Below are 72089 nucleotides of genomic sequence, written 5' to 3'. Positions count from 1 at the left end.
TAATGTGGGAGAGCCCATGGAGGAAGTAGGTTAGATATAGGCCTACTGTAAAACACACTGCATCTATAATGTGGGAGAGCCCATGGAGGAAGTAGGTTAGATATAGGCCTACTGTAAAACATACTGCATCTATAATGTGGGAGAGCCCATGGAGGAAGTAGGTTAGATATAGGCCTACTGTAAAACACACTGCATCTATAATGTGGGAGAGCCCATGGAGGAAGTAGGTTAGATATAGGCCTACTGTAAAACATACTGTGACATCTATAATGTGCATCTATAATGTGGGAGAGCCCATGGAGGAAGTAGGTTAGATATAGGCCTACTGTAAAACACACTGCATCTATAATGTGGGAGAGCCCATGGAGGAAGTAGGTTAGATATAGGCCTACTGTAAAACACACTGCATCTATAATGTGGGAGAGCCCATGGAGGAAGTAGGTTAGATATAGGCCTACTGTAAAACACACTGCATCTATAATGTGGGGGGAGCAGTTTCTGAATCTATACTGTAGTAGGGAACTGGGTTTCGTCACAAACCCTATTCCCTACGTAGTGCACTACTTTGGAAGCATTTATATTAGAAATGAATTTGTAAACATACACCACTGTCTGACATGCGTTCACACACGGAAATGACAGAATGCATATGTTTACTCTCTCCATAAAGTGTGATAACGATGCCTACAACATCAAATAATGCACTGCTCCGGTCTGGTCCTCAATAAGTTCTGAACCCAGCACATGCTTTACCTGTCGGCCCACTCCACACCTCCAGGTAACACTACAGCTCTGTTCATGTGAAAAGACCTCAACATTTCCAATGGCTGTTCCATGTGTGACTGGATACGTTCACCATTAAACCCTGATACCTTCTGCCTGCAAGGCCTCTTAGAACGTCCCCATGATTGTACGAGAGTCTTTCTAGATGCCGGTGTGTGTGTGTGTGTGTGTGTATAAATGTGTCATGCATAGCATATGTTTATGTGTCTGCAAACACACGTATAGGTGTATAATCTCTCTCTGTGTGTGTGTGTGTGTGTGTGTGTGCGTGTGTGTGTGTGTGTGTGTGTGTATAAATGTGTCATGCATAGCATATGTTTATGTGTCTGCAAACACACGTATAGGTGTATAATCTGTGTGTGTGTGTGTGTGTGTGTGTGTGTGTGTGTGTGTGTGTGTGTGTGTAAGATGGAGAATGAATGAGAGACTGAATAAAGGGAAAAGGGGGATTTCAACTGAAACGTGTCTTCCGCATTTAACCCAACCCCCTTTATACAGTGGTGTGCTTTGCCTACCTTTGGTCTCTGTCTCCTAAAGATCTGACCCCAAGGTTACAGATCACAGGTTGTGGGGGGGAAATGTGTTGCAAAATGCTACGGTCAATTGATACGGGAGCCTACACAGGGTTGATGTCTCCTTCCATCATAACATACTACTAATGACCAAAAACATTCAAGGTTTTCCACCACCACAAACCAACTGTTAAAATGACACGTGGAAGGAAGCTGTGTGTGTGTGTGTGTGTGTGTGTGTGTGTGTGTGTGTGTGTGTGTGTGTGTGTGTGCGCATCTGTACGTGTCTGTAACGCAACAACAACAAAAATCTCATGTCATTTTTCCATTTAAATCATAATTCATTCACATCCCCCCCCCACTTTGAGATTATTCTGGTATAATGAAAAGTGCTTTTACAAATGTAATATAATAATAATGTAACACTGGAAATGAAGTAAACTAGCAGCTGCCTTTGGTTATGCACCGGTGCAATATCATTTCTAAGAGAAAATGTCAAGAATGCATGCATTGTTCACCCGTGCATTGGTGTTTGTCACGAATAAATATATATATATATCAATTATTCAAATGTAGCTGTCTGATACGTAATACGAGACCTTTGAAGTATATTCTCAGCCGTGGTCTATTCTTTTGAAATTAGACTAAAAACAAGTCAACACGACCAATTATTAAAATATGTCAAGCAATAACACAATTACATCGCCAATATAAATGTTCGGGATTAACAAAATACTACACGGCAGTAGATGGGTAAATGGCAAACCTTAAATAGGCCCTTATTTTAGAGCTAAGGAGTTTAGCAAGGTCCAAAACAATGTGCTGGTATTATTATTACAGAGAGAGGAGCAAATGGCTGAGAGGGATGGAGTGACAGGGGGGGGTAGAGGTACCCCAGCAGATCAGGATGCTCCCTCCCTCCCTCCCTCCCTCCCTCCCAGGATCAGCTGATCAGCGTGGATGATGGAGCAGGCTAGGGTTCAGAGGTCAGCCCTTTGTATTGTCAGACGTCCCCTCCCTTCACCTCAACACACTTCCCTCTGCTACATTTACATACATGTATCATTTATCAACATTGTGTGAGCCTGCCTACCGCATCACCAGCAACGCCCCCACCCCCACGGAGTGTGTGTGTTTGTCCAGGACAGTTCCAGTGTTAGGGCCTCCCACTACTAATCCCTGCCAGCTGGACCCGTTGGCTAATCCCTCAGATCAGCTGGGCCACGCATCTCATCCAGGATGGGACAGGGGCAGAAATGCACCGACGGTGGCTGTGTGTGTGTGTGTGTGTGTGTGTGTGGAGTGAGGGTGGGTGGGGGTGGTGTCAAACAGAGAGCATAAATTGGAGCCCTGTGCCTGGGCTGCGTGCAGTGTGTCTGTGTGTGAGCGACTCGCATGTACCTCCATTTCCCTCTTCCCTTGGATCCTTATATATATATATATATATATATATATATATATATATATATACACACAAACCTTTCTCTGGGTTTTATATATATATATATATATATATATATATACATAGACATTTTGGGAATTTTATTCTTGGTTTGTCCTGCGAGCAGAAAGCAAGTGGATTTTTTGGGCGAGGGGAAAGGGGAGGATTTTGGTGTTGGGGGGTGGGGGGTAGCAAATTAAATATCCTCATCTTCCTCTTTCCTACCCTTTCCTTTCTAACCCTGACTGCATGCGGGACACCTGCCTGCATCCCATCCACTCAGACCCCCTCCAGCAGCACCCTGCACCCCTACCCCAGCCCCCGTGCACCCCCTCTACTCCCGCCCCAGATGGAGCATCACAGGACAGAGACGCTCCACAACCGGAGGAACCAGGGATATGAAGGAAATACTCTGCTCTTTCACCGCTTTTTCTTCAATAGGATATTATCTGATATTATCTGAAACGGACAGTCTTCTCCTGCCTGATATTCTAAACCAAATGGAATCGAATGCATTCATCAAGATTTAAAGAAAAAGGAATTGTATACTATCACTAAGTGCCAGATATGGATCTTTGAGTCTGGTGCATTCACTCTATTATCAGTTTCCTTTCGGTTCGATATCACATGATATTTATTCATTTTAATACTATGTATGTAGTCATTTAATTGAGGACGGTGCTTTTAAAGTATCTTGTGGTTTCGCTTTTGTGTTTTTTCTTTCTGTGCTTACGCATAGAGACAGAGAGAGAGAGAGAGAGAGAGAGAGAGAGAGAGAGAGAGAGAGAGAGAGAGAGAGAGAGAGAGAGAGAGAGAGAGAGAGAGAGAGAGACAGAGAGAGAGAGACAGAGACAGAAAGAGCAAGAGAGAGAGAGAGACAGAGAGAGAAAGAGCAAGAGACAGAGAGAGAGAGAGAGAGAGAGAGAGAGAGAGAGAGAGACAGAGAGAGAGAGAGAGAGAGAGAGAGAGAGAGAGAGAGAGAGAGAGAAAGAGCAAGGAGAGAGAGAGAAAGAGACAGAGAGAGAGAGAGAGAGAGAGAAAGAGCGAGGGAGAGAGAGAGAAAGAGCGAGGGAGAGAGAAAGAAAGAGAGAGGGAGAGAGAGAGAAAGAGAGAGGGAGAGAGAGAGAAAGAGAGAGAGTGAATAGGTCGGAGAGAGTGATGCAGCTGTAACTAAATGCTTGTCTACATGCTTACTAACACCTTTACGTGGACCATGGACTACAATCCTATCGCTAAGGATAACACTTATAGGTTATAGATTAGCATCCCCATCTTGCTATTTCATATACAGTGTGTGTCGTCATCCTTTGTTATGCTACTACAGTACGAGCAAGGTCTGACTGCAGGAATGAACTGGCAAGCAGGTACCAGGGCTGCTCTTTAGCTGTATGGTACAACAAAGGTACATCTCTCTCTCTCTCTTTCGCTCTTTGGTGCATTAAATGATTTGCTATAGCAGTAACAGGCTAAAAATCTGATTGTGAAAACAACATGAATGCTTATTTGATTGGATGTATCGTTGTTTTCCTTTCTGTACGGGTGTTATTGGATTCGCTTGGAACACATACATACATACATACATACATACATACATACATACATACATACATACATACATACATACATACATACATACATACATACATACATACATACATACATACATACATACATACATACATACATACATACATACATACATACATACACCAACACACGTGCCGCAGGCAGTGGTATGGGCTTACGTATAGACTCTGTATCTCTGCATGTATGTGTGTATAGAAGTGAGTCCTTGTTTTTACCGTGTTCCAAGGGGATGCGTGTATGTTTGCACGGGCTTCGACATGACCGCATAACAGCACCAGAGCCACGAGGACAGCTGAAGAGGAGAGGAGAGAGGGATGAGTCAAACCACATGAGTACGGATGGACTAAACCAGAGAGGACTGACTAGAAGTACTAGAATTGGTGCACATAGTGGCTGCAGAGGGGTGCAATGCAGACAACCCTCTACATAGGACAAAGAAGATAATAGGTGCTAAAAGGAGAGAGCGAACGTGAAGAGAAAAGGTTGAACGACTGAGAGAAAGTGATAGCGAGCTACAGGGACGGGCAGGATGAAAAGGAGAAGATGAGGTTGGAACTTGGGTTTGAGCTCTTTGTGTTCACAGTGGACCTTGATTTAATTTCAATACAATTAAGGCACGCGGTGAATGCCAAGAGAGGAGCCATGGACGTCACACTCTCACTCTCACCTGAGAGACCAGCGAGCTGAACCAGGGATGAACAGATAAACATCTAGTAGCAGAGAGAGAGAGAAAGATACGTAGGGTAGCGCCATCGCCAAATTAACAGAGGGTTCAAGCCAGGGTTAGGGCGAGTGTAGCCGGGGACCATGTGGCAGGAAGTGGAAATCAAAAGGCCTTGTTTATGCATAAGCATGCCTCCGAGGTACATGTGTCCCATCAGAGAGAGAGATGCACTCAAATGATGCCTGTTTCAGTGCCCCTGTCCCAACTAGAACGAGTGCTCATAGGATTTAGAATGAAAGTGTAGCCTAGCCAACTGTACCCTAGTTGTTAGGGAACTAATAGTTGAAAGGATTTAGTAAACCAATGTAGTACCCAAATTGATTTAAAAAGAGAACTGGTTGGTGAATCTACTTATGTTTGGCTCATAGAACACCCATCTTCAACTAATCCCATACAGGCACCAGCCCACAGCACTGCCCTTGCATTTTGGATGATCAAATATTGAAATTATAACCTCTATTTTTGTTCATTGTAAGTATCCTTAATAAAGCAGCCATGTTGAGAGAGAGACACTGCTGTTTGTTACATGTTGTACATTTTCCAAATTGTTCCAAGAAAACAAAGGCCTGGACTAGAGCGCATGAAAGACACCAAATGCTTTGATGTGATCCAGCCTGGGGCGCAAACACCAGCAATTCAGAAGGAAATAGTCCCATGTATTATTTCCCAATTAAATACACAAAGTACATGTTAAAATATAACTGTTGTGCAAAGCAAGCGGCACCGATGTTGAGGGCTGACCTAGATACGAACATGTTGCAGTAGGAGTCATCTGCACGAAGGAACGTCAAACACAATCAGATATCAAACACAATCAGATATCACACACAAGCGGTAGAAAACATTTTAATTTACACATATTTTGTGACCCTATCATCAGTAGCCTACGAATTACAATATATTTCATATTTAGGCCTACCTGTCCTCAAAAGACGTAGAAGGCAGACATTTGCTAAACGCTGAAAACAACCAGGACAGATACTTCCAACATTCAACTACATTGAGATGAAATCTCTAAATACACGATTGCCTACAATTTCATTATAAAATGTGTGCCTCGTTTAAAATGGTAAGCAAATTAATAATACATAGGGAAACCATTTCACTATTTTAAAAAACGGGAGGTTTACGTAAATATTAGCCTGTCTAGTCGCCTAATGGACCTACTTGTTCCTAGAATCCATAGAGACGTCCTGTTGCGAGAGATAAAGATGGCAAACAGGCCCATGTGTTCAGCCTAGACCTCATTATGCATGTTACAAACACTGTTGAAAGGACAATGGAATAAACAGAGGACAATACGGTGTCACTGGTATTGACCCTTGATGTGGTCAGCAGTTGACCAGTGATTATGGCAGAAGAAAAAAAAACTGCATAAAAAGGATGAAGACCCTTTTATCATAACGACGGTCGGCTCTTTTAGGAGGGAGGAGACGGGGATATTAACGTCGGCTCTTTTAGGAGGGAGGAGACGGGGATATTAACATCGGCTTTATGACAATAAATGCAGCAGATTGGATGTATTGTTGAAAATGGATCATGCAAAAGTAGAAATAAATTATTAGGCCTATTGACACAGCACACTGGGCCAACTGATTGTCAGCCCTATATGGCAGAATTAAAGCCTTTCCGTCCCCAATGCAAAACTAAAGGGATGGTATTTGAAGATAAGGTCTCATGGGGCAGGGAACCATAAATTTGCTGATTCAAATTAAAAGAACAGGCAAAAATACAAGTACCCTACACATAGGCCACAAATATAACATGTTTTTTTGGTGCACTCTTAGTGTATATATAGGTTACAGCCATTAAAAATAATGCCCAGCTTGTAGAGAAAGATGAGTTAGGCCTATTGGATTCATGTAAACCTAATTCAATTGAAAGTATGACATCCAGGTCAATAGGTAACCTAAGTGTCTTTAAAATTAAATAGCCCTAAAAATTGGCTTAACATAACCTTGATAGGCTATTTACTTTCGAAGAAGTAGCCTAGCCCAGAAGAAATGCATCATCAGAGCACATCATGACGAAAATGACGATAGGACTACAGCTTTGTCGAATTTGTGGTAAAACAGAATATAAGAATAAGAATATAACGTACCCTTCAATCAAACATGCCACAGACTATCTTTTTTTGGTTTTTGTGAAAAACTTTTTCAGAAAGAACAATTCCTTAGGCTACTGAATCTAAACATCAACATGGTATCACGCTTAGGCCTATTCTGACAAGAAGCGAAATAACTAAGTAACAATTTTGAGCTGTAAACTGGGGTCGGGTTTAGACATGGCGAAGCGTAATAAAGAAGTAGATTGATTCCTTCATAATAATCAGGTGCAGCGCGTGTGGAACGATCTAACAAAACAGCCATAAAATATGCTTCACCTGACCATGTATTACAAATAACAAATAATAATGTACCCGAGTAATTTAAAACAATTTCATAACCACAATAAAAAATGTAATAATAATAATGATGTACAATGTATGCCTGTATGTTATAAAAATAGCCTATCATATTCAATATTGTCCAAACGGGAAATAGGTTTTTATATGGTGTCCAGTAGCCTACAATTCATTTCAGAATAATCGACCCTTCAACTGAAGAACTATACTTGGGATTTCATCTTCAGATGATTAGGCTACTGATTTAGTATTTTAGCCTATAAATTAACTGCAATCTCCAGAATGCTCAACTGGCATGGAAATGTATTGTCTATTTTACTTAGTCTGTATGGAATGTCAAGACTGGATTATTCATAGACTATATATAGTCAGAGATATATATATATATATATAGACAGAGAGAAGGAATAAAGACCGAGGGAAATAGAGGGACAAAAAGGCCCTCTAGTAGACTCAGTAGGAGCAGTTTATCCTCATTCGCCAGCGGAAGACAACAGACAAGGTTGTTCTTATGATTGTTTTTCTTTATTATGTGGGTTAAGACATGAGCCCCCTCAGTTTCCTTTCTTCTCCTTCATCTTTTCTTTGGGCCAGGCTCCCTCGCTCTTCATTTGCATCCCACCAAGGGCCATTGAATCCCCAGAGAGGAGCGGATACGGGTCATCCGAAGCCCCCTTGGGCTACATGTTTCACTCAGACTCCGCGACACGTGCCATCATGCCCCCACCCCCTCGTAAGTAACCCCCTCCGTCTGCGAGACTGGAGAACTTTGACAACTACTTTCTCATTGCCGCCTGCAGACTAGTGATTCATGGAAATATCATGAGCCTAAGGTGAAAATGTGTCGAGTTTTTCATCAAACAGTATCACGTGAAAGCATGTAGCCTAGTCCAGAATACAGACGCACTGCGTAGTTACATGGTTTGGCTCAAGTTAGCCCACGAGTATGACTGGCAGGCAGCACACATTTTAACCGATATCATCATCATCATCATCGTCCTCACTTGCTCATCATATTCCACACGGTCAAACTCAGAAGGAACTCTGTGGAAATGTGGAGGTCTAGATGCCACCGTCATAGTAAGACATCTAGAGGGAATCCCAGGGAACTGCTTCCTTACGTCGAATGAAAGGCAATAAACAGACGAGCTCAAATAAAACACAGGCAATACAGTCACACGTGGTGCGTATTTGGCACACATGAGAACTCATCCCGTGAAGAACAATACAGTCACACGTGGTGCGTATTTGGCACACATGAGAACTCATCCCGTGAAGAACAAATCAAGATGTGAAAGGGTTCTATTCAATAGCCGTCCTCAGATTTCTACATAAGCCTGCTGCACGCTCAAAACAGTATCTGAAAAGACTCCTAATCAAGGTCTTCATTTCATTTGTGATACTCATGGCTTTAAAAGAAAAATGTGGCCCAATGTCTCCTTCAAAAAGTGGGAATTCTTGGCAGGTGGACTAGAGCCAACTCAACTCCAGACCTCAAAGCCAGTTCAACTGCATTTTTTTCAGTGTTCCTCTCTAATCAGGGACTGATCTAGACATGGGACACCAGGTGTGTGCAATTAATTACCAGGTAGATCAGAAAACCTGCAAGCTCCAGACCTCATTGGCTAAGCGTTGAGTAACCCTGGACTGGAGCAGGCCTGGCTGTTTCGTCTCCAGTACTCCCATTATTCTGACCCAGGGCTTGACAACAGACTAAAATAAATGTTTGTCGCCTCCCAGTGGCCATTATGTATATAGCTCACCCGCCATTTTCTATGAGATAGAAGCTTGTGGGGCATTTAAGCCCTGAACGACGCTTGTCTGACGGCCCGTTTCACAGGGTGCATGCCACTCCTAAGACCAGAGCCAATCGAAGAGGGGCTGCTTAGCAAGCTAACTTGTACAGCAAGTCTTGTGAGCTAACTAACTAGATAGTCATCTATGCTGGTTGTTAGCTTGCATAAGTGATGTGTATAATTATTATTTTTTGTAGCAAATATTTAATTTCAGAAGTGGATGAGCTCCATTCCTGACAGGCTGATCAGATTCAATAGTAGCCTCAAAGGCTGAAGTTAGGATGCTGCCTTGTATGTTTCATAAGCAAAGCTCTTAACAGTCAACGTGCCTTATAGGCAGATGCATACTTAATCCAGTGGGATAATATGCATCAGCGCCAATAAGGCACTGACTGCTAGGTGCTCTGCTCGTGAAACATCATACAAAGCAGCATCCTGACTTATCAGCTTCGGGGGGCTGCTATAGAATCTGATCCAGTGCTGAGACTGAAAGGGAATCTGATCAGCCTGTCGGGATTGGAGCTCACCCACTCTGTAAATCTAAATAAAACATGAAGTGTCACAGAATTACACACATCAGTTGTACAAACTACCAACCAGCATAGATGACTAGCTAGCAGAGTTCGCTTGTTAAGAACGGCCTGGAAGGCCTTCAGTCAGGCGTTGTTCAGGGCTTTAAAATACCCAACGAGCGCATCGACTCTGCTTCCGAACAAGGGAATGCTATTGCCTTAAATTATTTTCAGACGAGCACAGACGTTTCAACATAATGAATGCACACAAAGGCTGTGGTTGGAGCGGCAATCCAATTATGATATTTTGCCAATCGGAAATGGTCTGCCTGTGCAAAACACAACCAAATAGACTTACATCAAAAAGTGTTGAAGTCTTCAAGCAGTCTGACGCGTGAGTTGATGGATGAATAGGTGGTCTGCGCAGTATCTATCCTCTGACAAAGATCATTCTTCATTTTCAGATTCACCATCAGTATCCTGTTGATGTCACCTAAACTACATAAAATGGGACTCACGTTGCGAAGCAATGCAGTGACAACATGCTAAATATTCTGTACACTGAGTGTACAAAACATTAAGAACACCGTCCTAATTTTGAGTTAACCCCCCCACCAGAATAGCTTTAGTTCGTCAGGTCATGAAATCTACAAGGATAATGAGTTCTTAAGATGATCTCCTGCTACTCTACCACATTTTCCCATGAGGTGAAGCAAACATGAAAATAACACTTTAAAAGTTCACACATACCCAAATAATGTTGTTGACCCATTCAATACTTGTATGTGAATACAAGCGTTTAAAAAATATTTTAAAGAGTAACATCTCAAAAAGACAAAAACATTTTTTTGTGCCATTTCCTTAATGTTGTCATCCTACTGAGGATGAGCTGGCCAAACAACACTATACTCCAATTAATAGTTTTAATCACCGGGGTATATGCCCACACCATTCCAACACAGAAAATCTGCTTGAAAACAATTTCACAGAAATCTGGAATCACTGGCCAGTTTCTTTAAAAACGTTGGGCAAAAACAAAGGCTTTAAACTGTGTAATCGATGCACAATCATACCAGGTCATTTAATACCTAAAAACAAAGGCTTTAAACCGTGTAATCGATGCACCATCATACCAGGTCATTTAATACCTAAAAACAAAGGCTTTAAACCGTGTAATCGGTGCACCATCATACCAGGTCATTTAATACCTAAAAACAAAGGCTTTAAACTGTGTAATCGATGCACAATCATACCAGGTCATTTAATACCTAAAAACAAAGGCTTTAAACTGTGTAAACCATCATACCAGGTCATTTAATACCTAAAAACAAAGGCTTTAAACCGTGTAATCGATGCACCATCATACCAGGTCATTTAATACCTAAAAACAAAGGCTTTAAACCGTGTAATCGGTGCACCATCATACCAGGTCATTTAATACCTAAAAACAAAAATTTAGGAATAAAACACTTTGCGGAAGAAGTTCCATTTCTTATCGATCTCTACAGCTTCTGTCCAAAAACAAATCCTGTGAAATAAGGTCAACACATACTAGAGGAGTTACTGGCTAGCTACAAGTGGCTAGCTTAGATAACAAACTGTCAGTTGCAATGCGCAAGGCCAGAATGACACGATGAACCACCCCCCAAAAAAAAGGTACACCCCATTTCTGTTAGAATATTGAGAAAGGATTGGACCGTTTGTTTGCCCAAAGTCGACCGTTAAAGCGAATTTCCTGCATTTTGCCATCGCTTATGATGCATTCATATGCCATCTGGGGGGACCCAGACCTTGATTTTAAAGAAATGATTGGTCAACCTGGCAATTTTGCTCATGGACCAGTGAGATGGATGTATTTGAAGTACTGTAATTATGCCATAAACTACATGAGGTCTGTAATTTCTGGGCCATAACGTCAGTGACAAAACATAGCATTTTGATTATCGTAAGCATGCATGTTGAGTGACACTGCACCAATGGTGAATTCAAGATATTGAAAGCGTGTTTCTCACGTCTGTGCTAATGCTATACAGGTTATTTCAGACATATTTAAAAACAGCAAGATGCAGTTATAAATATACATGTTCAGCATCACCAATGACAAAATCCTAATCTCACTTGCCTGAAATACCCAATTGTAGGCTGAAATTTACTACAATGCCACCAGCCTCAGTTTCAACAGGAACATACTTGACAGTGACCCAAGATCTAGTAGTTGTTGATGCGGAATTCAGCACGATGAAAAGATTACAAGCAATAACACAGCTTCACATTGCAAACACCTACTGACACCACTCGAGAGGATGCTGGTCTAATAACAGGTTAACAAAGCAGCCCTTACCAACACCCCCGCAGCGGAGTTACAAGAAGAGAAAATAGTAAGATTGACTTTATTATTATAATACCACAGAGAAAAGCCAGTAGTGTTTTCACCAACATTGACATTCTGCAAGGGTGGTGGTGTTATGGTAGAGCAGGCAGTGGAAAGAGACAGTAGTGGTTAGTAGTAAGAGAGGGATGTTTGGGGTAGAATTAAGTGTGTGTGTGTGTGTGTGTGTGTGTGGGGGGGGAATATGGCTTCCTTACCAAATAAAACATTTACCCTTAATAAAAATAAAATAAAGGGGATGCACACAGCATGAAAAGTGCTTACAGTCAAACAAGGGGAATGCACACGAGTTCTTGCTGAGTATACGACGTTTATTACTTTGAACTGATTAATAGAAAGAATGGGGGCAAGGCCACTCGCGTCGACGCGGTCTTTAAGAAAACGGGAGGAAGAGGAAACAAAAATGGCAGGAGGAAAGCAGCCAATAAAAACATTAATAAACCAGTCCAAGAAAAAGGGCAAATAAGTTCTGAAGTCTGCAAACAGCCCAATTTTGTACAATTGTACATAAAATTATACAATGACCAAGGCTAAACGTAACAAATCTTGTTGCTTTCATCCCCCCTCCGCCCCCAACCTTAACCCCCCCGCCCCCCAAACACTCTGCCCAACACAAAAAATAAACAAGGTCATCGAGATCATTTGTTTTAGTTCTTTTTTATAAACAGATGGAAGCATATGAAAAAGAAACTTCTTGAAGGAACCGATGACAGGACCAACTACAACAAATATCCACTGAGGAGACCCCCCCCCACCACGTCCTGATTGGATGATTTCATCTCCCACTGGAGGGGGAGGTTTACATAATGACCCGCCTGGACTTCTGTCCACTAATAGTAGCCGTAGTAGATGACACAAAAAATGTCCACTATTATTTTGCATGAGAAGAATTACAGACTTGTTTTCAGACTGTAAAAACAGACGGGGGGAGGGGTGAGCACATGAGTAAGAAAAAAAGCATATGTAGTGGAATGGGGGGTTCACCTAAGGATGCTATGCATCAAAGTTGCAGTCCTATGAATAATAATTTCTTTTTATTTTACTACAAGTTCAAAGTCAGTCTTTTAAAGTAAAAAGAAATCAAGAAAAGTCTTCATTTTGTTTTTTTTGTGTGTCCTTGGTTATTTTTTTTTTTATACCCCATTTAGAATTTCTTGAAATATCTGAATGTGATGGGGGTAGAAAGGGAAAAGAGGGGCCATTGCAGTCTTTTGCCCAAAGCAGTGACTGTTACTTGACACGTCCTTGGCGTTCCTGTGGGACACAGAAAACAAGAGTTCAGTTTGGGTACTTGCATCAAAACACACAAGACTTCAGAGTATCAGGGTTTTTCCAGTAAAACAAAAATGTTGCAGATCATACTTAATTACCATGCTCCCATCAATGGATGTAAGAGTAGAGGTTGTGGTTCTTCACATAATATTTAAAAAACTTTAAAAAAAAAAGAAGTTTCCACCACACTGAGAACCCATATCTACTGGTACCAAGCCAAGCATATCTCCCTACCACCAGGTCCCAACAGTCTAGCAGAATAGTTCTACATGAATAAACAGGATATGTATAGCCTACAACACGGGAAGGCAAGTAGATTCAGCTGTGGGACTATTTCTGTCAGAGCGTATTAAAATCAGGGGGACAGAACACAATTCTAGTACTTTGTACACAACTAGGCCCCCCAAAAGTATTTTTTCAATGTAATCAAGATCATACATTTTTTTTTAAAATTATTTTTAAATATTTTTTGGGTGGGAATACTTGAACAGATTTTACCCCAATAATGTTTGAGATTTCCTGGTGATACAAAAATAAAATCTTTAAGCAAAACTAAAACATTTTTTAAATCAGCTTTGGGGGACCTAGCATACAACATTCAGTTCTAACCACTTTTTCAGACATTTGCAATACTCATCCTTTGAGAGACATGGGCCATTTGCAGTGGTGTAAAGTCCTTATGTAGTACTTTAAAGTATTGTTACTGCAAGTAGTTTTTTGGGGTATTGATATATATATATTTTTTTACCAACTTTTACTTTACAGGTTGGCTCCCGAGTGTCACAATACATTAATTATTCATTTTGGTTGCCTATCCTGACGTGAAGTTTGTTCTATAGAAAGTATTTGACTCTAGTGACAAAATTAAAGAAAGTGAAGAGATTTCAGCAAGGACATTTTCTTGCCTGCAGAAATCCTCACCCTTTCAAATGTCCTTAATTTTGTCACGAGTCAAATACTTTCTATAAGAACAAAATTCACGACAGGAGAGGCAACCAAAATGAATAATTAATGTATGTGTATTATACTAAACATAGAGGGAGTAAAATGCAGGCAAGCAAACATTTCAGAACTACCACTAGTCCAATAAGACATGGGAGATGACGAATTTTGGCAAAGAGATTTTTCAAGACAAATACACTTGAAAACAAAATAGCCAATCTGAAAACTGCAGATATTACTAGTGCCTCTCCCGCCATAACTTTTTTTAATGAAACGCAGCCTAACGTGATAATTTTGACAGCTGCCTTGAAGGACACAAATAAAATTTAAAAAAAATGCTTTCTGCTACTCAGATCAGTGAAATATAGGCTAAAAACGGACAACGGTGTGAAGAGCAGAAATCTCAACTAGCAAGCAAGTCCCAGAATTGAGTGTGTGCGCGCGTTCACGCAAAGGGGGGGCACAACACCCGTTTCAAACGTGTTCCTGTCGGTCAGTCACCGGGGATCAGCTTGTAATAAGTCACACTTCGTGATGAAGACAGCGCAAGAACTTTTGTCGGAGCCTACGATCGCACTTAAAATTAATTATTATTATTTATTTTTTTAAATCGCCAGACCTAGATCCTGTCACACAGAACAAGCAAAGACGTCCGACAATCGTTTACAACCTAAGAATTTGCCCGCGACTTGGACATTTTGTCTTGAGGATGCAAAATTGTGGCATAATGTGGTTAAAATCGTATGGTCCGTGCGGGCCTTAAGGTGTCAATCTGACAAGGAGAGCAGACAGTAGGTTTTTAGATGCTACACTGGACACATCACTAGAAAGCCACACGTAGAATTCTTGTAAATAGAACCAGAGGATAATTTATTGAAATGAATTGCAAAAGTGACACCTAATGTAGCAGGCCTGTTAGACTGGGTTTACACTCCACCAAGTGTTCTCCGTAAATAAACCCCACTGACACTAACGCGAAAGTCACAAAATGATGTCATGAACCAAAATCTCTGTGCAGTGTATGGTGAAGTCTCAAACTGGCCGTGGAGCCTCTACGGAGTACACCTAATGGAGAGTACTTACACACTAAAGGTTAGGCTATTACAAGAGCGATAAGTGGGGGCGAGGTCATTACCTGAAGTCTGTAATGACTCCTGCTGGGGTTGGGGTTACTGGGGTACGGCTCGCTACCCTGGACCTCCACCTGGTAACAGGACATCATCAGGAAAGGGGAAAACATTCAATCAATCTTGGGCATACACGCATCAACAACTTAATCGATTTACAGTAAGTAGACTCCGGTATCGAAGTGGATACAGATTAAACATTACAATTGAAAAATCACAAAATCAAAAGTGATCACTAAAACATTAACATTTTACTTCATTGGTAAGTTATATCACAAAGATCATTGGTCATTTAAACGGTCAGTATCCTGCCTTGCTCTCTTCTGCACATGCCTCCGTTCTCCTCGGACCTCAAAAAAGGCATGGTAATATTATACACATTCCAGTCAGTAACCAATTGTAAATCACCAACCTGCATCAATGTGTTAACCACAAAATTAAAGACAAAACACAGATCTCTTGATTGTCTAGATAAGAGGAAGCAGTAGTTAACTCAGTGATAAGTTTATATTTGACAGCAAGTAAATATGTAGTCTTTTCAGAATATGTATGAGGAGTTTGCTGTTAAAACACCACTAGGTGCAGAGCAGACGGAACAGAGTAAATAGGCATTTTAACATACTAGATTTAGCCGGTGGTAACTCGTGGAATAGACACCGGCTGGAATGCGGTTTTAACCAATCAGCATTCAGGATTAGAAGCACGTTGTATAATGTGAAATACCCCCAGGTGCAGAGCAGTTTCCTTGCCGCAGTAAATAATGCAGACCTTGTTTCGCACACACAGCCTCAGTCATGCAATGTGGATATACTGATGGAAAAGGCTGCTACGCCTCTAAAGTAACCGTCCAGTGTTTCCAGATTGCTATGAAATATTACAATACGAGTGAAATAATTAGCCATTTTCTGTTGGAATGGTGTGGGCGTACTCCAACAGAATGGTGGATACCACAGATTGGCCAACTCATCCTCCTAAAGAGGATTAAATGATCCTCAATGCATTTTTTTTATGTTTGAGAAGTTAGAGGTGGGGGTTTTGTAGGGTTTTATTCCATTTATGCTTAGGCCACAAATAATAGCATAGGATGAGTCAACCACATTATTTGGATAGGAGTTAACAGAATAGGAACTTTGTGAGATTTTCACTGGACGGTTACTTTAGAAAATACATTTGTCATCACATACCACCATGTAAGGAAGCATGGTTTGAGCTTCCACAAAATAAGATTGGATTTCTGCCTCGTGTTTCCGTCAATTTGCAACATCATTGAGACATGCTGTCACAACAGAGTATTAAGGGAAAGACTCAAATATAACCCAATAACTAGGCCTGTTACAATGTAAGAAACTGCGTCGTCTTCTCAGAGGTGATAAACAAGCACTCTGTGGTCTGTATAAAAACAGGCGGTAATACAGAGATATAGACCTAAAGTGAGTCTAACTAACAATAATCACTATGATGAACACAGCTCCAGCCAGAACCAGAGCCAAAAACTTATAAAGCACCTCAAATTCATATTTGGACCTTAAAACCAGTTCTACTGCTCCCTCCCATTCTGATTTAGACCTGGGTCCCCAGGTGGGTGCAATGACTTCTGAGCTAGAAAGGCAGGAGTAGCCCAGACCTTGTGGGGTAAAGGGTTGAATACCCCTGCTTACAGGCTTTTCATCCTAATTAGATTGCTATATTGAAGGACACGTTAGCAAAAGCTTTTTCAAAACATGTTGCACGGCTGTGTAGACGTTGGTACATTGAGCAAGTATTTGTGAATCAGTGGATTCGGCTATTTCAGACACCAGTTGCTTACAGGTATATAAAATATATATATAAAAAAATACAAAATAACGAGCACACAGCCATGCAATCTCCATAGACAAACATTGGCAGCAGAGTGGCCATAAGAGCTCAGTGACTTTCAACGTAGCAATCGTCATAGGATGCCTCCTTTCCAACAAGTCAGTTTGTAAAATTTCTGCCCTGCTAGAGCTGGCCCGGTCAACTGGAAGTGCTGTTATTGTGAAGTGGAAACATCTAGGAGCAAGAACGGCTCAGCCATGAAGTGGTAGGCCACACAAGATCACAGAACGGGACCGGTGAGTGCTGAAGTGTGTAAAAATCTGTCCTCGGTTGCAACACTCACTAACGAGTTCCAGACTGCCACTAGAAGCAACATCAGCACAATATCTATTCGTCGGGAGATTCATGAAATGGGTTTCCATGGCCAAGCAGTCGCACACAAGCTTAAGATCACCAAGTGCAATGCCAAGCGTCGGCTGGAGTGGTGTAAAGAGCGCCGCCATTGGACTCTGGAGCAGGGAAAACGCATTCTCTGGAGTGATGAAATATGAGTCACCATCTGGCAGTCTGACGGACAAATCTGGGTTTGGCGGATGCCAGGAGAATGCTACCTGCCCGAATGCAGTGCCAACTGTGAAGTTTGGTGGTGAGGAGGAATAATGGTCTGGGCTAGGCCCATTAGATCAGGTGAAGGGAAATCTTAACGCTACAGCATACATTCTAGAAGATTCTGTGCGACCAACTAAGTGGCAACAGTTTGGGGAAGGTCCTTTCCTGTTTCAGCATGACAAAGCTCCCGTGCACAAAGCGAGTTACATACAGAAATGGCTTGTTGAGATTGGTGTGGAAGAACTTGACTGGCCTGCACAGAGCCCTGACCTCAACCCCATCGAACACCTGTGGGATGAATTGGAATGCCGACTGCGAGCCAGGCCTAACGCCCATTATCAGCCCCAACCTCTAATGCTTGTGGCTGAATGGAAGCAAGATCTAGAGGAAAGCCTTCCCATTACAGTGGAGGCTGTTACAGCAGGAAAGGGGGGGGGCGCGACCAACTCCATATTAATGCCCATGATTTGAGTGATATTCCACGAGCAGGCGTCCACATACTGTTTGACTGAAGGACCGATGTAAACATACATTTAATAAATGTGAACAGAAGCCTCAGTCAAGAATGAGGGTTATGTTTTGGATAAGATGACGTAGAGGTTGAAGCATAATTATGAATATTCTAAACATTTTGGGAGTCAATAATTATTATTATTATTTTTTTAAAAGGTCAATGATAAAATGCATCTTGGTGATCACAAGGGACTTCTGGCATTTTGTTTACATGACTGCAAAACCTTTCCACTTCCCCTTTTAAAATTGTATAAGGCAGTCCCTCCTGGATTTTTGCGAGCACTGAATTTTTGGCAAGATCAACGATCACATATTATGCGAGAGCTCCCAATGTCAACCAATCACCTCCCTTTTGCCACATAAAATGGCTTAATAAAGCAACACGTCAAAGTTTTGCCATCAGTCATTGCAAATTGCCACGCAGTGTCAGTCACAGCAGAATCAGCCATCACAAAACAACGCGGTGGAATCCTGGAGGGACTGCTATGGTGGCATCATCTATAATTAGAGCATTGATTTGGTAGACCAAGCACCTGAAAAAAATCCCAAATAAGAGTAACAAATACATAAATTCCTAATATACAATGGGGACACATTTCCACAAAGACAAAAAATGTCACATTGATCATCAATTGGATACCGAATGGTTAAAACCTATTACATTTCATATGGACACACCTAATCAACACTGAGGTCAGCATTCGTAAATCACAAATCAATGTGAGATAAATCGCACATGAATAAAAAGTAAATAAAAAATATATTATTTTTAATATTATAACTTGGAAGTTACTTGGTTTCTGGCATATCCACATTCTCTGTAGGAACGGCACGTTGTAAGATGACCACACACACATAACGACTGATAACCCTTTTCAATTATTGCACTCGTCAACTGGATTTTTTTACTCTCGAGATGCTGTCAGAACCTTAGCGCACACACACCCATGGCTTCCCATGCCACTTCCCAAGCACACAACCCAAGAAGTTGGGCCTATTTGTTTCCCCAGATGGGTGGAGGGCAGGCCTTTACCTTTTTCACACAGTCCTCCTCCTCTTGGCGCTTCTCGTAGTGGGAGAAGTCGTCAAAGATGGAGGTGGTGTGTTTGTAGCCGGCGATGATCTTCAGCACCTGCCGTGCCTTGTCCAGAGGCACTTCCTGTGTGTCCCGCGAGTTGGTCACTGGCTTATTCTCGTTGTTCTCCAGGCGGATGTGCCGTAGCTGGCTGTTGGGAACGTCCTTAACGAAGATCCAGCGCACGTCAAAGCGCCCCTTCCACTTGTCCTGCGACCACACGCCGGCGCAGGTATTGTAGTCCACGGGCGAGCGCATCTCCGCCACGCCGCAAAAGTGGCCACTGCCGTTGACACTGAAGAGCAGGTAGAGGGAGCCCTTGGCGCCCAGAGAGCGGTAGGCGGCGTCCAGACGCTTGTTGCCGTGCTCCGTGCTGCACCAGATGTTGTACTTGATGGAGCGGTGGATGTCGTCCTCAGAGTAGCTCTTGATGATGAACACACGGCCCTGCTTGAGATTCCAGTCAAAGTCTTTGGGGTTGTAGTTGTTGACCAGGCGCAGCTTCTCCAGCACCGGGTGGGGCTCCGAGAGCACCAGCACCCCACCCACGCCCGAGTTGGGGGGCGACTGCCCCGCCCCACCCACGGCATCCCCAAAGCCGTTGGCACGGTTCCGTGGAGGGACCCAGCGGGTGGGCTGAGATGGCTGGGTGGTGGGCGGGGGGCCCTGGGAAAGCTGCAGCTGCCCCCCCATGCCCTGCTGCCCGTTGGGGGGGAATAGGTGCTGCCCCAGCTGGGCCGAAGAGGCCACCAACTGTCCATTGCTGAGGGGCAGTTGCGGGGTCCCTCCGGCCATGGTCCCGGGCTGAGGTGAGGCCTGGTTGGGCGGCTGCCCGTTGCTGGGGAGAGGCGCCTGCTGGGGGGTGGACGCTTTAGGCATGGTCCCCTTGTTGTCCCAAGTGCCAATGTCCATGTTGTGTTTGATGGGCGGAGGGGGCAGGTTGGTCCCCGCTATGCCACCCTTGGTTTTCAGCTTGGGCTGCGGCTTGGCCGGCTTGCTGGCAATGTCCGCCCAGGAGGCGGGCTTAGCGGGGGCGATGGACACGGGGGGCAGTGGCATGCTGGGAGCTCCACCAGAAACCTGGCTGTGGCCTAGGGATCCCCTGGGGAGGCCAGAGCCCACCACCTTTGGGGCCCCCATGTCCCCGGCACCGCCACCAATCTTAAGTCCAGCCATGCCCTGGTCCAAGCTGTTCATGCCAGGTGCCTTGTTGAGGGGCTCGTTCTGGGCGAAGGGGGACTGTCCGTCGATCATGGCACCCCCTAGCGAGCTGGGTGCGTAGGCATAGCTACTGCTGTAGCCAGAGTTCTGCGTAGACTGTCCCTGAGAGCTGTTGTTGCCCCAGGCAGAGAAGTCCATACTGCTGGGAAAGAAGTTGAAACTGTGCTGGCCCAAGAAGGGGTTGCTGCCCAGCGGGCCCGGCTGGCCGAACATGGGGTCAGGTAGGAAGTGGTGCTCCCCGTTGCTCAGCTGTCCATATGAGGTCAGGTAAGGCATGGGAGGATCTCCCCCGGTGGACCATGCTGCCTCGTTCAGGGAGTAAGAGAATCCTATGGATGGGCTGTAGTAACTGGGCATGTAGGAGTCCGACATGGCAGTATAGGCATTGCTCTGCGGAGAGAAGAAAACCCTGGTTAGCCTGCTGACAGTTTCAATCATTACATTACAAAAAGCAGGTCATCGATCTGATGGCTATCCTCGTTTGGATCTCTGTCAGCCTCGGCTGCCACTTAGACTAGGACGACTGTGGCCACTTTCACACCAGTGAACTGCTTTATGGAGGAGAAAACAGTGGCATTCCTTTGACTGGAGGAATACAGGCTCCATTGTGGCCCATTTTTCTGGGAAGTGCCCACCACTGAGGGCACCCAACAGATGTTACAACAAGATGAAAGACAGTTTAACTGCAATTAGAAAAGGAAATGGACTGCGCAGTAAATTGGGGGAAAGAAGAGTCTTTAAGTGCTAAAAACATGATGAATTGCAACAGTATAAAAGTAATTCACTGTAAAAAGAAATATACAGTGAGATCTCCCCATTATGGATGACTAATGTAAACATACCAGTGGGAGTTTTACCCATCATAACCTATGAGTAATTTAGCTTGTTGAGCATCATCATCATTTCTATTAGAACTGAGGCCCTGTCAAAATGTTAAGTGAACGAACGGTATTTACCTGCAGTCTAAGCAGGCAAATGTTAGGAACAGTGTGGGCCTAGTCAAACTGATGGGTGTGGACTGGTACTCACCTGTCTGGCCTGAGGGTTCAGGTAAGGCTCAAACTCATCATCATTCAAAGTATCCTTTTGGGTCACAGCTCCGTTTTGCACTGGAAAGGAGGAGTAGACAGCGATGTAAGAGACAACTCTTGGATAGATATTTTTGAATAAAGTTGAAATAGTCCATGCAACTAATCATAGGCCTACATATTCACAGCTGGTCATTAGTGTGACAGAGAATAAGAGCCAGGAAGTCATGAAGCTTGATGAGACATCGATAGCATTGCACAACTACAGTTCACAGCCACACAATAAGCTGTTTTTAATGCACTAAAATGGGTGATGTAAACAAATACATGGAACTTGTTGAGTTGGACAACATTTATCTTTCCTGCTGGCTAGGTCTATAGTGTACCACGTATAAAACAAATAACACTAGGTCTTAGGGGTTAATGCTAGATACGTTTTTGTTGACAGATTGTAACTGCAGCACAACTGATACATGCAGAAGCGGCCTGTATCACAGTAAATCGGTTGCAACCAATTGTCAGTGAAATCGGTGAGACGAAGTGCAGTAGAATATTGTTTCTAGCTACAACTTGGAGAAAACTCCATCAATTTGTATTTAATATCGGTGATTGTAGTTATGACAAATCTTACACTTGTCAAGAGTGTTTCAGTTCGTCCTGACATAGCTAAGCATAATGTGAAAATTAAAATAGCCAAACTGGGAAAACAGGCATGGCTAGTAAACAAAGTTGTCTCAAAACATTGTAAGAGTACTGAAACGTTGTAACTTCGTGGTTTATATGACAATATACTTGGTACTGGTTGGGTGAGAACAGCATGCTGGAAGACGTGTCACTGGCAGGCTATTCATGTGTATATTCACGACCGCGAAGAATCGTTTAGCCAACAACATGTTTATTTTTGCGTGGGAGATTGAAGCCTAACTTGATGTAAACACATTCGATTGTCAACTTAATCATTTGCAAAGCGATGCTATCCTTTAACCAAGGAGCCAGTAAGCCACCTAGCCATCTGACTAAGGAAATGCCTAACCAGCTAACTTGCTAATGTAGCAGCTCATGTTAGTTAGCTACCAATGCTAACAGGATTGCCTCAAAATTCACAATGGTGTATTCACACAAATGACACTAAATGTCTTTTTTTAAACAAACTAAAATAAAGATTAAGTAGTACCAATTTATTGGAATATTTTTCACATATCCAATCAACTATAGAAGCGAAAAATGGGCGCAATGCGAGACTGGCCTGCTATCTGGCTAACTATCATCACATCCGCGACCACACAGAAGAAATCCGCATACAGAGACACTAAAACTTGTCATGTTACAATCGCTTACCTTTGTTTCCTTGGCCTTTCGGTCTCTGGATTGGGTCCAGGTGATTCATGAAGGTTTGATTTATGAGAAAAGAGGAAGGGGAAAAAAATAAAAATAAATGAAGAAATGTATATTCACCAGTCAGTCCTTTAGCAGGTGGTCAGGCCTACTGCACTAACGTTAGCCAGCTACAGAGAGAGTCACTGCCTCTGAAACAAGCTACCCTGGTTACCTCTCGATAGATATTCATAAAGTGACTCTCTTTACCTGTTCAAGAAGGCTGCTGGCTGACATGTCTTTCTCCCTGGAGCCTCTTTTTTTTTTTGTATTTGAATTTTTTGTTATTATTTCTTTAAGTGGCAGGGTGTATGAAATGTATATTGAGAGTTAGTCAAGAGTCCCTGTCTCTCTACAGAGCATAGAATCTACACAATGGCGGGATGCAGCTCTCTCGGCGCTGAGACTTCTTCAACATGGCTGAGCGCCTGCGTTTACCGATGGCGTTTATTTATGACGAACATGCGCCCCTCAACGGTATGGAGGAACTATATGATGCAGGTAAACGATCTATATGAAAAACAGACATTTAACATATTGTAATAATTGTTACAATAGATACGCGGAGATTGTCTCATAATTAGGAAAGTAGCTATATTGACTTTAGACCAGGGATGGGCAACTGGCGGCATGCGGACCGCCCCCTTTTTGTAGGGCCGCGGATGAATTTCCCAAAACGGGAAATGTGTTAGTTTTTTTAGGAACTCAGTCATTGTCTCACCTTACTGTCCAGAGTTACAATACTATAATTCACAAGTTGCATTTTTGAAATTTGGTTGTATAATTAAGAAATAATGCACGCGAGGTTGTGGTATATGGCCAATATACCACGGCTGATGGCTGTTCTTATGCGTGACGCAAGGCGGAGTGCCTGGATACAGCCCGTGGTATATTGGCCATATATCATAACCCCCTGAGGTGCCTTATTTACTATTATAAACTGGTTATCAACGTAATTAGAGCAGTAAAAATACATGTTTGTCATACCCATGGTATAAGGTCTGATATACCACGGCTGTTAGCCAATCAGCATTCAGGGCTCGAACCACCCATTTTCTAACAGCAGTTTTACTCTTGTTATGTCAGTCACTACAGTTATACGCACGGATAGTCAGATGACTATAATAGTTTGATTTAAACGTTTACATGCTTTGCAAGAATAACTATTTCCGTATTATTCGTGTTTAAATTTACATAGACACATCTGAAATCAGATTAACTGATGGGACTTTGATAAATGCAAAGAATCGGCAATCAAATCATGTTCTAACACAGCAACCATGTTATTTTTGTGAAGCATATTTGATTCTGAGTTTGGACATATAAAGTCAACCTGGACTCAGGGGAAGGCATAACATAGTAAAAGTAAGTCTGTGATGTTTTGTATGGTAGGTCAAAATCAAATGAAATGTAATGTCACATGCACCGAATGCAATTGGTGTAGACTTTACAGTGAAATGTTATCTTAAAAGCCCTTCCCAACAATGCAGAGTTAAAAAATAAAATAGTAACACGAGGAATAAAATAAAATACACAAGAATGGAGCTCTATACAGGAAGTACCAGTACCACAGTCGTGTCATCAGCCAATTTAATGATGGTGTTGGAGTCATGCATTGCCAACCAGTTATGGGTGAACAGGGAGCACAGGAGGGGACTAAGGATACACCCCTTAGGGGCCTCCGTGTTGAGGGTCAGTGTGGCGGAGGTGTGTCATGACCAGCCTTCCAAAGCACTTCATAATTACAGTAGTGAGTGCTACAGGGCGATGGTCATTTAGGCAGGTCACCTTGCAGCTTTTGGGAACAGGGACACTGGTGGACAGCTTGAATGATGTTGGGATTACAGACTGGGACACGTAGATACAGTATGTCTGTGAAGACACTGGCCCGCCGGTCTGCGCATGTTCGAGAACACGGCCTGGTATTCCGCCCGGCGGCTTTGTGATTGTTAACCTGTTTAAACTTTTTGCTCACATCTGCCACGGAGAGCGAGATCACACAGTCATTAAGGAAAACAGGGTCTTTCACTCATGGAACAGTGTTATATTCCTCAAAGCCAGCATAAAAGGCATTTAGCTCGTTTGGGAGTTCTGCATCGCTGGGAAACTCACGACTGTGTTTGCCTTTGTAATCCGTTGTCCTCTGCAAGCCCTGCCACATACGACGAGTGTCAGAGACAGTGTAATAGGATTCCACCGTCCTCCTATATTGTCCTTTTGCATGTTTGATGTCTCATCGGAGGTCATAGGGGGCTTTCTTGTATGCGTCCATGGTCTTGTCCCGTTCTTTGTAAGCAGTAGCTGTAGCCTTTATCCCAGCACGGATATTGCCTGTACTCCATGCTTTTTGATTTGGATACGTTCTTATGGTCACTATGGGGACGACATCATGTATGCACTTATTAATGGAGCTCGTGAATGCTGTGGTAAACTCTTCAATGCTATCGGACGAATCCCGGGAACATATCCCAGTCTGTATTAGCAAAACAATGTCGCATCTGCTTCATCCGACCACTTCTGTATTGAGGACATCACTGGTACTTCCTGATTGAGCTTTTGTTTGTAAGCAGAAGAATGGAGTCATGGTCAGATTTGCCAAAGGGAGGACGAGGGAGGGCTTTGTATGTGTTTCTGTGGGTAGAATAAAAGTCTTTTTCGAGTTTCGAGAAGTGAGGTAGGACAGTTTTAAGTCTCCTCGCGTTAAAGTCTTCGCCCACCAGAAACGCGGCCTCTGGATGAGCGGTTTCTTTTTTGTTTATGGCCCCATACAGTTGATTGAGTGCCAGTGTTGGCTTGTGGGGAGGGATGTGGACTCCCGTGATAATTACAGATGAGAACTCTCTTGGTAGATAAAAGAGTCTGCAGCTTACCATGAGGTATTCTATATCAGGTGAGCAAAAGTTCAAGATTTCCTTTACACTGGAGGCAGCACACCAGTTGTTATTTATGAAAAAACACACTCCACTTCTTTCGATTTGCCCAGAGCCACCATACAATCCTGCCACTGTATGGAGTACTACATGCATAGCGTGATCATCCAGCCACGTTTCAGTAAGACATATAATATAGCAGCTGTTCAAGTCTCTCACATAGGAGACTCTCGAACGAAGCTCATCCATCGTATTCTCGACTGGACATTTTCCAACAGAACGTAGGAGAGCAACGTTCAATTTCACTAGGGCTCCAGCTCGTCTCCCGCGTCTACACCTGTGGCGTTTTTGTAGCCCATGTAACAAAGGAATATGGTCCAGTGTGAAAAGTGGAACAGCCGAGTCGGGCACTGCGTCCCCTCATGATGAGTTCAGAATTTGCTGTGTCCCCCATCCCTCAGCAATGTTGCCCATCCCTGATATAGACCTACTTAAATTCCCCACATAACTCACAATTTCCGTAGGCCTACTGGAAGTTGTATGCTTTCTTTCAAGATAATCTTTCCATTTCAAGCAAAGTTTTATCCATACATTTGTAAAACGTTTCTGGCTTGTTTCTAGTGTAACCATTTATGGTTCGAACCTTTTCACCTTTGGAATATATATATATATCTATCTATTTTATTATGAAAATATTTCAAAGTAAAACCAATTCATTCATCTGTGTAGAAAGCTGTCCCCGTTGAATAACCCTTTGAGAACCCTATGTTCTTGTTGTTGTTGAGTTTTTAGGCACACAGAAGCTTTACATTAGGGCTTATTAAAATAAAATTAAAAGGCTAACTCCATACTTTTTATCCAATTCACCCAATTCTGAGGAAGATTCTTTCATTTACAGTCACAAAAAGCAATTACAGGTGTATCTTTTTTGCTATTTTCGGTGGTCAACGTCTTAATTATTTAATTTGACTCTCAGCATCTGAGAAATTGCAATTTCCCATGATGCACCAACTAAAATAAAGTTTGACAGATTTCGCTTGATGTGTTTATTTGTAGCCAATGTCTTGTCATTCTATGTCCTGACCACAAGATGGCATCTGTGTCGCAAAGGACAGAACATGGCCAGCAGCTCTGCCCGTGGAAATGTAGTCTGTGGTGCGCAGGATCCTATATGATAGACTTAGAGCGACCCTTTCACCTCACACACACACACACACACACACACACACACACACACACACACACACACACACACACACACACACACACACACACACACACACACACACACACACACACACACACACACACACACACGCAGATTCACGGATGGCCCTCATTTGTGTATCCCTTTGACAGTTAGTGTGGTTTAGTCCCATCCGCCTACCCTTCATATCCATCCAGAGTTAGTAAAAAAAAAAAACGTATTTATGTGTGATACAATAATACAGATGATTTATTAATAAAACCGCATTGAGGACCACTCAAGTTGAGTATTGAGACACTCAAAACAATCATAGTCCAACATGGTACACGCCTCCTCTATAATACATTACATCGTCTATACACATGTATGCATAAACAAAAACAATCATAGTCCAACATGGTACACGCCTCCTCTATAATACATTACATCGTCTATACACATGTATGCATAAACAAAAACTAAGTTGGCTACAGTGGATAAAAGGGAGCTCAGGCACAAACGTCTCTATTGGAGGATAAGATGGCAGGCTTTGGTGTTTGCCTTTACATTATTGTTTCCTAATAAAATGTCACAGAATGTATTATTTTCATCAAGACCGTTAGCGTTTTCCTTTTGGCTAGACAGCTGACAAAAAAAATATTATGCCTAATTTCATTGTTTACCCAACCCGTAAAACAAGGCATAAGCTTAAGTTTCAATGGAACCAACATTGCAAAAAGTACACACACATTTGTGTACGGACCAGTCTCAATAGCGAGCGACCACGTCAACATATTGCAAAAGAGCTTCGATATTGGTCGGATGAAACAGTACGCATATCAGGTTCTGTCCCAAAAGTACATTTAAAAAGGCATTAAGTGATGAAGCTTGTTACTTTCAGGTTTGTTTATCAGTTCGTACCACTTTAGTTTTTTAAAAAGTATTTGACATGGTACATAACATTTTGCTTTGTGGTTACAACATCATGAGCCCATAAGAGTACGCATTTACACAGACATTTATTTGGCATGCCACAAAATCTCAGCACATCATTTATTTGATTTTAAATAGTCACTGGTGATGCCATAGAGCTTTTCAACCCATATCCACACCAAGGTTAAATCTGCAGGCATGGTTTAAAACAACATTAGCGCTAGTATCATTTCTGTGCCCCCATAGTGCTGCAGAATAAGTAATAATAGGTAGCGCCAATGAATCAAACAGTTTTGTGAAACATGTAAAAGGTAGGCTACCCATGGCTTTAAACTTTGCAATGATGGCACCAAGGGCACGATTCACATGGTGATCCAAAAATGCATGAATAATCAACCCCAGATACGGTACTTGTACTACACACGAACAACATCTAACATGGCAGGACCACAGGAGAAAATAAAAGGTGTTCTATGGTGTAGTACCTTAGTTTTGTCTACATTGATATTCAGTTTCCATTGTTCACAAAAAGGTTTTTACATTTCATGATGCTCTTCTTCAATTTCAGAGATGAATCCCAGCTAGCAAATATGGTTCCTTGGAAGTTGTGGGAACATACGTTTTAGGTTTCCCATTGGTTCTAAGAACAAAGCCCTAACATTCCTGACTGGTAAAACTGAATGTTTTTTTTAAAGTTCTGAGAACAGAAGTAAAAATTATACCTGTTCTGGGAATGTACATTTTTAGGTTGCAGGGAGGTTCCGATTACGTTTCATTATGGTTCCCTGAAAGTTTTCCTGGGAGGTTTTATTGACGTCTGAGAATGTCAATTATAGGTTATTTTAGGTTTTTTAATAACTTCCTTATTAAAACTTTAACTGAATGTTTCAATACGACTTTTAATAACACTGCTAGCTTAGTTTGTGTTAACTGGTTTGAACTCCAAGCACAGATATGACACATGGAAAGGATTTTGCTTAGGCAGTAATCATGCAAACACATGCATTTTTTTTATTGTGACACGGCATCAGTGAGATTCAAGCCTATGATATTCTGTTCTCTATCCATGGAATTAGTCCTCTTCGCCACTAGGATGGAACTAGCATGCCATGTTATTTATTTTAAAACTCATACAAAGCTGTACATTTTCATCTATTAAAATAGACCCCATTTCAAAGGAAACAAGGTCTCATTAAGATAAGGTTAGTGGGCACAGCCACAATTAGTGGGCACAGCCAACACACCTGAACACACTTAAAGATTTTTGGGTATTTTGTACTTTCAAAATGCAGATATACAGCCAGTATGCTCCACTTTGCGTCATATGATACAAAATGCATCATACCAGTTGTATTTCTGTATTTTGAAATTTATATATCTAGAATACTTGATTGCTGACATGCAAAACATTTTGGGACTATTTCAACAATGGACTAATGAAACAAATACCAAAATATAGTTTTGGGGTGGAGTTTTCCTTTAACAAGATAGAGGATAGAGTTTTGTTGAACCTGAGAATGGAATTGAAATGTTTTTCAAAAACATTATTTGAATGTTCTTTGAACATGAATGTTTTTTTGTGTTTTGGATGAAAAGTTGTGTTAATGTTCTGAGACTTTATATTGAACCATGACGAAACCTGTAGGAAACGTTATGCTGAAGTACTGAAATTCCCTCTGGAGAACGTTGTTTCTTAACATTCTCTGAATTATATGAGAACATTCCCAAATGTCAAACCAGTTGGAGAACGTTCCTAGAACGTTACCAAAATGTAACCAAGTTTGAACTTTTAGAAACATTCCGTTAAAGTAATGAAATTCCAAGAAAATAACGTTATTTTGTCAAGTTCCTTAAATGTGCTGACAATGTTTCAAAGCCAAGCAACTCTATAACCATAGGACAACCACACGCTCACCAAGCTCTAAGAAACATATGGTTCTCAGAACGTTATGTGCTAGCTGGGATAATTCATCTGCATATGAAAGAACAGACACTTGTTCAGACAGACACATTTTCCTAGAGCTTTTATGGCCAGAGTGAGATCATTAACCTTTTACTGCAGTGGGCTAAATCAGGGTCACACAGAGTGATTTGAGGTAGTCTTAAACAAATCTACTTTGAAACAAAAGTATATACCTCACACATATGGTTATGGGTTTAAAAGAAAGAAGACACCTGTACCATGTCAGATATAGAGCTGTAATGTATTACATTTTTTGTTTGCATCCCAATATTACACTTTATATACACCACAGAAGACTGAAATATAACAAAACCCTTTGACATAGAAACACCGGATTAGGTGATACAATGCAACCCTGTTTCACAACACTGTCAACGACGAACCAGTCAGTAAGGCAGCCATTGACTTGAACACAACATTTCACATTATCATACTGTACATGGAGACAAGGCATTTCAGGATGTTACCATTTAGACCAAATGACTCCAGCTTGTCCCATAACATACAGTACATGACCAAAAGAATGTGGACGCCTGCTCATCGAACATCTCATTGCAAAATCATGGGCATTAATATGGAGTTGGTCCCCTCCAATCATCAGCCGCCAATCATCTGGGAAGGCTTTCCACTAGATGTTGGAACATTGCTGCAGGGATTTGCTTCCATTCAGCCACAAGATCATTAGTGAGGTTGGGCACAGATGTTGGGCAATTAGACCTGGCTCACAGTCAGCGTTACAATTCATCCCAAAGGTGTTCAATGGGGTTAAGGTCAGGGCTCTATGCAGGCCAGTCAAATTCTTCCACACCGATCTCAACAAACCTCGCTTGGTGCACGGGGGAATTGTCATGCTGAAACAGCTAAGGGACTTCCCCAAACTGTTACTACATAGTTGGGAGCGCAGAATCATCTATAATGTCATTGTATGCTGTAGTGTTAAGATTTCCCTTCACCGGAACTAATGGGCCTCGCCCAAACCATGAAAAACAGCCCCAGACCATTATTCCTCATCCACCAAACTTTACAGTTGGCACTATGCATTCGGGCAGGTAGCATTCTGCTGGCATCCGCCAAACCCAGACTTGTCCATCGATTGCCAGATGGTGCTCCAGAGTCCAATGGTGCTTGGCCATGGAAACCCATTTCATGAAGCTCCTGACAAACAGATCATTCTTGATGGATCAATGACAGACACACAGCCTTCCTGGAAATGAGAAAGTCCCTGCTCCTAATCACAGCAGAGTCGCTGAACCAGTCTAAATTCTTACGAGGGACCAGGTTGTAATCCATAACACATCGCCCCTTTGATGTAATTCCCTTCCATCAGCACAGTGGCTATTTAAAGGCTCCCGATATGAGAAAAGGGGCAAGCTCCTGATACCTGTACACAAGTAAACTCTCATAATAGTCTGGTGTAGCAACATACCTAGAGGAGTTGGCTGGGGGTAGATAGCAAACTGCCTCGGTGAAGACCTGGTTTGACCGGAGATGTTGTTTAGCTTTTAGTTTAACCCATAGGATGACCTCTCAATACAAAAGGCCTTCTCACATTGACAGATAATATTGGTCCTTGTCTCGTGTCTTTCATCTCTCTTCTTGTCACAAACTGGATCTCGGCATATAAAAGGGGACAGTTATGTAATTTGGGATTGAAGCAGAAATGTGACAATTCTTAGAAAGGTTTACACAACAGAAGGTATTATAGATCAAATTCAGCATCAACAAAAAAATCGGGAAAAACATTTGGGTGGAACGTCGATAAATGTCTGTTGAGATTTGAGACTTTCTACATTGTACTCTGATACAGTTCATCTTGTTTATTATCTCGCTATCTCGCTATAATGTTTTTGTTTCATTTCCACATCTTCTCCTCTCACTCTTTTTATAAAGGTGCCACTCATTGGCCAATCACCGTCTCGGGAGGTGACATCATCGACCGGGAGTTGTGTGACGAACTTCGGTTACCACTGAACGTTTTTCAGGGGTCAAAGTCAGATGGCAAATAAGACATCCAGGGCAGGGGGATAGAAATAACCCTACCCCCTTACCTCCCCAACCCCACTTGTACAAGGAGGGGGAGGGAGGTGGGTGGGTGGGTGGGTGGGGGGGGTGTGAGCAGTGGGTCATGAGGCTGCTTCGAACAGGTCAACTATGTGCCCTGCATAGACATGTCTCTACGGTGATGTTACCTCTTCCCTGCCTGCTGAAAATAGTATGTGACAATTCGAGTCGATGTATAATTCAAACCCTGATTGTACAGATATACGACATATTGTAAAAAAACGACATGCACCAGGAAGTGATGGCCGCTGAAGAACCCGAGACTCCAAACATGGCTTGTCTCGTTGAACATTTCCCAGACAGTAGCACGTTCACACACAGTCTCATATTGTTCTCTTCAACTCCTAAACATTTTCTGTTGAACATTTCCCAGACAGTAGCACGTTCAACACAGTCTCATATTGTTCTCTTCAACTCCCAAACATTTTCTGTTGAACATTTCCCAGACAGTAGCACGTTCAACACAGTCTCATATTGTTCTCTTCAACTCCCAAACATTTTCTGTTGAACATTTCCCAGACAGTAGCACGTTCAACACAGTCTCATATTGTTCTTTTCAACTCAAAATCATTTTCCGTGTTTGACTTTTTACCAGGGTTTTTGTGATCGGAGCTGATCGGACAGGTGGCATAGCGTGGAGCCGATCTGGCATTTTTACCGGCCAATAAAAATAGCTGCGGCCTCCATGATGTCACCGCTAAGTAAATCACAGTCTGATCTCTCTGGGCTGACTGGCTGTAGCTGCTCTGGGTAAGAGGCACGAGGGTCTGCCGTACCGCCCTAATTCTCCACCTTTTCTTTCCTACAATCTATCTCTCTCTTATTACTCCCTCTCGCCGTCTCTCTCCTCACTATTTACAGTAGTCTCCGCCCCGTACCCAACCTTGCTCGTTGTATGGCTGATCACTTCATATGTTTCTCTCACTCTCCTTTTCTCTCATCACTCTTTTCTATTTTGCGTCCCTCCCTCCCTTTGAGTTTCTCTTGATGACTCGATCGCTCGACCTCTCGGCTTGCATTCTAGTGTTTCACTAGCCTTGCTATCTTTCGAGTGCTTCGGGATGCATGCCATGTCATACATAGACCCAACCACCAGAACCCAGGGCACCTTGGAGAATCAGGGGGAGTCACTTAAAGGATGCAGAGGCAAGGAGAGAAAGACTTTGGTGGCCTGCACCAACAACTCTCTTCCCTGCGTAGTTCCAAAGGTACCGTCTAAAAGCAACCGCTGATCTCACTCCTCCATACCTGGCATTCTGAGGCGCCAACACCATGTGGCTGCCGCGGAACCCGATCGCCTGTAAATCAGCCACTGTTTGACCATGTGACATGCCACATTTGTGATACCTCCCCACCCCAAACCCACCCCCCAACACCGGTATTACCCCCTTTCCCCGCCTTGTCCCCACATCCATGTCTTCTTTACTGGTAGCTGACCCCCACCCCCCACCCCCTCTATGAACCTCTGTCTTCCCCTCTGGAAGAGTGTCTGTTGGGAAGGTGACAATCCCCTGCGCCCCCCCCAGCAGTGTATATGACATCAGCGACCCGGCGGCAGCGCGGCATGCACGCCGTGCGGAAAGGAGGAAGGAGACGCACGGCGGTGCGGCGGGAGGAATGTGGCACCCGCCAGCTACTCCCGCCACGCTGTTAATTCACATTCTGTCCATTTGAGAGGGTTAGCCATTAATAAACAGGCAGAGTGAGGGGAAAGTGGCTGTGTTTGCCGACTGTCTGGATTCACATTGGAAACTGGCCAGTCAGTCTCTCAATCAATCAACTTTATAGCCATCACAAGACTCTTCTCTTGTATACTGTTGTGTCTTGCTATGTTAATGCAGCATTCAGTGTGGTTTAACAAGGATACTTTTGACTGTGAACCAGCTAGACCTGTATGATTTTGTGTGTGTGTTTGTGTTTTTGTGTCAGGCCTATAGGGATGGCTCAGGACAGTTGAGCAGTCAGGCCTATAGGGATGACTCAGGACAGTTGAGCAGTCAGGCCTATAGGGATGACTCAGGACAGTTGAGCAGTCAGGCCTATAGGGATGACTCAGGACAGTTGAGCAGTCAGGCCTATAGGGATGGCTCAGGACAGTTGAGCAGTCAGGCCTATAGGGATGGCTCAGGACAGTTGAGCAGCTGTATGCATGTCTCTGTCTCTCTAACACATGCTGCATGGCGCTAAAGCAGGCGGATGGATAAACAACCCTGGAATTCTGGGAGCAGAAGAGTAGCAGACACTCTTGGGTCCACGCCAGACTGAGACCTCAATAAAGGCTTTGTTGTTTCAGTGGTTATGGTAAATGGTTTCAGATTCAATCTTCCATACCCTGGTTAAACCAGAATGAACACTGCGCTCACCATTGAAGTGAAGACCAACAGCTAAATTCAGTCTGGATTAACCAGGCTATCTGTGCTATTTCCATGCACGCGGTATAGTACACAGCCTATGGACATATTGAAGACCGTGATGTACAGCATCATGGGTAAATTGTGGCTGACTGATCTACAAAATAATATTGAGTAGTTATTTATGATGTGGGATTTGTTGATCAGTCCGTCTCGACTCGCGTGTTCTGTGCAAGTCGTGCTTTTACTGACCTCAGTGAGATGACATCATGTTCTAGGATGTTACTACAACATGGGTTCTGAAGTATTCCTGGTGTAACGATCAGAAGCCTGGTCTAAGTAGTCGTGCCATTACCTCTTTCAACAGGTTAGCCAATCAGAGGCCTCGGAGCAGTTCTCATTTAGCCTGTGCAGAAATGATTAGCATATTTTTTTAAAATTTAACCTTTATTTAACTAGGCAAGTCAGTTAAGAACACATTCTTATTTACAATGACGGCCTACCGGGGAAAAGTGGGTTAACTGCCTTGTTCATGGGCAGAACGACAGACTTTTACCTTGTCAGCTAGGGGATTCGATCCAGCAACCTTTGGGTTACTGGCCCAACACATTAACCACTAGGCCTCCTGCCGCCCCAGAGGAAGTGTTTGGTGGGGTGGTCATAAGCAACAGTGATGTTCCTTGTGTTTATTTTTGGCTAGAGCACAGACATCACATGCACACACACACACACAAATATACACACACAGAAATACACACACACACATTATTGTGCTTGAATAATAATACAAAACTAAATTTGTAATAAATAATACATTAGTAAAATGATGCTCATCATGAACATATATACAAAAACAAAGTAATTTTTTGAACTAGCTTGTTCCCTACATCTACACTCTATTCCAGGCAACGGGTTGAGTCACTCGCCCTCCTCCCTTTCCTAGTTTGGTCACTGTATGACAAGTGTTGCATTGCTAACCACACCACACACACCATTGCCCAATAGAGACAAATGACTGTAGACGGCTGTTCCAGAGGGAGGGCAGAGTGCTGTAAGGCAACGATGTGGTTTATGTGTTGCTGGGGAAGAGCGAGGGAGAGAGTCATGGTCATTAATACTAGAGGTCTCCCTTTCGTCAGCTGCAGCTGTTGATCACGCTGTAAGTTGGAGCGCTCCAACATTGCATCACATACTTCCTCTGGCTCCAGTGCCTTGCTGCGTCCTAAACAACAGACAAAATGGAACCAAACCTTTCCAGACCTGATTATATCTGAAAAAGACCTATTATATTATATTCTACTACATTTGGCTAACATTTACATGTAACTTTTATGTGATTTATAGCAGGTGCCTCTGGAGCATTTTTGGGTTTGAATGTACAATATCAGACAGCAACATCAAAGGAGCAAAAATAAGAAAACCAGCAGGTTATAAATGAAATGATGCCACAACAGCTGAATCACAACTTAAAGTGCAAAAGTCAACGTATTGTTGATACACAACTAGTAAACACGGTGTCCAAACCTACTGTAGACATCTAGGGATTGACAGAGCGACGTCTGTGCCCCCCCACCTCAGCAGCAACACTTCCCAACGGCCTCGTCCGTCAACAGACATCAGAGGCATTCCATCTCATCTGACACTCGTCAAAGGAAGTCTACAAATATTCCACACTATTCTCCCTTGCGTTCCCGAGTGTCTGTCAAAAATACTGGCATGCCGACCCAATCGGGCTCCTTTAAAGCTTTTAAGTGCCACATTGCTCCTTTAAAGCTCTTAAAGTGCCACATTGCTCATTTAAACTGTTAATGGGTCACATTTCAGACAGAACATCTAACCTATCAAACCTGGACAGAATCAAGCCAGAATAAAACCTGGGTGGTTTGGGTGGTAGGGTAAATTGATGAATTATTTTCTTTTGTAATTAATTCTCAAACCATACTATGACAGATGACATGGTGTGTGAGGAAAGGGCCTTGTTTGTTTAACTGATGGGTGATAATTTGTCATGGAATTGTGTCGTTTTTCCTGTCCTGGTGTTGGTATGGCCAATGTGTGTTCCCTTTAGTTAACCCAAATGTGTCATTCTGAGAATCCCACCAAACAGCTCTGATGTTCTCAGACATGCTAACCCATATGGATGTTGGGATGTAAGGCCATCATAACGCCTTCATTCATATGGAATACACCTTTGGAAGGTTGACAGGAAGCCACTTGGTTGTTAAATTACCTCTACTACTGTAACTGTGTACAGTACATTATGAATGTGATTCTCCTGTAGGCATATGTGTAACTCTGGGATAGTTCATTTAGGGGTACGAGTGGAGCACGGGTCCCACCAACTAAACTCTGCTGTGGCACAAGGCAGATTACATCAGGGAAAATGGAAAGCATTGATTGAAAAATAGATTGTTTGATAATAATAGAGAACCTTTAAAAAATTTAAACAATTACTGTACAAATGATACCAGGTTTACACTTCTTAGTACAATTATGATCTTAATCGGACAGTCTGGGATTCAAACAACAACTCAAAAGCCACCCTGACACTTTTCTTTAATAAACAGCTGGAATGGGGCTGGAAAAATGTAACGACTCTGAAATGTATAGATGGAGCTATGGAAACAAGGACTGACCATCCACGAGAACAACATTATAGTTCCTAAACAGGTTAGGCTATAGGCCTGTTATAGGCATACCTTACAATGCATACACTGAGTGTACACACGTTGAGAAAAACTGCTCTTTTCATGACAGACTGACCAGCTGAATCCAGGTGAAAGTTATGATCCCTTATTGATGTCACCTGTTAAATCCACTTCAATCAGTGTAGATGAAGGGGAGGAGACGGGTTAAAGAAAGATTTTTAAGCTATGAGACAATTGAGACATGGATTGTGTTTGTGTGCCATTCAGAGGGTGAACGGGCAAGACGAAAGATTTAAGTGCCTTTAAACGGGGTAGTAGGTGTCAGGTGCACCGGTTTGTGTCAAGAACTGCAACACTGCTCAACAGTTTCCTGTGTGTATCAAGAATGGTCCAGCACCCAAAGGACATCAAGCCAATGTGACACAACTGTGGGAAGCATTGGAGTCGACATGGACCATCATCCCTGTGGAACGCTTTTGACACTTTGTAGAGTCCATTCACTGACGAATTGAGGCTGTTATGAGGGCAAAAGAGGGGTACAACTCAATATTAGGAATGTGTTCCTAATGTTTAGTATACTCAGTGTATACACAATATAGCCTATTGTCCTGTATACAGTATACTGATGTAATATGTAAACACATTACAAATCCAAACATTTATTTTAGGGGGGAACCACTACTGGGTGGGGTCGAGATGTACAGGACACTCTTGTGTCTGTTTTGTTCTATAAACCTCTCTCTGCACAATCTGAGAGCACAGCTGTTGTTGCGTGCAGTAGTGGAGAGCGCGCTCTGGGGTGATGTCAAGCCTCGTGCTGCTTGCTGCGCATTGCCACTGACCGAGCTGGAGCGCTTTGCTTAGTTCGTTGCATTGCCACTGACGGAGCTGGAGCGCCTTGCTTAGTTCGTTGCATTGCCACTGACCGAGCTGGAGCGCTTTGCTTAGTTCGTTGCATTGCCACTGACGGAGCTGGAGCGCCTTGCTTAGTTCGTTGCATTGCCACTGACGGAGCTGGAGCGCCTTGCTTAGTTCGTTGCATTGCCACTGACGGAGCTGGAGCGCCTTGCTTAGTTCGTTGCATTGCTGCTAGCGAACGGAATGTTGTCTCTCTGTCACAACGTCGGTTTCCATACGACAGCGCTACACTTCCCTTCCCTGCCCGGAGAGGACACCGTTCCATTACCATGAGTTGTTTGGATGTTATGTACCCAGTCTATGGACATTACGCACCGTACGCGCCAGCCACTCCCGCGTTCATCAACAACTTCCAGGTAAGGAGGCGCTTTGGAAAGGTTTCCAGTTAATGAATTAAATGCGAGAGAAACACTTTGCATTGTGGGAATACTTTTGGGTAACTATTTACTTTGACTACATATCCGTAAAGCATGTATCACACATTTATAAGCATTTCATCAACATATTACAACAGGGCGACAAGGTTCATTAAATATATCCTGCCATGATATGCAAGAGCTCATATTTAGGTATACAGGGCGGTAACCAGGGTCTGAGTTTTAGTGATGTCTGGACAGGGGGGATCCACACCATCTACAAACACATAGCCTATTAGCTGTTTAATTAACCGCTAAACATTACCTCACATTAACTCTAACCGGGATTAAAAACTATCATTTAATACCCACAGAGGGATCTGTTATTAGAAAAGGTATTTTACTAACAAAAAGTAATCACATGAGTTTGTTTTACAGAATGTTTTGTGTGCAGTTTTACAGCTATTTCCTGCTATTCTAAACGTTTTGCCATAGGGTGGGGACACATTGTTCCCGTTTTAAAGCTAATTTCTTTCAATTATACACATTTCACTATGACCTATGCCATGTTAGTATGATATCTGACTGAGAGTGACTAAAACAATCAATGGGGGCCCCCTGGAGGTCAGGGCTCCTGAGTAATTCTTCCATGATTACTACACGTTTAGATAGCTGGGTAGACTATCTAGACTAATTTACCATTTAATCTACAAATGTTTAACTAACATGGGCTAGTTGAGTGACCGTCAGTGAGTGCACCTTGTGTATTCTACTATTCTAACTCTCAACAGTAAATTGAGACCCCAACTGAGATTTTTTTTTGTTATAATATATATATACAGTGCCTTCAGAAAGTATACCCACCCCTTGACTTTTTCCACATTTTGTTATGTTACAGCCTAAATTTAAAATGGATTCAATGTAGATTTTTTTTGTCATTGGCCTACACACAATATCCCATAATGTCAAAGTGGAATTATGTTTTTTAATTGAAAACGAAAAGCTGAAATGTCTTGAGTCAATAAGTATTCAGCCCCTTTGTTATGGCGAACCTAAGTGATAGGAGAAAACTGAGGATGGATCAATGACATTGTAGTTACTCCACAATGCTAATCTAATTGACAGAGTGAAAAGAAGGAAGCCTGTACAGAATACAAATATTCCAAAACATGCATCCTGTTTGCAACAGGGCAGTAAAGTAATACTCCAAACAAATGTGACAAAGCAATTAACGTTTTGTCCTGAATACAAAGTATTATGTTTGGGGCAAATCCAATACAACACATTACAGAGTAACACTCTCCATATTTTGAAGCATAGTGGTGGCTGCATTATGTTATGGGCATGCTTGCAATTGTTAAGGACTTGGGAGTTTTTCAGGATAAAAAAATTAACTTAATGGAGCTAAGCACAGGAAAAATCCTAGAGAAAAACCTGGTTCAGTCACTTGGAGATGAATTCACCTTTCAGCAGGACAATAACCTAAAGCACAAGGCCGAATCTACGCAGGAGTTGCTTTCCAAAAAAGAGAGTGAATGTTCCTGAGTGGCCGAGTTACAGTTTTGTCTTAAATCAACTTGAGAATCTACGGAAAGACTTGAAAATGGTTGTCTAGCAATGATCAACAACCAATTTGACAGAGCTTGAAGAATTCTGAAAATAATAATTGACAAATGTTGCATAATCCAAGTGTGGAAATCTCTTAGAGACTTACCCAGAAAGACTCACAGCTGTGCTTGCTGCCAATGGTGCCTCTACAAAGTATTGACTCAGGGGTGTGAATATTTATGTCAATGAGATATTTCTATATATCATTTTCAATACATTGGCAGAAATGTCTGAAAACACGTTTTCACTTTGTCATTAAAGGGTATTGTGTGTAGATGAGTGAGATTTCAATTCAGGCTTGTAAGACACCACAAAATGGAGTAAGTCAAGGGGTAGGAATGAAGGCACTGTATATATATATCATAATGATGACAGCGTACTGTCACCATAATGGATGTTCTCAAAAGTGTGCTTCTTCCAAAGCAGGGTTAGTGAATTTGCCAAAAGGCCAAACCACATTTGGAGAATTATGCTGATGATATAGCCTGTGCCTGCCCCATTTCTCCCACAGACCAGTATAGGCCTGTGACTTACCTTCTTCTCCCCACTGAGGTCAAATGTTCATGAAGATCCCCACAATGTGAATTCATACATCAACTTTGAATGTTGGTGTTCTAGATCAGAGTAGCAATCTGCACAGTTAATTACCATGAAGTGCTTAGCTATAAACGCTTTATGAATGGGAACAAATAGTTCACTTGACTTTGACTCTGCATAGAATTCGTACATAAACCTTTCATGTTATAGATCAGTATGACCAACTTAGGCCTAATTGTGATGTGGAAAAAGGACTGTTAATGAGTTGTGAAAGAGTTATGATATGATCCTTTTAACTACACGATTTGATCCGTTCAAATTTACCCTGAGGATTCAACCATGTGAGAATCTTCAGGCGACATTGACCTCAGTGAGAAGAAGATGGTAAGACACGGGTCTACAGTATGTACCGATCTGTGGTGGGAAATGGGGCTAGTACAGGCTATATACACTACATGACCAAAAATATGTGGACACCTGCTCATTGGGCATTAATGTGGAGTTGGTCCCCCCTTTCCTGCTACGACAGCCTCCACTCTTCTGGGAAGGCTTTCCAATAGATGATGGAACATTGCTTCGGGAACGTGCTTCCATTCAGCCACAAGAGCATTAGTGAGTTCAGGGACTGATGTTGGGTGATTAGGCCTGGCTCGCAGTCAGTGTTCCAATTCATCCCTAAGGTGTTTGATGGGGTTGAGGTCAGGGCTCTGCGCAGGCCAGTCAAGTTCTTCCACAACGATCTCGACAAAGCATTTCTGTATGGGCCTCACTTTGTGCACGGGAGCATTGTCATGCTGAAACAGGAAAGGGCCTTCGCCAAACTGTTGCCACATAGTTGGAATTACAGAATTGTCTAAAATGTCATTGTATGCTGTAGCGTTAACATTTCCCTTCATTGGAACTAAGGAGCCCAAACTATGAAAAACAGCACCAGACAATTATTCCTCATCCACCAAACTTTACAGTTGGCACTATGCATTGGGGCAAGGAGCTTTTCCTGGCATCCGCCAAACCTAGATTTGTCCGTCAGACTGCCAGATGGTGAAGCGTTATTCCTCACTCTGGAGAACGCATTTCCACTGCACCAGAATCCAAAGGTTGCGAGCTTTACACCACTCCAGCCAATGCTTGGCATTGCGCATGTTGATCTTAAGCTTGTGTGCAGTTGCTCGGCCATGGAAACCCATTTCATGAAGCTCCTGACAAACAGTTATTGTGCTGACTTTGCTTCCAGAGGCAGTTTGGAACTCGGTAGTGAGTGTTGCAACCGAGGACACTTGGCGGTTCCGTTCTGTGAGCTTGTGTGGCCTACTACCTCGCAGTTGAGCCGTTGTTGCTCCTAGACTTTTCCACTTCACAATAATAGCACTTACAGTTGACCGGGGCAGCTTTAGCAGGGCATACATTTGACAAACTGACTTGTTGAAAGGTGGCATCCCATGACGGTGCCATGTTGAAAATCACTGAACTTTTCAGTACTGCCAATGTTTGTCTATGGAGATTGCCTGGCTGTGTGCTCAATTTTATACAACTGTCAGCAATGGATGTGGCTGAATTAGCAGAATCCACTAATTTGACGGGGTGACCACATGCTTTTGTAAATATAGTGTATCAGCATAATTTTCGTTTGGTAATCACATGATCACATAATCACACGTTTGGTCTTTTGGCATATTCTCTAACCCTGGTATGGCAGAAGCACACTTTTTGATAACAACAATAATGATGATACTATGCTGTCATTGTAATAACGCATCTATTAAGATAACTAAATAGGAGTTCTTGTAAATATGAGCTCTTGTATATACAGTGGGGAGAACAAGTATTTGATACACTGCCGATTTTGCTTGTTTTCCTACTTACAAAGCATGTAGAGGTCTGTAATTTCTATCATAGGTGCACTTCAAATGTGAGAGACAGAATCTAAAACAAAAATCCAGAAAATCACATTGTATGATTTTTAAGTAATTAATTTGCATTTTATTGCATGACATAAGTATTTGATCACCTACCAACCAGTAAGAATTCCGGCTCTCACAGACCTGTTAGTTTTTCTTTAAGAATCCCACCTGTTCTCCACTCATTACCTGTATTAACTGCACCTGTTTGAACTCGTTACCTGTATAAAAGACACCTGTCCACACACTCAATCAAACAGACTCCAACCTCTCCACAATGGCCAAGACCAGAGAGCTGTGTAAGGACATCAGGGATAAAATTGTAGACCTGCACAAGGCTGGGATGGGCTACAGGACAATAGGCAAGCAGCTTGGTGAGAAGGCAATAACTGCTGGCACAATTATTAGAAAATGGAAGAAGTTCAAGATGACGGTCAATCCCCCTTGGTCTGGGGCTCCATGCAAGATCTCACCTCGTGGGGCATCAATGATCATGAGGAATGTGAGAGGGATCAGCCCAGAACTACACGGCAGGACCTGGTCAATGACCTGATGAGCTGGGACCACAGTCTCACAGAAAACCATTAGTAACACACTACGCCGTCATGGATTCAAATCCTGCAGCACACACAAGGTCCCCCTGCTGAAGCCAGCGCATGTCCAGGCCTGTCTGAAGTTTGCCAATGACCATCTGGATGATCCAGAGGAGGAATGGGAGAAGGTCATGTGGTCTGATGGGACAAAAATAGAGCTTTTTGGTCTAAACTCCACTCGCCGTGTTTGGAGGAAGAAGAAGGATGAGTACAACCCCAAGAATACTATCCCAACCGTGAAGCATGGAGGTGGAAACATCATTCTTTGGGGATGCTTTTCTGCAAAGGGGACAGGACGACTGCACCGTATTGAGGGGAGGATGGATGGAGCGAAATCTTGGCCAACAACCTCCTTCCCTTAGTAAGAGCATTGAAGATGGGTCGTGGCTGGGTCTTCCAGCATGACAACGACCCGAAACACACAGCCAGGGAAACTAAGGAGTGGCTCCGTAAGAAGCATCTCAAGGTCCTGGAGTGGCCTAGCCAGTCTCCAGAGCTGACCCCAATAGAGCATCTTTGGAGGGAGCTGAAAGTCCGTATTGCCCAGCGACAGCCCCGAAACCTGAAGGATCTGGAGAAGGTCTGTATGGAGGAGTGGGCCAAAATCCCTGCTGCAGTGTGTGCAAACCTGGTCAAGAACTACAGGAAACGTATGATCTCTGTAATTGCATAACAAAGGTTTCTGTACCAAATATTAAGTTCTGCTTTTCTGATGTATCAAATACTTATGTCATGCAATAAAATGCAAATGAATTACTTAAAAATCATAGAATGTGATTTTGATTTTGATTCCGTCTCTCACAGTTGAAGTGTACATATGATAAAAATTACAGACCTCTACATGCTTTGTAAGTAGGAAAACCTGCAAAATCGGCAGTGTATCAAATACTTTTTCTGCCCACTGTATGAGCTCTTGTATATATGAGCTCTTGTAAATATGCGCTCTTGTAAATATGAGCTCTTGTATATATGAGCTCTTGTAAAAATGAGCTCCTGTAAATATGAGCTCTTGTATATATGAGCTCTTGTAAATATGAGTTCCTTTATATATGAGCTCTTGTATATATGAGCTCTTGTAAATATGAGCTCTTGTATATATGAGCTCTTGTATATATGAGCTCTTGTATATATGTGCTCTTCTATAGCATGCCATGAATGCTCTATAGATCTTCTCTGGATATATTTCATTACTCTTTAATTATCAAGTTAGGACCTGTTATAACGTGTTCAGGAAATGCTTGTAGATGTGTACTGAAGGCGTTATGGGTATGTACTCAAAGGAAATCGTTACAGATTTGTATTTTTTTATTTTTTATTGTTGTTGTAAAGCAACATATTTGGTTGTTTCGGCTTCACAAAATGTTGATGTAGCCAATATGGACAGCTTATTAACGAGGTCTATTGGAAGCCAAATGTATTCCACATACAGTGCTCTGTTTCTCAATGTTCCATTATCAAAGCTAACGATTACATTTTTGTTATGGCTCAGCATTTTTGTTGTTTGGCAAATGGAAGACACTGATTTTGTTTGAATAGTTGTGGAAAAAAACTGTGTCATGATCACAGGACTATTCGTCAATGCACACGCCCACCCACACACTCACACACACACACACACACACACACACACACACACACACACACACACACACACACACACACACACACACACACACACACACACACACACACACACACACACACACTCACACACACACACACACACACACACACACACACACACACACACACACACATACACACATGCACAGACACACACACAAACACACGTGCGCACACACACATGCACACACATGCACAAACACACACACGTCTTATGTCACAATAGACGTGATGTCTACCAGATCTCTCTCCCTCCTAACAACTATTGCCCCCACCCCATCCCCCTCCCTCCCCCTCCAGGCACCAGTCGGTCTGAGGAGCACCTCTCCTTGCCACAGAGACTTCATGATGGAAAGCAGGGGGATGCAAAGGGGTCCCGGGGGGGTGTCGTCAGGCACCAGCGTGGGCCCCGGCTCTTCCTCTTCCTCATATCCCTCCGCCAAGCGACCGGAGGAAGGCCCTAAGGAGAAACAGGAAGTCCCCGAGGCTGAGTACCTGACGTCGCGTTGCATCCTCTTCACATACTACCAGGGGGACATCAGCAGTGTGGTGGACGAACACTTCTCCAGGGCACTCAGCTCCTACATGGAAGGAGAGGGCAAGAGGAGGGCGTTGGACCTGGGCACAGGTAGGGTAGACACAGCTAGGAGTGTGTGTGGTATGGCGGGGGGTCTGTGTGTGTCTGCCACCGTGTGTGTGACAGGTGAGGTCAGAGGACACAAGTGTGTGTGTGTGTGTGTGGACAAAAAAATTTGGGATCAGAGGTTAGGAAGGCTTGCGGGTCAAGGGTCAGGCATATCTTTAGACATGCTTTTGAGATTCTTCAGGCTCTCAGTTAAGTGTCTTTTGGTAGTTAGGTGTGTTTTTGGCAGTTAGATGTGCTTTGGGTAGTTAGGTGTGTTTTTGGTAGTTAGATGTGCTTTGGGTAGTTAGGTGTGTTTTTGGGAGTTAGATGTGCTTTGGGTAGTTAGGTGTGTTTTTGGGAGTTAGATGTGCTTTGGGTAGTTAGGTGTGTTTTTGGTAGTTAGGTGTGGTTTTGGTAGTTAGGTGTGCTTTGGGTAGTTAGGTGTGTTTTGATGATATTTTTTAAAACCTTTATTTATTAAGCACAAGCAGATACAGATGAACATTAAAAAAAACAAGTCTAGACAGTATGTCATACATCAATGTGACATTGTAGAGAGAACCAGGTAAATATATAATTTTTAACACAAAGAGGCTGCCATTACATAGATGAATGGATTATTATCAATCAGTGGACATTTTCTCTCTGATCAACAACAGGGGCAGATGGTGTGGAAGGTCTTTTATATTCCTCTGATGTCAATCAATGGCTTCACATTAACTGTATTCAACAGTAATACGTTTGTACAAATTGTTTCACTGCTACTCATCAATTTCTCCACTTTTACATTTACCATTTACCTCACCCACACAGTAGTGCTCAGCCTGTTCTCCCTCTCTCTCTCTCTCTCTCCCTCTCAATTCAATTCAATTCAATTCAATTCAAGGGCTTTATTGGCATGGGAAACATGTGTTAACATTGCCAAAGCAAGTGAGGTAGACAACATACAAAGTGAATATATAAAGTGAAAAACAACAAAAATTAACAGTAAACATTACACATACAGAAGTTTCAAAACAGTAAAGACATTACAAATGTCATATTATATATATATACAGTGTGTTAACAATGTACAAATGGTTAAAGGACACAAGATAAAATAAATAAGCATAAATATCTCTCTCTCTCTCTCTCTCTCTCTCTCTGTCTCTCTCTCTCTCACTGTCTCTCTCTTTCTCTCTCTGTCTGTCTCTCTCTCTCTCTCTCTCTCTCTCTCTCTCTCTCGCTCTCTCTGTCTCTCTCTGTCTCTCTCTCTCTCTGGACGTCTTCCTGCCTCACAACAGATACTATGTTTATATGCAGGCGTAAGCTTAGAACCCCGGGGGGTTGAAGAGGTGAGGGAGAAAAAACAACAGGTGGGTTGGGAGGGGTGAAGAGGTGAGGGAGGGGTGCTGAGGGGGCTGAGGCGAGTGAAGGGGCTGCTGGGAGGGCGATGAGTTCTCTCTCTGTCTGTCTGTCTGTTTCTCTGTCTGTCTCTCTGTCTTTCTCTCTCTCTCTCTGTCTGTCTCTCTGTCTCTTTCTCTGAGTGTTGGAATATGTCTCTTTCTCTCGTATCTGTAGCCAGCAGAAGGCTGCTGTTGGTAGGACTGTGTGCTGTATGTACATATGACCAATATACTGTGTCTGGGCCAGGGGGTGTGAAAACCATGTGACCTAAATAATGTTGTCATGACTTGCATGCATCTTTCCCAGGCCATCCAATACGTGTCTGTAAATCATGACATGACACACAGCAACTGTCCATGTCATACCTTAACCTGATCTGTGTTTACCTCCCTCCCTCCCTCTCTCTCTCTCTCTCTCTCTCAGACACCCCTTCATCCAGCAGTCGCCACAGCTTCCCCCCATCCTTCTGGGATAGCAACTACCCCTCCTCCCAGTGTCGCTCCCGCTGCGAGCCCAGAGCGCCCACCTATTCCATGGACCCCTACGCTTCCGGACTCCACCCAGGCCTTCCTCACCCCCACTCACACCTGCACCCAGCAGAGGAGTGGGGCTACGCACAATGCCAAGCCTACGGGGCCCCCAGGCCCCTCCATGAACTCTACTCCCCCAGCGGCCTAGAGCCCCACCACCCATATGGCCCCCTTCTCATGCCCACTGTGCGACCCTCCCACCTGGGCACCCTCCCCGGACAACACCCCTACGATATCAGCAAGCTGGACCCCACCGCCCCCTGGCCGGGCCTGCTGCCCCCAGGTGAGATGGCCATCAACATGGACGCAGGTATTCAGTCTCTTCTCTACTACAGCTGAGTCTACCGCAACCACAACAACAACCACAACATCAACCACAACAACCACAACAACTACAACCACCACAAATCAAATTAAAATTAAAATCAAATCTTATTTGTCACATACACATGGTTAGCTGATGTTAATCCGAGTGTAGCGAAATGCTTGTGCTTCTAGTTCCGACCATGCAGTAATATCTAACAGGTAATCTAACAATTTCACAACAACTACTTTATACACAAGTATAGTGTAAAGGTGTAAAGGAACACAACAACCACAACAACAACCATAACAACAACCACAACCACCACAACAACTACCACAACAATAACCATAACCATAACAACAACCACAACCACCACAACAACCACCACAACAACCACCACAACAACCACCACAACAACAACCATAACAACAACAACCAACACAACCACCACAACATCAACAACAACAACCATAACAACAACCACAACAACAACCATAACAACAACAACAACCACAACCACAACCACAACCTCACAACAACAACCATAACAACAACCACAACCACAACCACCACAACAACAACCACAACCACCACAACAACCACCACAACAACCATAACAACAACAACCATAACAACAACCACATCAACAACCATAACAACAACCACAACCAACACAACAACTATCACAACAATGACAACAACCATAACAACAACCACAACCACCACAACAACCACAACAACAACAACCGCAACCACCATAACAACCACAACAACAACCACAACAGCAACAACAACAACAACAACCACAACAACCACCACAACAACAACCACAACAACCACAACAACAACCATAACAACAACCACAATATCATTTGTCAACGTGGCTTAGGATGAGATTGTTAGTCATTTCAGTTGTTGTTGAGCTGTATACTGTAGGTCACAGTTGTTGTTGAGCTGTATACTGTAGGGCACAGTTGTTGTTGAGCTGTATACTGTAGGTCACAGTTGTTGTTGAGCTGTATACTGTAGGGCACAGTTGTCATTGAGCTGTATACTGTAGGTCACAGTTGTTGTTGAGCTGTATACTGTAGGGCACAGTTGTCATTGAGCTGTATACTGTAGGGCACAGTTGTCATTGAGCTGTATACTGTAGGGCACAGTTGTCATTGAGCTGTATACTGTAGGTCACAGTTGTTGTTGAGCTGTATACTGTAGGTCACAGTTGTCATTGAGCTGTATACTGTAGGGCACAGTTGTCATTGAGCTGTATACTGTAGGGCACAGTTGTCATTGAGCTGTATACTGTAGGGCACAGTTGTTGTTGAGCTGTATACTGTAGGGCACAGTTGTCGTTGAGCTGTATACTGTAGGGCACAGTTGTCATTGAGCTGTATACTGTAGGTCACAGTTGTTGTTGAGCTGTATACTGTAGGGCACAGTTGTTGTTGAGCTGTATACTGTAGGTCACAGTTGTTGTTGAGCTGTATACTGTAGGTCACCGTTATACTGTATGTGTCTTTGCTGTTGTTGTATGGAATAAACAGGGAATTAGTGTCATCCACACACACACACACACACACACACACACACACACACACACACACACACACACACACACACACACACACACACACACACACACACACACACACACACACACACACACACTACCCACATCAATGTCCTTACTATTTGCTCTGACCAATAAGTTGTTTGGATTAAAGACCAGGAGCAGCCAGAACAACCGTTTTGCCTCGTTCTCATTGTTTTCTTCTTTCTCTTTTTCCAGGCCTCCAGCATCACAAGAAAGGGAAGGAGTTGTACTGGTTTTAACGACCCTCCTCCGTCGCCATCGACCAGCCATTACCAGATCCAATTTGGACCTCTGGAACTCTACCATTAAAGCGCCCCTTCCTCCCCCTCCTCCCCGTCCCGTAGTCCCTCTTTATCCCTCACCCACTACCTCCTCGTCTCCCCTCGGCTCCCCCCAGGCCCACAGTGCCAGCTGAGAGGCTCCAGGTCAGTGTGTTTGCACCGTGGAGATAAGGACTCATAGGCTGGACTCGTGGAGAGCAGAGCAGAGAAAGAGAGGGACAGAGAGAAAAGAGGTACAGCTTTAGTGACCACTGCTCTGTGTTCTGTGGCATCTGGCCTCTCCTATCGCTGCTCGGGGCTCAGCTGTGTGGCTGCGGCAGCATAGAGACGGTTGGTGACCACTGCTCTGTGTTCTGTGGCGTCTGGCCTCTCCTCTCCTATCGCTGCTCGGGGCTCAGCTGTGTGGCTGCGGCAGCATAGAGACGGTTGGAGGCCACTGGCATGGTGCTGGCAACAGTGACCTGGTTTTGACAGAAAGGCAGAGGGGGAGAGACTTCTTTTGGACACTGGGAAAGAAGAAATAAAGATGAATGATATCTGGTAGCCCACTGTTACACTACATCCCCTTACTGCATATTATCTCTGTGTTGACACTGTATTCATCCTCATCCATATTATCTGGGCAATTATCTGCATGTGAACAAATGGACATGTGACCATCGGTCTGGCTGTGTATGGATTTGGATTGTGACTGTAATCATAATGCTGTTAGTTTTTTTGTTTTTTTGTTTTTTAATGTGCATTTCTGAAATGAAATCTTCATTTGGCCAGCGCTCTGGAAATACTTTAGTTGTGCTTTCTTAAAAGATGGCTGAGGTACCGAAGAGAAATGATTGAAGAATGGTTGAGGGAGGTGACCATAATGGTGATGATAGTATTGGTTTGTATATGAACTAATATTTTAGTTAGAGGAAGGGAAACACTATGGTAAGTCAACAACATCAATCAGCCCAGCATATCAAACTGCTGATCAAGTATTTCATCATTTTAATGTGTTCCATTGATGTTACTGTCGCTTGTTTATACATGCCATTTTTTGTTGTTTTAAAAGTCGGATCTTAGTGTGTCCTTTCTCTTGCTTTTGTCAAGAAATAATATAATTATCAATAAATATTTTTATGGTACATTCAGACTTTCTTTCACTATCTGTCTGGATTTCTTCGAGTGATTATAACACTTATTTATTATTAATCATTAAATGGACCAATTATTTCATTATTATATGGACCAGTCAGCATAAAGGAAAAAGTATGAACCCAGAGGCAAAACTGGTAGCAATGATATCATCAGGACGTCTGGTTGTAATGATATCATCAGGACGTCTGGTTGTAATGATATCATCAGGACGTCTGGTTGTAATGATATCATCAGGACGTCTGGTTGTAATGATATCATCAGGACGTCTGGTTGTAATGATATCATCAGGACGTCTGGTTGTAATGATATCATCAGGACGTCTGGTTGTTAACTAACTAGTAGTAATGATATCATCAGGACGTCTGGTTGTAATGATATCATCAGGACGTCTGGTTGTAATGATATCATCAGGACGTCTGGTTGTAATGATATCATCAGGACGTCTGGTTGTAATGATATCATCAGGACGTCTGGTTGTAATGATATCATCATTGACATCTGGTTGTTAACTAACTAGTAGTAATGATATCATCAGGACGTCTGGTTGTTAACTAACTGGTAGCAATGATATCATCAGGACGTCTGGTTGTAATGATATCATCAGGATGTCTGGTTGTTAACTAACTAGTAGTAATGATATCATCAGGACGTCTGGTTGTAATGATATCATCAGGACGTCTGGTTGTTAACTAACTAGTAGTAATGATATCATCAGGACGTCTGGTTGTAATGATATCATCAGGACGTCTGGTTGTAATGATATCATCATTGACATCTGGTTGTTAACTAACTAGTAGTAATGATATCATCAGGACGTCTGGTTGTTAACTAACTGGTAGCAATGATATCATCAGGACGTCTGGTTGTAATGATATCATCAGGACGTCTGGTTGTTAACTAACTAGTAGTAATGATATCATCAGGACGTCTGGTTGTAATGATATCATCAGGACGTCTGGTTGTTAACTAACTAGTAGTAATGATATCATCAGGACGTCTGGTTGTTAACTAACTCAGGTACGTCTGGATGTAATGATATCTGGTTGTTAACTAACTGGTTGTAATGATATCATCAGGACGTCTGGTTGTTAACTAACTGGTAGTAATGATATAATCGGGAAGTCTGGTTGTTAACTAACTGGTAGTAATGATATCATCAGGACGTCTGGTTGTTAACTAACTGGTTGTAGTTAACAACATTTCTGTCCAGAATATTGCGTCTTTCCTATCATGTGTTGCCGTTGTCATGAGCACAACTGTCTTTACCTAAGATCAATTTACAACCAGAGAATGCCGGAATAGTCACATTACATCTCCAATTTTGCCTGCTGGGAAAACTGGTGATAAACAAATACCTGGAGGTTTACGTGACACTTGAAATGATCATGTTTGAGTTATTGTAAACAACATAGTTTTGTGGGGCGTAAATTAATGGAAACAGAATTCAGTTCCTAATTCTCAAGGTTGGAGTTCTTTTCCAGCCTCAATCCAAAGACCTTCCGTTCCGTTCCACCCACAGTTGGCACTTTGTCACTTATAAAGTGGGAACGAGCGGGGAATTTCAGTTACGTGTAATCGAAGATGCCTCCAACGCTCCCAGTTAGGTTCCCTGTTAGGTCTCCACGTTGAGTTAAGTGTTACTGCTCTGTTGATATTTGTGGTAGACTACCATCAGTGTCCACCCCCATAGAGAATGTTTTCATTGTAATTGGTCATGGCTTGGGAAACTTAGAATGAGCACTGTTTTTCGATGTGCTGAGGCAGAGGTGTCAATGTGAACCACTTACTTGCAGCAAGTAGCTATGGACAGTGCTGCCCTCTGCTGGAGAGTTCTCATTAGTACTCCAGATAACCAAAATGCCATCAGCCAGCACAGAGAATAAAGTACCCGAGTGAGCATAACTGCGATAGGTCATGTTCATTTATATCCATACGGGAACTGAAATAGAGAAGAATTTGAGTTAAGAATGCCCATTAGGTATATTCCTGTATCAACATCGATTGAACGGGATCATGAATGACACAAGTGGAAACAAAATAATAGGAGTATTTGTTACATAATAATGATAATATGCCATTTAGCAGACTCTTTTATCATAAAGCAACCTACAGCCATGCATTATTCATATGGGTGGCCCTAGCGGGAATGAAATCTACGACCCATGGCGTTGTAAGCGTCATGCTCTAACCGACTGAGCCACATAGGACTATTCACAGTGATCATACCGCGAGTTTTTCAAGATCATCAGAGGCCCTACAGGTTGTTATTGTAAATGTTTTCTCATTGTTTGGCTGGTTAGATAAAGGCAAAATAATAAGTAAATAAATGCTATTTCTTAGACCACGAATATGCCATGTAACATGATAATCCCCAAAATCATGTATAGTAACAGAAACCCAAACTGACCCAGAGTCGGTTTCCAGAATGACACGTTTGTCCACCTGACAGCAGGTCATCTGAGTTACAGTAATAGAAACCCAAACTGACCCAGAGTCGGTTTCCAGAATGACACGTTTGTCCACCTGACAGCAGGTCATCTGAGTTACAGTAATAGAAACCCAAACTGACCCAGAGTCAGTTTCCAGAATGACACGTTTGTCCACCTGACAGCAGGTCATCTGAGTTACCGTAATAGAAACCCAAACTGATCCAGATTCAGTTACCAGGCGAAGTATCATGGGATGGAGTCACATGTCATGTAAAAAAAAAAAAAAAAAAAAACGTTTGAAATTCTTACTTTCACATTTATTATGCTTATTTATTACAATTAATTTATTGAGGCCTGTTTGACACTGTTGATGATAACATTGTTCAATGTGGTTTTATGGCAGCCTAACCTTCAGCTGATTTGACCTTATTGGTTAAATTGATTTAAACATGTCTGGTATGTTAGCAGACCAGTTTCTTCGTTCCTTTACCTTGTTATAGACTACCAGGTTATTGGTCTTGAATTGCAGCCAGGTGACATTTATTGGACAGCAACCAGGTTTTAATGTCAGAGAATGGCTGTGCATTTGCTGGCCTAAAGTGTCTGTCACATTGGCTGCATTTATACAGGCATCCCAATTCTGATCTTTGCCCAATTATTGGTCTTTTTGACAAATCACATATTTTGCCAGGAAATAAAGACAAAAGATCATAATTGAGCTGCATGTGTAAACACAGCCAAAATGTCACACAGTACTATAGACTAATAAGGACATAAACAAATGCAACCTTTCCATGGAACCACTGGCCCATTGATGAACATTCGACATAGTCTGTCATGTGACAATATCAACACGATCTCACAAACACAAGTCAAAATTAGACGTTTGGCCAACTGCCACCTGCACACCTCGTGAAAAAACACTGTCAACATTGATCTCTGAACTCTCCTTCCTTTCTAGTTAGTTATATGTTCTTCTCTGGCAAATCAAGTAGACTTGTCACTTGACTCCAGCTGTAAATGCATTACAGGTTGTTAGCTTTATGCATTCACACTTTACCTCACACAGCAGCATACCAGGTGTTCAGTGGTTAATCCACATGTGAAATCATGTGATTTTTCTGTTAGTGTCTGTGTGTACGTGCGAGATTGCAGGAGTGTTGTGGTTTTACTGTACAACGGTGGTGGTCTCACGGTCTCATTCAGAAAGTCTCTTTCGGGGGTAAGGTGACAGCACACCTCCCCCACAAGCCCTGGCCTCATTTTGATGGCTACAGTATACATGAACTCCCAGACTGAAAATGAAACCTAAATACATTAGTTAAATACATTCTAAATACATACATAAATCAGTATAACACAAACATATACATGTAGTCAAAATGCAATGAAGGGTTTTGATATTACTATGATATTTTATGATATGAATGCATAAGATGCATACAGAGAATCTTTTACATACAGTTACTGCACTTATGAAAACAGACCAATTCATTTGCTAAATGTCATGGCCTTTTCTTTTCCTGCATACCCCTTATGTATTGCTCTATAAACACGTGGGATTCCACACACCACACACCCAGCAAGTCTTCCCCTAATAGAAAAACTGAGTTAATACTAAGATTGGTGAGGTGACAAAACCATTGCACTCATTCTAAACAACATCTTCTCTCAGTAATGTTACCAGTTCTAGATTTGTGTTAATAGTGTATTGTACCAGTCTGTTTAGAGTAGTCTGTTAATAGTGTATTGTACCAGTCTGTTAATAGTGTATTGTACCAGTCTGTTTAGAGTAGTCTGTTAATAGTGTATTGTACCAGTCTGTTAATAGTGTATTGTACCAGTCTGTTTAGAGTAGTCTGTTAATAGTGTATTGTAAAAGTCTGTTAATAGTGTATTGTAAAAGTCTGTTAATAGTGTATTGTACCAGTCTGTTAATAGTGTATTGTACCAGTCTGTTAATAGTGTATTGTACCAGTCTGTTAATAGTGTATTGTACCAGTCTGTTAATAGTGTATTGTACCAGTCTGTTAATAGTGTATTGTACCAGTCTGTTAATAGTGTATTGTACCAGTCTGTTAATAGTGTATTGTACCAGTCTGTTTAGAGTAGTCTGTTAATAGTGTATTGTACCAGTCTGTTAATAGTTTATTGTACCAGTCTGTTAATAGTGTATTGTACCAGTCTGTTTAGAGTAGTCTGTTAATAGTGTATTGTACCAGTCTGTTAATAGTGTATTGTACCAGTCTGTTAATAGTGTATTGTACCAGACTGTTTAGAGTGGTCTGTTAATAGTGTATTGTACCAGTCTGTTAATAGTGTATTGTACCAGTCTGTTAATAGTGTATTGTAACAGTCTGTTAATAGTGAATTTTACCAGTCTGTTAATAGTGTATTGTACCAGTCTGTTAATAGTGTATTGTACCAGTCTGTTAATAGTGTATTGTAACAGTCTGTTAATAGTGAATTTTACCAGTCTGTTAATAGTGTATTGTACCAGTCTGTTTAGAGTAGTCTGTTAATAGTGTATTGTACCAGTCTGTTTAGAGTAGTCTGTTAATAGTGTATTGTACCAGACTGTTTAGAGTAGTCTGTTAATAGTGTATTGTACCAGTCTGTTTAGAGTAGTCTGTTAATAGTGTATTGTACCAGTCTGTTAATAGTGTATTGTACCAGTCTGTTTAGAGTAGTCTGTTAATAGTGTATTGTACCAGTCTGTTTAGATTGTAGTCTGTTAATAGTGTATTGTACCAGTCTGTTAATAGTGTATTGTACCAGTCTGTTAATAGTGTATTGTACCAGTCTGTTAATAGTGTATTGTACCAGTCTGTTAATAGTGTATTGTACCAGTCTGTTAATAGTGTATTGTACCAGTCTGTTTAGAGTAGTCTGTTAATAGTGTATTGTACCAGTCTGTTTAGAGTAGTCTGTTAATAGTGTATTGTACCAGTCTGTTTAGAGTAGTCTGTTAATAGTGTATTGTACCAGTCTGTTTAAAGTAGTCTGTTAATAGTGTATTGTACCAGTCTGTTAATAGTGTATTGTACCAGTCTGTTAATAGTGTATTGTACCAGTCTGTTAATAGTGTATTGTACCAGTCTGTTTAGAGTAGTCTGTTAATAGTGTATTGTACCAGTCTGTTTAGAGTAGTCTGTTAATAGTGTATTGTACCAGTCTGTTAATAGTGTATTGTACCAGTCTGTTAATAGTGTATTGTACCAGTCTGTTAATAGTGTATTGTACCAGTCTGTTAATAGTGTATTGTACCAGTCTGTTTAGAGTAGTCTGTTAATAGTGTATTGTACCAGTCTGTTTAGAGTAGTCTGTTAATAGTGTATTGTACCAGTCTGTTAATAGTGTATTGTACCAGTCTGTTAATAGTGTATTGTACCAGTCTGTTAATAGTGTATTGTACCAGTCTGTTAATAGTGTATTGTACCAGTCTGTTAATAGTGTATTGTACCAGTCTGTTTAGAGTAGTCTGTTAATAGTGTATTGTACCAGTCTGTTTAGAGTAGTCTGTTAATAGTGTATTGTACCAGTCTGTTTAGAGTAGTCTGTTAATAGTGTATTGTACCAGTCTGTTTAGAGTAGTCTGTTAATAGTGTATTGTACCAGTCTGTTAATAGTGTATTGTACCAGTCTGTTTAGAGTAGTCTGTTAATAGTTTATTGTACCAGTCTGTTAATAGTGTATTGTACCAGTCTGTTTAGAGTAGTCTGTTAATAGTGTATTGTACCAGTCTGTTAATAGTGTATTGTACCAGTCTGTTTAGAGTAGTCTGTTAATAGTGTATTGTACCAGTCTGTTTAGAGTAGTCTGTTAATAGTGTATTGTACCAGTCTGTTTAGAGTAGTCTGTTAATAGTGTATTGTACCAGTCTGTTTAGAGTAGTCTGTTAATAGTGTATTGTACCAGTCTGTTTAGAGTAGTCTGTTAATAGTGTATTGTACCAGTCTGTTTAGAGTGGTCTGTTAATAGTGTATTGTACCAGTCTGTTAATAGTGTATTGTACCAGTCTGTTTAGAGTGGTCTGTTAATAGTGTATTGTACCAGTCTGTTAATAGTGTATTGTACCAGTCTGTTAATAGTGTATTGTACCAGTCTGTTAATAGTGTATTGTACCAGTCTGTTAATAGTGTATTGTACCAGTCTGTTTAGAGTGGTCTGTTAATAGTGTATTGTACCAGTCTGTTTAAACATACTGGTACCCAGGCGAGAGGAATGTTAGCTAAACAGACTGGTACCCAGGCTAGAGGAATGTTGGCTAAACAAACTGGTGCCCTGGCTAGAGGAATGTTGGCTAAACAGACTGGTACCCAGGCTAGAGGAATGTTGGCTAAACAGACTGGTATCCAGGCTAGAGGAATGTTGGCTAAACAGACTGGTACCCAGGCTAGAGGAATGTTGGCTAAACAGACTGGTACCCAGGCTAGAGGAATGTTGGCTAAACAGACTGGTACCCAGGCTAGAGGAATGTTGGCTAAACAAACTGGTGCCCTGGCTAGAGGAATGTTGGCTAAACAGACTGGTACCCAGGCTAGAGGAATGTTGGCTAAACAGACTGGTATCCAGGCTAGAGGAATGTTGGCTAAACAAACTGGTGCCCTGGCTAGAGGAATGTTGGCTAAACAGACTGGTACCCAGGCTAGAGGAATGTTGGCTAAACAGACTGGTACCCAGGCTAGAGGAATGTTGGCTAAACAGACTGGTACCCAGGCTAGAGGAATGTTGGCTAAACAAACTGGTGCCCTGGCTAGAGGAATGTTGGCTAAACAGACTGGTACCCAGGCTAGAGGAATGTTGGCTAAACAGACTGGTATCCAGGCTAGAGGAATGTTGGCTAAACAGACTGGTACCCAGGCTAGAGGAATGTTAGCTAAACAGACTGGTACCCAGGCTAGAGGAATGTTGGCTAAACAAACTGGTGCCCTGGCTAGAGGAATGTTGGCTAAACAGACTGGTACCCAGGCTAGAGGAATGTTGGCTAAACAGACTGGTATCCAGGCTAGAGGAATGTTGGCTAAACAGACTGGTACCCAGGCTAGAGGAATGTTGGCTAAACAGACTGGTACCCAGGCTAGAGGAATGTTGGCTAAACAGACTGGTACCCAGGCTAGAGGAATGTTGGCTAAACAAACTGGTGCCCTGGCTAGAGGAATGTTGGCTAAACAGACTGGTACCCAGGCTAGAGGAATGTTGGCTAAACAGACTGGTATCCAGGCTAGAGGAATGTTGGCTAAACAAACTGGTGCCCTGGCTAGAGGAATGTTGGCTAAACAGACTGGTACCCAGGCTAGAGGAATGTTGGCTAAACAGACTGGTACCCAGGCTAGAGGAATGTTGGCTAAACAGATTGGTACCCAGGCTAGAGGAATGTTGGCTAAACAGATTGGTACCCAGCCTAGAGGAATGTTGGCTAAACAGATTGGTACACAGGCTAGAGGAATGCTGGCTAAACAGACTGGTACCCAGGCTAGAGGACTGTTGGCTAAACAGATTGGTACCCAGGCTAGAGGAATGTTGGCTAAACATACTGGTACCCAGGCTAGAGGAATGTTGGCTGAACAGATTGGTACCCAGGCTAGAGGAATGTTGGCTAAACAGATTGGTGCCAAGGATAGAGGAATGTCAGGTAAACAGACTGGTACCCAGGCTAGAGGAATGTTAGCTAAACAGATTGGTACCCAGGCTAGAGGAATGTTAGCTAAACAGATTGGTACCCAGGCTAGAGGAATGTTAGCTAAACAGATTGGTACCCAGGCTAGAGGAATGTTAGCTAAACAGATTGGTACCCAGGCTAGTCTCTGAAGACCGGTACCCAGGCTAGTAATTTCCTACACACCTGAAGGGTTCTCTGGCTGGAGTGTGACAGACTGCATGACCTGACAGCACCAACTCCTGTCTTCCCATCACACAGTTCAAAGAAAAGCTTAATGGATTTCAAATCAAACAAGTCAAATGTTATTTGTCACCTGCTTTGTTAACAACGGGTGTAGACTGACAGTGGAATGATTAATTATGGGCCCTTCCCAACAATGCTGAGAGACACAAACATATAATAATAATGTTAAAATAATAACACAAGGAATAAATACACAATGAGTAAAGATAACTTGGCTATATACAGTACCGAGTCGGGGTAACTGATGTAGATTTTTACATACCTTACCTTCCTGCCATAATAGAACATAGATACCGAACAGACTTTTTGTATACAGTGTTGTTATAGCGCTGAGAAAGATTAACTACCTAGACATGTGACCAGAAGAAGGCTGACTTCGAGGTTTTACTGAGTTCATTGTCATTCCTATCAGAACATTTGGCTTAGCTTTCGATTTTTCTTTTAACTGTATTTTATTGTCTGTGGCTTTTGTTTTGACATGAATGTCTTGTGACTTGGAGAAACGCCCATGTCCACTGCCCTCGTGAGGACTATTGTCCTACAATGACCATGCTGAAATTCACCATTGGAAAAGTTCTGGCAGATTTAGTAACATTTAATCATTGTAAATATGTCACTTAAGCTGACATATTAGGTGTCACTGAAGCTAACATATTAGGTACTGTTGAATACGTGTTTCTGACTGGCTTGAAGGGCATTCTAGCCAGTGCATTATTTCTCTATATACCACACAATATATCAGCACGGTAGTAATCAATGGCTTTCTTCATTCTTACATGTTCTATGTTTGAGTTGCTTTGAAAGTTGAATTGAAAACATTACTGGCATTGCTGTATACGATCGTGGAACACACCTTTCACGCGGTTCATTATTTTCCATAGAACATATTTACCCTCTCGTTGACTTTCCCCTACGTGTCACTTTTGGTAGCATATTACTTATTTCACAAAAATAACTTATTAGTGATATGTCACATAGAATGGCTACGATTAAGGACAGGTAAAATGAGGGAGAGAGACTTAGGAGGGAAAGTTAAAGTGAAAAACATTGAGAGGGAAACTTTCCAAGCTGAACTTCTAACAGGAAGTTTGTGGGTAGACAGGATGTTCTGCACTGTTGTTGATGGAAATATACAAGAATAATCTATGTTTTTGAGCAGAGCAGGCACTCAATACCTATGGCTTGAATTCACACAAGATCAGAACGATAGCAGGTTGCTGCTGCAGGAAAGAGTTCTCTACTCTTGAGTAGTAATTCAAATCAAAATCAAACACTGTCTTAACTAAGGTGTTGCTATTTCATACTGATGCCAAAACATGTATGTTTGGCCCCAAAAAAAGTAGAAAGAAAATTGAAGGAGACATGAATAAGAGACATACAGCGGATTCAGAAAGCATTCAGACCCCTTGACTTTTTCCACATTTTGTTACGTTACAGCTTTATCTCTAAAATGTATTAAATAAAACAAATTCCTCATCAATCTACACACAATAGCACAGAATGACAAAGCGAAAACAGGTTTTTAGAAATGTTTGCAGATGTATTAAAAATAAAAAACAGAAATACCTTATTTACAAAAGTATTCAGACCCTTTGCTATGAGACTTCAAAATTGTGATCAGGTCCATGCTGTTTCCATTGATCATCCTTGAGATGTTTCTCCAACTTCATTGGAGTCATCCTGTGGTAAATTGAATTGATTGGACATGATTTGGAAAGGCACACACCTGTCTATATAGGGTCCCACAGTTGACAGTGCATGTCAGAGCAAAAACCAAGCCATGAGGTCAAAAGAATTGTCCGTAGAGCTCAGAGACAGGATTGTGTCGAGGCACAGATCTGGGGAAGGGTACCAAAAAAATGTCTGCAGCGTTGAAGGTACCCAAGAACAAAGTGGCCTCCATCATTTTTAAATGGAAGAAGTTTGGAACCACCAAGACTCTTCCTAGAGCTGGCCGCCCGGCCAATCTGAGCAATCGGGGGAGAAGGGCCTTGGTCAGGAAGGTGACCAAAAACCCAATGGTCACTCTGACAGAACTCCAGAGTTCCTCATTGAAGATGGGAGAAACTTCCAGAAGGACAACCATCTCTGCAGCACTCCACCAATCCACCAAGGCCTTTTTCTGGTAGCGTGGCCAGACGAAAGCCACTCCTCAGTAAGAGGCATATGACATTCAAGCTTGGGGTTTCCCAAAAGGCACCTAAAGGACTCTCAGACCATGAGAAACAAGATTCTCTGGTCTGATGAAACCAAGATTGAACTCTTTGGCCTGAATGCCAAGCATCACATCTGGAGGAAACCTCTGAAGGAAACCTGGCACCATCCCTACAATGAAGTATGGTGGTGGCAGCATCGTGCTGTGGGGAGGTTTTTCATCAGCAGGGACTGGGAGACTAGTCAGGATCAAGGGAAAGATGAACGGAGCAAAGTAAAGAGAGATCCTTGATGAAAACCTGCTCCAGAGCGCTTAGGACCTCAGACTGGTGTGAAGGTTCACCTTCCAACAGGACAATGACTCTAAGCACACAGCCAAGACAATGCAGGAGTGGCTTCGGGCAAGTCTCTGAATGTCCTTGAGTTGCCCAGCCAGACCCCGGACTTGCCCCGATTGAACATCTCTGGAGAGACCTGAAAATAGCTGTGCAGCGATGCTCCCCATCCAACATGACAGAACTTGAGAGGATCTGCAGAGAAGAATGGGAGAAACTACCCAAATACAGGCGTGCCGAGCTTGTAACGTCATTCCTAAGAAGACTTGAGGCTGTAATCGTTGCCAAAGGTACTTCAACACAGTACTGAGTAAAGGGTCTGAATACTAATGTAAATGTGATATTTCAGTTTTCTTTTTAAATATACATTTGCAAAAATGTCTGAAAACCTGTTTTTGTTTTGTCATTATGGGGTATTGTGTGTAGATTATTGAGGGGAAACAATTTAATCCATTTTAGAATAGAGTAAAAACTGTAAAGATATTTTTTGTTCCAACGTGTTCTCAGTGAGATGACCCAAACATCAATAATTTGTGTGGGACATGAAGTAGATACTCGAACAGCTGTGATGTTACGTGTGTGTGTGTGTGTGTTCCTCTTATACCCTCCCAGCATCACCTTTTTAAGAGGAATTACCATGACCATTACCACAAGGCACCTGGACATCCCCGAAACAGTCCAATAGGAAGACATGGTAGTGGAGAGCACAGCACACACCACTACCATGTGACACCCAGTAATAGATGAGAAATGGGGAAATGAAAATCTTCTGTAAATGACACATTTCTTTCAGAGAAGTTGAAGCATCACTGTTGACGGAAACCCTGATTAGAAAATGAAACTAATTCAGGCCTACATGTGCACTGGAAACAAAGTGTTTCCATGCCAGTTCACTTATGTGATAATGCCACTGCACTGTAATCATGTTGCATCAAATAACTGTTGACATACGCATACAACTTTCAACTCAATCGATCCCGGGTTTAATGTGGATTTAATCACTCAAATCAAATCAAATTGTATTGGTCACATACACATAGTTAGCAGATGTTAATGCGAGTGTAGCGAAATGCTTGTGCTTCTAGTTCCGACAGTGCAGTAATATCTAACAAGTAATCTAACAATTCCACAACAACTGCCTAATAAACACGTGTATCAAATCTAAAGGGATGGAATAAGAATATGTACATATAAATATATGGATCAGCGATGACCGAGCGGCATAGGCAATAGATGGTATAACCTTTTATTTTTTATTTTACCTTTATTTAACTAGGCAAGTTAGTTAAGAACAAATTATTATTTACTTCAGATTTCTTCAGCCTCCTCAGGTTGAAGAGGCGCTGTCTTCACCATACTGTCTGTGTAGGTGGACCATTTCAGTTTGTCCGTGATGTGTACGCCGGGGAACTTAAAACTTTCCACCTTCTCCACCACTGTCCAGTTGATGTGGATGGGGGATGGGGGGGGGTGCTCCCTCTGCTGTTTCCTGAAGTCCACAATCATCTCCTTTATTCTGTTGACGTTGAGTGAAAGCTTGTTTTCCTGACACCCACACTCCGAGTGCCTTACCCTCCTCTCTGTAGGCCGTCTCGTCGTTGTTGGTAATCAAGCCCACTACAGTTGTGTCATCTGCAAACTTGATAATTGAATTGGAGGCGTGCATGGCTGCGCAGTCGTGGGTGAATAGGGAGTACAGGAGTGGGTTGAGCACACACCCTTGTGGGGCCCCAGTGTTGTGGATCAGCAAGGTGGAGATGTTGTTTCCTACCTTCACCCTTCAGAAAGTCCTGGACCCAGTTGCACAGGGCAGGGTTGAGACCCAGGGCCTCAAGCTTAATGACGAGTTTGGTGGGTACTATGGGGTTGAATGCTGAGCTGTAGTCAATGAACAGCATTCTTACATAGGTATTCCTCTTGTCCAGACGGGATAGGACAGTGTGCAGTGTGATGGCAATTGCATCGTCTGTGGACCTATTGGGGTGGCAGGTAAGGTGGCACTGATATGATCCTTGACTAGTCTCTCAAAGCACTTCATGATGACAGAAGTGAGTGCTATGGGACGATAGTCATCTAGTTCAGTTATCTTTGACTTATTGGGTACAGGGACAATGGTGGCCATCTTGAAGCATTTGGGGGCAGCAGACTGGGATAAGGAGAGATTGAATATGTCCGTAAACACATCAGCCAGCTGGTCTGAGCATGCTCTGAGGATGCGGATAGGGATGCCGTCTGGGCCGGCAACCCTGCGAGGGTTAACACGTCTAAATGTCTTACTCGCGTTGGTGACGGAGAAGGAGAGGGGGAGTTTCTGCCTATGGGACGGTAGTAACAAAATGGAGTCATGGTTGTATTTGCCGAAGGTAGGGCGGGGGAGGGCCTTGCGGAAGATAGAGCAGCAGAGGGAATTGCGGAAGTTAGAGCAGCAGTGATCCAGTGTGGTGCCTGTACGATACCTACAATCAATATGCTGATAGAATTTAGGTAGCCTTGTTCTCAAATTTGCTTTATTAATATCCCCAGCTACAATAAATGCAGCCTCAGGATATATTGTTTCCAGTTTGCATAGAGTCCATACTGAGACAGAGGGGGGCTGTTTCTGTCTCTCAAGTTATATATCTGGTGAAATTCAGCCACTTGTGAATTGATATAAAATTATGAAAACACAGAGAGTGACGAAAGATAAATTATTATTATTATTATTTTTAATTATTGGTAATTTATTTGCGGAAGCTTGGCATCCAAGAATACACGGCACTGGATTGGTTGATTGCAAATTCAATCTGTATGTCTTTTTTGCTCTGTCACAAAATACTGTAAAGACTAATGTAATTTTTCCATCTACAATAAAGAAGATCTAAATGACATGATGTTCTCTAAAACAAAGGCATGTTTGTCATGCAACTGTTCTAGTGTGATTTCCCACACCCTGTTTTCTTCCTGTACATTGACTGGTAAGCATTCTGTCTCGCCCCCGTGTCTTCCCCTGCTGAATTTTATGGCTTCGTGACAGGCACCTGACTGAACAATAACCACAGCAAGTACTTAAGCAGAGGACAGAGTGACAGTTATCCATCTCCAGCCAGTGGCTTCAAGACATCCTACACACACAGGTGAGTAGCCACAGACACAGACAGACACACACATGCTTCCTGTTTCAGAAACATCTGACGCTTACTGTATAATCTGTCTCCTGTTGTTCTTAGTAAATCTCTGCTGTCTTTCTCCTCAGAATGAAGTTGTTGGTAGTTGTGGCTGCTGCTCTGGCAGTGGCGAGTGCCGCTAGCCTCTCATTGGAGGACTTGGAGTTCCATGCCTGGAAACTGAAGTTTGGTAAGAGAAGCATCTCTTTTCACGTCAGCCTGTTTCACTTTAGCTTCTTATCATTGACAACAATGGAGTGTGTGACTATCTCCTCTGTTCTTCATGTTTCTTATCAATCTGAACCTCTGCTCTCTCGTTATCCTGTTTAATGGAGTCTGTGACTATCTCCTCTGTTCTTCATGTTTCTTATCAATCTGAACCTCTGCTCTCTCGTTATCCTGTTTAATGGAGTCTGTGACTATCTCCTCTGTTCTTCATGTTTCTTATCAATCTGAACCTCTGCTCTCTCGTTATCCTGTTTAATGGAGTCTGTGACTATCTCCTCTGTTCTTCATGTTTCTTATCAATCTGAACCTCTGCTCTCTCGTTATCCTGTTTAATGGAGTCTGTGACTATCTCCTCTGTTCTTCATGTTTCTTATCAATCTGAACCTCTGCTCTCTCGTTATCCTGTTTAATGGAGTCTGTGACTATCTCCTCTGTTCTTCATGTTTCTTATCAATCTGAACCTCTGCTCTCTCGTTATCCTGTTTAATGTGATGTAGAGCAGGAGGACATCAACCTTTTCTTTCATAAGAGCTTACAGACAACTACAAAATGTCTCTAAATACTCACAAGCCTGCATATTTTGTCATTATTATTGGTGATATTTAATAGAGGCACCTGTTAATCCTGAACGTCTGGCTTTCTTGTTTTCCATTGTTTCCTCACGGAGGGCTTTGAGATGAGTAGATTTAACATGGACTTATGTCAATAAAACATGGATTTACTGTATGTCAAAAATAGTAATGTTTAGTCAACTTATCTCAAGTCTGAATAAGGCCTTGAATGAACTGACTTTGACTCCTACAGGGAAGTCTTACAGCTCTCAGGTGGAGGAGGCGCAGCGTATGAGCTCCTGGATCTCTAACCGGAAGCTGGTAGTGGTTCACAACATGCTGGCTGACAAGGGCATCAAGTCCTACCGTCTGGGCATGACCTACTTCGCTGACATGGTACGGCCCAGAAACTTGTCACTGTAGTCATAGAACAGATCACATATGTATATGTCAATTTATGAAGGATAAAATGATTAAATGAACAATGGAAGGATCTCTCTTTGTCTGTCCCATTTTCAGATTTACAGCATTCATAGAAAAATTAAGAAAACTGACACGATTAAATTGACAAATAAATTGACATGATTTTGATGAACTTTGGACTTGTTAATATGTTGTGATCTGTATCCTTTATCTGAACTAAATAATTAAAAACAATAGAAGGATAGAACCCCCCCCCAAAAAAAGAAACAAGGGAAATAGTCATTCTGAAATAATTTAGTCCATTGATAATAAATTATTATTATAACGGATTGGATTTATATAGAGCCTTTCTACCAACTAAGGTTCTCAATGCGTTTTACATAGTAAGTGGAAACCTTACCTCATCCACCACCAATGTATCTAATATAAATGATGTATAAATTAGTATGTGTATCTATTGTTGTGCCCCACTAACACAGGATAACGAGGAGTACAGACGCGTCATCTCCCAGGGCTGCCTGGGCTCCTTCAACGCCTCCAAGGCCCGCGGCGGCTCTACCTTCTTCCCAATGCTTGGGGACAATGACCTGCCCACCACCGTGGACTGGAGGGACAAGGGATACGTCACCCCCATCAAGGACCAGAAGCAGTGTGGCTCCTGCTGGGCATTCAGTGCGGTAAGAGAGGGAGAGGGTGGGAAGGGGTTAAGAGAGTGAGTTAACTACAACCTAAACTCTGCTCTAGTTGAGCAGTAGAGGCTGGTGGGAGGAGCTATAGGAGGACAGGTTCATTGTAAAAGCTGGAATGGAATTAATGGAACGGAGTCAAACACATCAAACATATGGAAACCACATGTTGGACTCTGTTCCGTTTATTCCATTTCAGCCATTACATTGAGACCTCCTACAGCTCCTCCCACCAGCCTCCACCGTAGACTAATTCTAATTCTGTTCTAATACTTGTTCTCTTTCGTCTTGTGCGTGGTGAGAGAGAAACAACATCCACAGTCTGTAAATGTTTCCATTTTTTGAAATTCGGCTGTATTCAAAACACTGTGGGTTGTGACCCTAAAACTTAGCAAAGGTACATCTATTAGAATGTGAGTGTCCTTAATTGTACATTTACATCTCCCTGCCCTGTCTCTCTAACTCCCCATCTCCCTCCCTCAGACTGGATCTCTGGAAGGCCAGCACTATAAGAAGACCAATAAGCTGGTGTCCCTCAGTGAGCAGCAGCTGGTTGACTGCTCCGGTGATTTCGGCAACATGGGCTGCATGGGCGGTCTCATGGACCAGGCCTTTGAGTACATCAAGTCCTTGGCCCCTGGAGGCGTGGATACTGAGGACTCCTACCCCTACCAGGCTGAGGTAAGTACTGAGCAGTGAGCAGTGGGAAGGCTTGTGTTCATTAGGGCCAAATGTTTAAAAACATTTCCCAATGGAAAACTAAAATTAGCGTTTCTTAATTAACTCATTAGGCCTTCCCTGTTTCAGTCCATGTTTAATGTCATCCTTCTCCCAATGTGGGGCACACAGCATAGTAGTAGGCCATGACAGGGGTTTTCAAACCTCTCTTCATGGACCCCCTGCCGTTCCATGTATTTGAACTTCCAGAGCTAGCACACCTTATTGAGCTTGTTGACTAATTAGGTAAATCAGCTAATCAGGGGTAACGTCTGGGCGTCCCCGAGGAGAGGTTTGAAAACACTGGGCTATGACTCCTTTCTGACTCAAGGAAGTAGCACAACACTGCCATCTAGGGTATATATTTAGCGGTGCAATAGATTCTGACAGAAAGGAGCATTATTTTACAACGATGCATTTAGGTATGAATTTTAGGTTTTAAATTCGCTATGAGGTATGTGCTTGCACTTCTACTAGTTCATGCTATTTTTGCCAATTTAAATGTAGATACACCTGTTTTAAGAATACATATTTTATGCTCAGTCAAAATAATGTTGTGGAAACAACTAGCAACTAAGCCCTTATAAAATGTTTCTATAGAAACGCGTAAACAACTAGCAACTATGCTTCTGTAGGGTTTATTTAACAACGTCTTTCTTTGACAGGACAAGAAGTGCCGCTACAAGCCCGACAGTGTGGGTGCCACCTGCAGCGGGTTTGTTGATGTGACCAGTGGTGACGAGAGTGCACTGCAGCAGGCGGTGTCCACGGTGGGACCGGTGTCTGTGGCTATCGATGCTGCACACTCCTCCTTCCAGCTCTACGACTCAGGTGAGGTCTTTGTGGACACACGTCTCTCTAGAGGAATCGTGTTATGCATTTTAAGACACGGCTCACTCCAGTCTGAACCTACACCTGTCATCTTGGTCACACTTTGAACAAACTATAACATCTAACGCACAATGACGCCTTCCTAAACCCTTGATAAGGCCCAGGTATATGCTTCACACATATAATTTATAAGCAAATTATTCCTGACATCTGGTTCTTTACCAAATGTGGCATTAGCCTTATATAGTTTATAGTGTGACATTTTCTTATGAATGGTTTGTGAAGCATTTATGTAGGCCTTATAAAGGGCTTATGAAGGCTTCATTGAGACTGACTCCATAGCTGGTTGTTCATAACTGTGAACTGACTGTGACTTGCGGTTCTGGGCGGCAGGTAGCTTAGCGGTTAAAAGGGTGGGCCAGTAACCGAAAGGTTGCTGGTTAGAATCCCGAGCTGACTACTTGAAAATATGTCAATGTGCTCGAGCAAGGCACTTAACCCTAATTGCACCTGTAAGTTGCTCTGGATAAGAGCGTCTGCTAAGGCAATGCTCCCTATATGCTCCCTTCTTTTGTACATTGAATGCAATATATTGACTTAGACGTCAAGAACTGTGACCCCTTTCTTTTGCAAAAGCCTCACAATGTGACAAATATAAACTGATACCAGGCTGACATTGGGTGCATATTGATAATAATGGAATGTTTGTTTATTCCCAGGTGTCTATGATGAGCCAGAGTGCAGCAGTGATGATCTGGATCATGGTGTGCTGGCTGTTGGCTATGGTACTAGTGATGACGGCCAGGACTACTGGCTGGTGAAGAACAGGTAAACAACAACATATTGCATACTGTATCAAATAAAGCTAGGCCTATTGGATTGGTCAAGAGCAACTATAAATCAATGGCGTTGCAGCTGCATTCCATAATCTCAGTACTGTCAGAGATGGGCTCTGGTATAACAGGACTGGGGGGGGGGTATTTTAGTTAGCATGGTTCCTGATGTACCCATAGCAAACTGTGATGCTAAAAACAGGTGGGGGAAGCAGTCCGACACACTAATATCAATGAACGACGTTATGCTATTGCTAAATGCTAAGTCAGTGGTTGCTTGATGAACGATGTTATGCTATTGCTAAATGCTAAGTCAGTGGTTGCTTGATGAACGATGTTATGCTATTGCTAAATGCTAAGTCAGTGGTTGCTTGATGAACGATGTTATGCTATTGCTAAATGCTAAGTCAGTGGTTGCTTGATGAACGATGTTATGCTATTGCGAAATGCTAAATCAATGGTTGATTGATATGTGTGTTCCAGCTGGGGCCTTGAATGGGGAGATAAAGGCTACATCATGATGTCCAGGAACAAGCACAACCAGTGTGGCATCGCCACTGCTTCCAGCTACCCCCTGGTCTAAGGGTGAGTCTGACAGCCATCAGTGTCTATCACAACTATATCTATACTTACATACTATCTCATTAGCTACTAAAGTATTAGTGTCTATCACAACTATATCTATACTCACATACTATTTCATTAGCTACTATAGTATTAGTGTCTATCACAACTATATCTATACTCACATACTATTTCATTAGCTACTATAGTATTAGTGTCTATCACAACTATATCTATACTCACATACTATTTCATTAGCTACTATAGTATTAGTGTCTAACTACATATCATTCACCTACTAGCAGTGTCTATCCCAAACGCATATAATTGAAATGGTAACCATGATGAATTGATGTTGAACCACAGCCTTACTGTGTATAATCCCAGACAGAAGGGCCTTTGTGTACTGAGTAAAGATTCATGTTGGATTGAAGCTGAGCTACTCGTAAACAACTCATACACTTATATAAATGAGTCCAAATTAAATCCAATCAAACTTTATTTATACAGCACATTTCAGACATGGAACACTGTTCTTTACACACACAAAGAAAACACTGAAAATAAAAGCTGAAATATTTACTACTCAACAAACATAAGATACAAAACAAAAGAATGACAAACTGAATAACTAAAAAGCCCCTGACGGAAAAGCAACGCAAAAAAGACGTGTTTTATGATCTCTTCTAAATATGTCCACAAGGCCAAAAGTTCAGTCCGTTTGGCAATTCATCACATTTTCCCCCAAAAACTGATCATAAACAACTTAACCTTTGTAATTCACAGTGATTAATAGCTATCACTATAGTTCAGTGCATTGGTCAGTCGGTTTCTGTTGATGGTCAATGTTTTTGTATTTCCCCTACACAGATCCAGGAGAGGATATCTGAAGCTTACGGAGGGTGAAAATGACTTGACACAGACAAAACCAGAGCAATAATTTAAGCAAATTTTAGTTTTTGTAGCAATAACCAGAAGTTTTAGATGTTGTGCATTATTTCTTTGGTAGTTGAGGGTCACACATTTCATTATACAGTAACCCCCAGAAAATAGTCCTGTTCTAAGAATGTTATTCATGCGCAAAAAAAACACTAAAAATCATTCTGATTTTCAAATGTAAATAAATGTAAAAAATTAAGAAAATAAAAGTTTTACACCTGTGCAACTATTTGTGGTGGAGATTCAATGTGTGTTTCAATGTGGGGTCATTAAGGACAAAGAACCTACTTAAAATGTGTTCCCTATTCTAAAGAATAGGCTAAGCATATTTTTACCTGCAGAAATATTCTCCAGAAATGACCTCATTGGACAGAAAGGTGCACATCTTTTGATCTTATTTATGGATAAAATCCCATACAAATCCCATGCTTTTATAATGACATACAGTACCAGTCAAAGGTTTGTAAAAACCCACTCATTCAAGGGTTTCTCTTTATTTTCACTATTTTCTACATTTTAGAATAATAGTGAAGACATCAGAACTATGAAATAACACATATGGAATCATGTAGTAACCAAAAAAGTGTTAAACAAATATATTTTATATTTGAGATTCTTCAAAGTAGCCATCCTTTGCCTTGATGACAGTTTTGCACACTCTTGGCATTCTCACCACCAGCTTCATGAGGTAGTCACCTGGAATGCATTTCAATGAACAGGTGTACCTTGTTAAAAGTTAATTGGTGGATTTTTGTTCCTTCTTAATTAGTTTGAGACAATCAGTTAAGTTGTGACAAGGTAGGGGTGGTATACAGAAGATAGCCCTATTTGGTACAAGACCAAGTCCATATTATGGCAAGAACAGCTCAAATAAGCCAAGAGAAACGACAGTCCATCATTACTTTAAGACGTGAAGGTCAGTCAATCAATAACATTTCAAGAACTTTGAAAGTTTCTTCAAGTGCAATCGCAAAAACCATCAAGCGCTATGATGTAACTGAAGACCGCCACAGGAAAGGAAGACCCAGTGTTACTTACTGTACCTCTGCTGCAGAAGATCAGTTCATTAGAGTTACCAGCCTCAGAAATTGCAGCCCAAATAAATGCTTCACAGAGTTCAAGTAAAAGACACATCTCAACATCAACTGTTCAGAGGAAACTGCTTGATGGCTGCTGAGGGGAGACCTGCTCGTAATAATGGCCGGAACGGAGCTGGAAACCCCCCCTCGTCCAGACGGAGGTGACAACCCCCCTCGTCCAGATGGAGGTGACAACCCCCTCGTCCAGGCGGAGGTGACAACCCCCTCGTCCAGGCGGAGGTGACAACCCCCCTCGTCCAGGCGGAGGTGACAACCCCCCCTCGTCCAGACAGAGAGGATGAAGCAGAGGTGGACATGGAGTTTGAGTAGTTCAAAGCTCAATTCAGTAAATCTGGTTCTACTCAGCAAAGTTAATTCATTCTTCCAGTGACCACATGGAACAAATTACAAATTGCACCTTTAATTAGAATATCGGCTAACAGAAAATCCTATTAGAGAGAACCTGTGCATTTGCAGACAAGACCTATGAGTCCCATCAGGAAGAAGCCAATCGCAAGCTGATCTGGCTAGCCAAGTGGAAGATGGTGATGGAACACAGCAAGAGGGCGGAGAAAGGCCTGGAGACATACACTATGGGGCTGAATTACTTCTCTGACCTGATATGGTACCATCTTGGTCTGTCAAACTTGAGTAGTCAGAAAGAACAATCTAATAATGACTTTCAATATCTGGGTGTTTCATGGTAACTAATTGTGAGTCTCTGTTTCTTTGCTTCATGTTAAAGAATAGGGATGAGACAC

At 42.3% G+C, this 72089-nt stretch overlaps 3 protein-coding genes across 4 annotated transcripts; 2 read left to right on the top strand and 1 right to left on the bottom strand.

Annotated features, from left to right (window-relative positions):
- Positions 1-12780: 12780 nt before the first annotated feature.
- On the bottom strand, positions 12781-23731 carry LOC112262071 (YTH domain-containing family protein 2). The gene is made up of 6 exons (XM_024437762.2): positions 23317-23731; positions 23071-23095; positions 21734-21813; positions 19442-21094; positions 15498-15566; positions 12781-13402 (listed from the first exon to the last, which is right to left on the bottom strand). Exons 1-6 carry the CDS (start codon positions 23341-23343, stop codon positions 13379-13381), a joined length of 1878 nt encoding a protein of 625 aa, XP_024293530.1. The 5' UTR covers positions 23344-23731; the 3' UTR covers positions 12781-13378.
- A 14137-nt stretch (positions 23732-37868) lies between these two features.
- On the top strand, positions 37869-50506 carry LOC112262070 (transcription cofactor vestigial-like protein 2). Of its 2 annotated transcripts, none has more exons than XM_024437761.2 (4): positions 37869-38392; positions 44952-45279; positions 47086-47475; positions 49289-50506. In XM_024437761.2, the coding sequence occupies exons 1-4, from the start codon at positions 38306-38308 to the stop codon at positions 49330-49332; spliced, it is 849 nt and encodes a 282-aa protein (XP_024293529.1). In that variant the 5' UTR covers positions 37869-38305; the 3' UTR covers positions 49333-50506. The 2 variants fall into 2 exon arrangements, with proteins under 2 accessions (XP_024293529.1, XP_024293528.1); XM_024437760.2 differs by having other exon boundaries at positions 37870-38392; positions 47086-47502.
- Positions 50507-64293: 13787 nt separating this feature from the next.
- On the top strand, positions 64294-70496 carry LOC112262069 (procathepsin L). The gene is made up of 9 exons (XM_024437759.2): positions 64294-64447; positions 64567-64667; positions 65510-65652; positions 66159-66356; positions 66849-67046; positions 67748-67913; positions 68633-68741; positions 69230-69331; positions 70181-70496. Exons 2-8 carry the CDS (start codon positions 64568-64570, stop codon positions 69327-69329), a joined length of 1014 nt encoding a protein of 337 aa, XP_024293527.1. The 5' UTR covers positions 64294-64447; position 64567; the 3' UTR covers positions 69330-69331; positions 70181-70496.
- Positions 70497-72089: the final 1593 nt, after the last annotated feature.

This window comes from Oncorhynchus tshawytscha, linkage group LG11, assembly GCF_018296145.1.
Source record: "Oncorhynchus tshawytscha isolate Ot180627B linkage group LG11, Otsh_v2.0, whole genome shotgun sequence".
NCBI lineage: Eukaryota > Metazoa > Chordata > Actinopteri > Salmoniformes > Salmonidae > Oncorhynchus > Oncorhynchus tshawytscha.
Note: the sequence above shows the minus strand (reverse complement) of the source record. Positions and strands in the feature narration are given on the sequence as shown.

Bases quoted from the DNA above. Each gene is read 5' to 3' on its own strand.
- LOC112262069 (XM_024437759.2), top strand. From the start codon at position 64,568: ATGAAGTTGTTGGTAGTTGTGGCTGCTGCTCTGGCAGTGGCGAGTGCC. The intron at 64,668-65,509 runs GTAAGAGAAGCA...TGACTCCTACAG, and splicing joins TGCCTGGAAACTGAAGTTTG to GGAAGTCTTACAGCTCTCAG. The intron at 65,653-66,158 runs GTACGGCCCAGA...CCACTAACACAG, and splicing joins TGACCTACTTCGCTGACATG to GATAACGAGGAGTACAGACG.
- LOC112262071 (XM_024437762.2), bottom strand. From the start codon at position 23,343: ATGTCAGCCAGCAGCCTTCTTGAACAG. The intron at 21,095-21,733 runs GTGAGTACCAGT...TTCTCTCCGCAG, and splicing joins TGAACCCTCAGGCCAGACAG to AGCAATGCCTATACTGCCAT. The intron at 15,567-19,441 runs GTAAAGGCCTGC...TCCTGTTACCAG, and splicing joins AGGAGGACTGTGTGAAAAAG to GTGGAGGTCCAGGGTAGCGA.
- LOC112262070 (XM_024437760.2), top strand. From the start codon at position 38,306: ATGAGTTGTTTGGATGTTATGTACCCAGTCTATGGACATTACGCACCG. The intron at 38,393-44,951 runs GTAAGGAGGCGC...CTCCCCCTCCAG, and splicing joins CGTTCATCAACAACTTCCAG to GCACCAGTCGGTCTGAGGAG. The intron at 45,280-47,085 runs GTAGGGTAGACA...TCTCTCTCTCAG, and splicing joins GGCGTTGGACCTGGGCACAG to ACACCCCTTCATCCAGCAGT.